Here is a 57140-nt window from a genome sequence, read left to right on the forward strand (position 1 = left end):
GAGAATGTGGTCTTTGTAGCAATAAGAGGGGTCTTTCGTGAGAGAGAATTTATAAGCCAAGGAGACAGTGGGAGGCAAATTGATCTTGAAGAAATTCAAGAAGCAATTGGTGTAGGAACCTCAGACACTAGCAATCAACCTGAGGAGGAAACTCCTATAGAGCAAGCTGACAAGTCTGTACCTCCGAGGTGTTCCACACGGATTAGGAACACACCTTCATTTTATTATAGCTTTCATATTACTACGGACGGTGATACGTTTATCAGCGATAGTACACTGGTAAATTTGGATGAACCTAGCAGTGTTATGGAAGCCATGGCAGGCCCGGAGTCTGCTAAATGGAAGGAGGCTATGGACAGCGAGATACAGTCCATGTACGACAATCAAGTTTGGAACTTGGTTGACAATGTACCAGGCCGTAAAACAGTCGGGTGCAAATGGATCTTCAAGAAGAAGACCGACATGGAAGGAAAAGTGCATACTTATAAGGCTCGACTGGTTGCGAAGGGTTTTACTCAGACTCAAGGTATTGATTATGATGAAACCTTCTCGCCGGTAGCAAAGATTAAGTCTATTAGGGTTATGCTAGCCATTGCTGCATTTCATGATTATGAAATATGGCAAATGGATGTCAAAACCGCTTTCCTTAATGGAAAGTTGGCTGAGGATGTGTACATGAATCAGCCAGAGGGTTTTGTCAGTGCAGAGTACCCTAATAGAGTATGCAAGCTTGAGAAATCCATTTATGGATTAAAACAAGCATCTCGTAGCTGGAATCGTTGTTTCGATGAGAAGGTCAAAGAGTTTGGCTTCTCGAGAAGTGAAGATGAGTCTTGCGTGTATGTCAGAGCTAGTGGGAGTATAGTTAGCTTCTTGGTACTGTATGTGGATGACATACTACTAATAGGAAATGATATCCCAACCTTGCAAGAGGTTAAGTCCTGGCTTGGGAAGTGCTTTGCTATGAAGGACCTAGGGGAAGCTGCCTATATCCTAGGGATAAGGATATTAAGAGAAAGGAGTAAAAGACTAATTGGACTTAGTCAGAGTACCTACTTGGATAAGGTGTTGAAAAGGTTCAACATGCAGAATTCCAAGAAAGGAGATTTACCGATCCAAAGCAATGCCAAACTGAGTAAGACTCAGAGTCCGAGTACTGAGGCAGAGATAGCTGAGATGAGCCAATTACCGTATGCTTCCGCTGTTGGCTCGATCATGTATGCTATGACTTGTACCCGCCCTGATGTGGCCTTTGCTTTGAGCATGGTCAGCAGGTATCAGGGGAACCCTGGCAAGGCTCATTGGACCGCGGTAAAGAACATTCTCAAGTACCTGCGGAGGACTAAGGATTGGATCCTTACCCTTGGTGGTAGTGATGACTTGAGAGTATTAGGGTATAGTGATGCTAGTTTTCAGACTGATAGGGATAACTTCCGCTCTCAGTCGGGCTGGGTCTTTACCTTAAATGGAGGGGCAATCTCTTGGAAGAGTTCCAAGCAGGAGACGGTGGCTGATTCGACTTGTGAATCAGAGTATATAGCAGCGAGTGAAGCAGCAAAGGAGGCGATATGGCTGAAGAACTTCATCGGAGACCTTGGAGTTGTACCAGCTATTAAAGAGCCTATAGAGATTTTCTGTGACAGCAATAGTGCGGTTGCCTTAGCCAAGGAACCAAGAGATCATGGCAGATCCCAACACATTGACAGAAAATATCACTTCATAAGACACAAGATTGAAGAAGGACTCCTCGTGGCAAAGAGGGTATCGTCAGATGAGAATCCTGCAGATCCCCTTACGAAGGGACTGACGAGGGTTAAGCATTTTCAGCATGCGAGGCGCATCGGGCTGAGGGACGATATTAGTTTTACAGATTAGATAGCTTTTTCTGAAACTTGTAAAATGTAATCAACGTTTGATGATGAATAAAATTTGTGATTTATTTATGAGTAAAGTGTTACTGTCATTGTCAATTATTTACTATTGTTTTAGTTTTGCATGTTTTGACTTCCAGAATAATTAATTTATTCAAACCTCCACAATCGGTCATACGTCAGAAGTAGGTATGAATCAAGATTGTCATGAATTGGGTTTGTAGATGGCTAAAGGTGTTTAGACATGGCAATGGTTGCTGCAGCGTTCATGAGTACTCATAAGTTATGAGTATTGCTATAAACCCACGCTCACTTGTATCACTTCATGGAATTTATCTCGAGTGATCATGAGACGATAATATCATATAAGTCTTCAAACCTACAGATATGAGTTGTTACCTATGAGTTGGCTGTGCATTGATTGCACGTAAACGCATCAGTAACTTGATGTTATAAAACGTGCCTTTGTGTACAATTCAACAAGTAGTAGAACAAGCATATGAGTTGAAGTTTATATGTTCCTTCTAGAAATAGAAGTGATATCTGGGCCCCTCGATGATTTTGTGTTGACCCATTAACCGGGCCCGGTCAGAACTAAATTGATGTGTTCAGTTAAGTTCTTTGTCAAACAAATCAGAAGTCGAGAAACATCTGTCAGACAATAAGCAAGACATAGTTCCATGTGTTTGTCTGGCTGATATCATGAGAACAGAGGATTATATGATCACTTGTCTTAAAATGGCGCTTCATAGTTCAACAGAGTTTTCGAGAGCTACGATTGATGGTTGGTTCCTGAAGTTATATACGCAAATACAGTTATTAGACTTTTTCAAGTGGGAGTCTGTTGGATAAGGTGTCTAAGTCCATAACTTATTTGGTATATACTTGACCCGACCCGGCATGGTCCATTTGGGTTGTACTTCACCCGAACTATTTATGGATAATTTTATGAGAGTAATACACATATGTTTGTTAATATATTATAAGTTATAATATATTAATATGAAGTCATGTTATTTAATTAGTCGTAGACTTAAATTAATTATGAATTAATTTAGAGATTAAAAGGAAGACTAATTAGATTGCGGGCTATTGGTTTTATATGGTGTGGGCTAACACTCATTTGTTAATGGGCTAGGCTTATATGGATGTCCATGGATGATCCATGAAGCTTTAAACCCATGGATCCTTGGAAAAGGAAAGGCCATGGGTTATTAGGGTTTCACCCTAACCATGCACACTATATAAGCATGCTTATGTTGCATGAAATAGCCACTAGTGTATGTGTGTTAGTGTGTGGCCGAAAATATAGTGTGTGTACACTCTCTCAAAGTTTTCCAAGTGTTTGTGGTGATTTGTGATTTCCATTTGAGGCATTCACACTATTGGTGCTTGGCTCTCAAACTCCAAGGAATCAATCTCATCAAAAGGTATGTAATCTCATCTAACTCCTTTATGTTTAAATGTTCCCCATGCCATGTTAGATAGGTTATGAACCTTGGAAATTATTATTTTGCATGTATTAGACAAACATAGATCCAAGGTTTATTAGGGTTGCATGCACACTTACGAAGTGTTAGATGGCTCAAAACCCAACAAAACTCACCTCGCGTGACTGACTGCTGCAACTCTGGGTGAGGAATCTTTGTCTGCTACTCCGGAGACTCGCCGGCTATATATTTCCATAAAAGTACTTAGTCAAAAACTGATAACTACTCTTAGGGTAAAATGACCATTTTACCCCATACTAAAATCAACATCCTAGTCAAAGTCAACCCCCAGTTCACCTGACTCGCCGAGTTGGTTCACCAAACCGTCGAGTCCCTATCCTTTCATTTGTTCCTGTGACATCCCCAAAATCACGGCTAGAAAAGACCGATTTGTTTATGCTTTGTTTAAAAATCAGAGTTACATTTTAAAGGAAAGTGTTGAGGAATTTGTCCCAAAACAAAATACGATAAAGATTTATCAAAAGCATTTCCATAGAAATGTATTTCATTAAAAGACTTGGGATGTCATCTTCATACAGATCAAAAGCATAAACAGTACAATATAAGCCTTACTACATTATTTCATATCTACAGGCCTATATCCGTAATCCCTCGTCCAAAACATCACATATGCTCATGCGCCACTACCTGTAATACAAGAAACTGAGTGGGTCAGGCTTGGGAGCCTGGTGAGCACATAGGGTTTTCAACCCACAATAAATAAGTTTATTAATTTCATCGATCAACAATAACCCGATTACCCGTTCCCGTTATCCTCACTTTACGTCCCTAAACACCTATCATAAGGGACCTAGCCTAAGGATCATCATCGGGACGGACACTACTGCTAAGGGGATTCCTCAGCAATAAATGTCCTAAAGGCAACCATGTGGGGGATGGAGTACACCGGTGAACACATCGTTCACAAACACCTACAGATTGCGAGCCTGCTAGTGTTCCACTGGACTGTCTAGAAGAGTCTGTGGTCGTCATCCATACTCCGCTAGATGACAGAATCAAAAACATCAACATCGAGGCCTCTCATCATTTTATCACACATCACCTATTACATCTACCCATGTTTTACCCCAACATTTTCGTAGATATAAAATACATATACAGTTTAAATCATTGAAAACATGTATAACAACGTTCATCTAGCATAGATAGCAAGTATTCAGATAATATGCACACATAGCACGTAATTTATATAAAATACTTCATATCTATGTGTAAGTTGAAAGTAACTATGCACTCACTTGTTAAAGTGATGATTCCAAAATCGGGCAGCGCTTGCTTCTAACGATTCTATTTTCCTTCGACGAAACCTAGCATTATTATCGCTAAATTTTAGTCTAATATTTACCGTGACCAACTATTAGTCTTAGTATTATTATTATTATATAAGCGTTAAACAATATTTTCCAACCACTATGTACATATGTACAGACAGGGGCCAGACATAAAACAGCGGAGGGCAGGACCATTTTGGCATATAGCACTTCTGAAATCCAACAACCCTATGCGGCCCTTTAAACCAGATTCCCCGTACCGCGAGTAGTTAAAAAAAATATTATAACGACACTTATATAAGTTATAATAATAGCTCAAATATTTATTATAAGTTCATAATAACAATACTAATTTTAAATATAAGCTATATTAAAATAAGGTAAGCATAACTTACTTACAAGGGGGTTTTAGCTAGGAGTCGGGCTCTGCAGGGGCAGAACTTCGTCGCTGAATCTTTCTAAGAAAGATTCGTGCAGCGCTTCAGCGCTCACCTTACTATACTAAACTATAGAAAGAGAAGTCGAATCACGAGGGACCGAAATGCTCGGGGGATAAGGAGAGAAAGACTCTTGAATCAAGAGAATGGTGCAAGAAATATGAGAGCCCAAGGCTCTTATTTATACTAATTGAATTTTCAAAAACTACCCTCCATAATTACTTAATGACCTTTTAGTTATATAAACAACTAAACACCCCTCTATAATACTATTTTAAATGGATTTAATGATATTTGTACTAAACTAATGTCGAAAGAACTCAACATTAGTCTTATAATGACCGCATCGTCGATACCTTTCTAATGATATACACAAATGTATATATATGTGTACGTATACATGATTTATACTTTATTTTAATACGTAAATATGCTATTATAATTTGTAACTCGTTCATACGAACTCCGTTTTTGACGTTCTTTATATCCACGCGTAGGTGGAGACGTACTCTACAACTTTCGTTTAGACTCCGTCGGCTAATTTTGAATTTATTTTTAAAGTTATATTTTTAACAGGCCGGGACAGGATTGGTCTGTTTAAAATCTCATAACTTCTTCATACGAAGTTAGATTTGGGCGTTCTTTTTATCGATGTTCTTAGTTTAACATATTCTACGACTTTCGTTTAGATCGCTAAGGCTAAATCTCGCTCTATCAAATTCACTATTCACGCTTCCCGGTATCGTGTCGGTTCTGTCGTGAAACTTCGACGGATCATAACTTCTTCGATATAACTCGGATTTCGGCGTTCCTTATATGCACGGAAACCTTGAGACATATTCTACAACTTTATGTAGAGATATCGGGATTATCTCACACTTTAATTTTGACGCTCATTTTTATTCTTTATTAATTATACATTTATAATTAAATAATAAACACATAAACACACATAATTCACATAATACTCAAATATTTCATCTTTATTACTTCAAAAAGAGTTACAAGAGTTGACCTAGACTATTACATTGACAAAAATTCTTAGCCCTGAAACCCGGACGTTACAATTCTCTCCCCCTTAGGATGATTCCGTCCCGGAATCATGCATCAGCAAACAGATGTGGATAGCGACTCATCATGTCATCCTCTGTTTCCCAAGTGAGATTCGGCCCATTCGAATGTTTCCATCGGACTAGCACCAAGTCGACCATCTGGCGTCGTAACTTCTTAGTCTTACGGTCAACAATTGCCTCAGGCTCTTCGATCAGCCTTTTATTTTCATCCATCCTTAACTCTGAGATTGGAATTATATCGGGAACATCTCCCGTGAATTTCCTCAAATAACACACATGGAAGGTGTTATGAATACCGTTGAGTTCTTCAGGCAATTCTAGCTTGTAAGCTTGGTTCCCAATCTTCTAAAGAACTTTGAATGGTCCAATAAACCTTGACTCAACTTTCCTCGTTTCCCAAATCGTATAAGTCCCTTCCACAGTGAGACTTTAAGCAAAACAGAATCCCCAACTTCGAAAGTTATCGGTCGTCTTTTCTTGTCGGCATAGCTCTTCTGATGATCCTGGGCTGCTAACATCCTTTCCCTAATCACCTTCAACTTCTCAGCAGTCTCATGGACTATCTCGGGGCCCATAAATTGCTTCTCTCCGGCTTCAAGCCAACAAGACGGCGTACGACACTTCTGCCCATACAAGGCTTGATAAGGAGCCATCTTGATGCTCGAGTGAAAACTATTGTTGTAGGAAAATTCTACCAGAGGTAAGTGCTCGTCCCAATTCCCTTGGAATTCGAGGGTACATGCTCTCAGCATATCTTCCAGCGTCTGAATCGTTCTTTCGCTCTGACCATCAGTTTGCGGATGGTAAGCAGTACTTAAACACAACTTTGTACCCAACTCCTCTTGTAGACTCCTCCAAAACCGTGATGTGAAACGACTATCACGATCTGATACAATCGTAAGAGGGACACCGTGAAGTCTTACAATTTCCTTCACGTAAGCATTTGCGAGCTTATCCATAGACCACTTCTCGTTGGTTGCTATGAAGTGTGCACTTTTGGTGAAACGATCCACCACTACCCAAATCATGTCGTATCCGCTCTTCGTCCTGGGTAGTTTAGTCACAAAATCCATGGTGATGTCTTCCCATTTACCCATGGGTACAAGTAAAGGTTCTAAACTCCCATACGGTTTTTGATGTTGTGCCTTGACTCTAGCACATGTCACACACTCGGCCACATACTTCGCAACATCGAGCTTCATCGTCGGCCACCAGTAGTAGGGTTTTATATCCTTATACATTTTAGTGCTACCGGGATGAATTGAGTACATGGTCTTATGTGCTTCTTCCATCAGAAGATCTCTTATTCCTCCCGTCTTAGGTACCCAAATTCGATCTTGGAATACCTTCAGTCCTCGACTGTTTGTACCGAACACTAACGTTCTTCCCAAACGTTCTTCCTTACGGTCATTCTTCTCTAAAGCTTCTTCTTGAGCTTTCCTGACACTTTCCACAATCGTCGAGACGACTTCAATTCTTAACGCTCTTGGCCTTTTCCTTTCAAGATTGACTTTCCGACTGAGAGCATCAACATCAATATTTGCTTTACCTGGGTGGTAAAGTATCTCACAGTCGTAGTCCTTGAGAAGTTCTATCCAGTGTCGTTGCCTCATGTTCAACTCCTTCTGATTAAAGAGATACTGGAGACTCTTATGATCAATGAAGAGCTTGCACTTCGTGTCGTAGAGGTAATGCCTCCATATCTTTAAGGCAAATACTACCACTGCCAACTCCAGATCATGAGTGGGGTAGTTCTTTTCGTGCTTTTTCAATTGTCGAGATGCGTATGCTATCACCTTTTCTCTTTGGGTCAGAACACAACCCAACCTGACTCCAGATGCATCACTATAAACCGCAAAGTCTTCAACTCCATCGGGTAGAGAAAGTATCGGTGCTTCACATAACTTCTTCTTTAGCTTCTCGAATGCCTCATCGTGCTTCTCACTCCACGTATACATAGCTCCTTTATGGTTTAACACTGTTAATGGAGTAGCTATGGAAGAAAAACCTTGGATAAATCGTCGATAATATCCGGCTAATCCTAGAAAGCTTCGAATCTCCGTGGGACTTTTCGGACGTTCCCACTTCATCACAGCCTCGATCTTTGTGGGGTCAACCTTTATTCCCTCCTGGTTAACAACATGACCCAAGAATTGGACTTCCCGTATCCAAAAGTCGCATTTGGAGAACTTTGCAAAAAGCTTCTCCTTCTTCAACACTTCTAATACTTCTCGTAGATGCTTGCCATGCTCCTCCTAGCTTTTCGAGTAGATGAGAATGTCGTCGATCAATACTATCACGGATTTATCGAGGAATGGTTTACAAACCCTATTCATCAAATCCATGAATGTTGCAGGAGCATTTGTTAGTCCAAATGACATAACCAAGAACTCATAGTGTCCATATCTTGTTCTGAATGCAGTCTTCTCAATATCCTGCACTCTTACCTTCAGCTGATGATATCCTGACCTAAGATCGATCTTTGAGAAGTAGCTCGAACCTTGCAGCTGATCGAATAGGTCGTCAATCATCGGCAATGGATACTTGTTCTTCACCGATGCCTTATTCAGCTCTCGGTAGTCTATGCACATCCTCATGCTTCCGTCCTTCTTCTTTACGAATAACACCGGAGCTCCCCAAGGTGATGAACTAGGTCGAATGAAACCGTTGTCCAACAGCTCCTGAAGTTGCGTCATGAACTCCTTCATCTCCGTCGGTGCTAATCGGTATGGTGCTTTTGCTATCAGTGTTGTTCCTGGTAACAAGTCGATACGAAACTCCACTTGTCTATTAGGTGGTAATCCGGGAAGATCTTCGAGAAAGACTTCCGGATAATCACACACAACCGGTATATTCTGCACCTCTTTCTTTTCTTTCTTAGCATCGATTATGAATGCCAAGTACGATGCACATCCCTTGGACAAACATTTCCTGGCTTTCATCAAGGAGATGATTCCAGAATTCACTCTACGTTTATCCCCGTACACCATAAATGATTCCTTTCCGGGTAGGTTCACCCTTACTATCTTCTTTCGGCATTGAATCTCAACATCGTTGGCACTAAGCCAATCCATACCCAAAACGATGTCGAAACCGTTTAACTCTATGGGTAATAGCTTTTCGTGGAATTCGTTTCCGTTTAGGTCAATGACAATGTTCCTAATACAATTACTAACAGGTACGAATTTGCCACTGGCAACTTCTACAATCAGGGCATTATCTAGTTTTTCTATAGGCAATGCTAATTTCCCACCAAATTTATGCGACACAAAGGAGTAGTTGGCTCCGGAATCAAATAGTATATTTGCAGGAAAACCATTTACAAGAAAGGTACCTGAAGCGACGTCTGCTGCCTCCTTTGCAACCTCGAGCGTCATCTGGAAGGCTCTCGCCTTCGGCTTTGGTGGTACGTTGGGTCTTCCTGCCTCCTTCTTCTTCGGGCAGTCCTTCAAAATGTGCCCTTCTTCATTACACCCATAACAGGCCTTCTGGTTGAGGGTGCATTCATTGGCATAGTGCCCAGGCTTTCCGCATTTGTAACAAGTGACCCCTCTGTCACACTTCCCAGTGTGCTTTTTCTTGCACTTGTCACACCACTTCACTTCTGATCCTCCTCCTCTCGAACCAGACTTCGAGAACCTACTCTTCTTATTGGACTTCGAGGATCCATCGAACTTCCGTTTCTCACCAACCTCAGCCCTTTCCAGACCTCTTTCCTTTTGTTGGGTCTCCACGTTCTTAGCCGCTCGAACAGCTGATTTCAGAGTGGTTGCCATCTTAACTGTTGGGCCAAAGTCAGCCGGCAGTCCGTTTGCGAACTTCTCAATTTTGGAAAGTTCGATTGGCACTAGGTATGGAAACAACTTCATCTTTTCCGTAAATGCAGCAGCATAGTCATTGATGCTCATTCTCCCCTTCTTTAAATTTTGGAACTCATTGTTCAGATCAATCAGGTCTATCTCTGAACAGTATTGCGCCTTTAGTTGTTCCAAGAACTCATCCCATGACATTTTCAGAGCTTCTCCTCGTGGCATTGTATCTACCAATAGCTTCCACCAGCTCAAGACTCCAGTTTTCAATTGTCTTACAGCGAAGACAGTCTTCTGCTTCTTGCTGCAGTCGCAGCTCTCAAACACCATCTCCATCTCGGAGATCCAGTCTATAATCTCAACAGGCTTTGGGCATCCTGAGAGACTTGGTGGTTTCGCACCCAAGAAATTTTTGTACATCCGCCCATCCTTGTTGTTTCTCCCTTCTGGGCCATTCCTTTGCTCACATTGAGTCCCTACTTGAATCACTTGGCGACTATAGTTCCCTTCCTCAAATGGCTCGGGAACTGGCTCCGTCAGTTCAACATGTATGGTAGGTTCGTCCCTATTTTCGTGGAGCATCCGTCTCATTTCCTCCCTTTGTTCAGCTAGCATAGCTTGAATCATGGCTTGAACTCCAGCCATGGTGACTGGCTCAAGTGCAACTTCTTCAACAACAGGTATTTGCTGAACCACTGGGGGTTGGTTCCTACCTCCATTCGCGTTCACGTTTCCGCTATGGGTCCTTGCTATCTTGATCTATACACCGAATAAGGTGAATTTAGATCTTTATTTAGGATAGACGTTTAAATCGTCCTTATCACTCCGAAACGTTTACATGTTAGTTCTAATATCGTAGTCGTACGTTTCGAATCCTAAACACATAAGGTTTCCAGATCCGGTCGGCAACAGACCATAGATCCGAACAAATAACCGCATATCATGCACAAAGCATTTAGCACATAAAAGCAATTTTAGGCACAGTTCCTAAAATAAGCTAGTGCTCACACCTCACAATCATCGCTTAGCATTCTAAGTTTAAGTCTAGAAATCCTAAAAATTCCTAGTTCGCTTAAACTAATGCTCTGATATCAACTGTGACATCCCCAAAATCACGGCCAGAAAAGACCAATTTGTTTATGCTTTGTTTAAAAATCAGAGTTACATTTTAAAGGAAAGTGTTGAGGAATTTGTCCCAAGACAAAATATGATAAAGATTTATCAAAAGCATTTCCATAGAAATGTATTTCATTAAAAGACTTGGAATGTCATGTTCGTACAGATCAAAAGCATAAACAGTACAATATAAGCCTTACTACATTATTTCATATCTACAGGCCTATATCCGTAATCCTTCGTCCAAAACATCACCTATGCTCATGCGCCACTACCTGTAATACAAGAAACTGAGTGGGTTAGGCTTGGGAGCCTGGTGAGCACATAGGGTTTTCAACCCACAATAAATAAGTTTATTAATTTCATCAATCAACAATAACCCGATTACCCGTTCCCGTTATCCTCACTTTACGTCCCTAAACACCTATCATAAGGGACCTAGCCTAAGGATCATCATCGGGACGGACACTACTGCTAAGGGGATTCCTCAGCAATAAATGTCCTAAAGGCAACCATGTGGGGGATGGAGTACACTGGTGAACACATCGTTCACAAACACCTACAGATTGCGAGCCTGCTAGTGTTCCATTGGACTGTCTAGAAGAGTCTGTGGTCGTCATCCATACTCCGCTAGATGACAGAATCAACAACATCAACATCGAGGCCTCTCATCATTTTATCACACATCACCTATTACATCTACCCATGTTTTACCCCAACATTTTCGTAGATATAAAATACATATATAGTTTAAATCATTGAAAACATGTATAACAACGTTCATCTAGCATAGATAGCAAGTATTCAGATAATATGCACACATAGCACGTAATTTATATAAAATACTTCATATCTATGTGTAAGTTGAAAGTAACTATGCACTCACTTGTTAAAGTGATGATTCCAAAATCGGGCAGCGCTTGCTTCTAACGATTCTATTTTCCTTCGACGAAACCTAGCATTATTATCGCTAAATTTTAGTCTAATATTTACTGTGACCAACTATTAGTCTTAGTATTATTATTATTATATAAGCGTTAAACAATATTTTTCAACCACTATGTACAGACAGGGGCCAGACATAAAACACCGGAGGGCAGGACCATTTTGGCATATAGCACTTCTGAAATCCAACAACCCTATGCGGCCCTTTAAACCAGATTCCCCGTACCGCGAGTAGTTAAAAAAAAATTATAACGACACTTATATAAGTTATAATAATAGCTCAAATATTTATTATAAGTTCATAATAACAATACTAATTTTAAATATAAGCTATATTAAAATAAGGTAAGCATAACTTACTTACAAGGGGGTTTTAGCTAGGAGTCGGGCTCTGCAGGGGCAGAACTTCGTCGCTGAATCTTTCTAAGAAAGATTCGTGCAGCGCTTCAGCGCTCACCTTACTATACTAAACTACAGAAAGAGAAGTCGAATCACGAGGGACCGAAATGCTCGGGGGATAATGAGAGAAAGTCTCTTGAATCAAGAGAATGGTGCAAGAAATATGAGAGCCCAAGGCTCTTATTTATACTAATTGAATTTTCAAAAACTACCCTCCATAATTACTTAATGACCTTTTAGTTATATAAACAACTAAACACCCCTCTATAATACTATTTTAAATGGATTTAATGATATTTGTACTAAACTAATGTCGAAAGAACTCAACATTAGTCCTATAATGACCGCATCGTCAATACCTTTCTAATGATATATACATATGTATATATATATATATATATATATATATATGTGTGTGTGTGTGTGTGTGTGTACGTATACATGATTTATACTTTATTTTAATACGTAAATATGCTATTATAACTTGTAACTCGTTCATACGAACTCCGTTTTTGACGTTCTTTATATCCACGCGTAAGTGGAGACGTACTCTACAACTTTCGTTTAGACTCCGTCGGCTAATTTTGACTTTATTTTTAAAGTTATATTTTTAACAGGCCAGGACAGGATTGGTCTGTTTAAAATCTCATAACTTCTTCATACGAAGTTAGATTTGGGCATTCTTTTTATCAATGTTCTTAGTTTAACATATTCTACGACTTTCTTTTAGATCGCTAAGGCTAAATCTCGCTCTATCGTAAATTCACTATTCACGCTTCCCGGTATCGTGTCGGTTCTGTCGTGAAACTTCGACGGGTCATAACTTCTTCGTTATAACTCGGATTTCGGCGTTCCTTATATGCACGGAAACCTTGAGACATATTCTACAACTTTATGTAGAGATATCGGGATTATCTCACACTTTAATTTTGACGCTCATTTTTATTCTTTATTAATTATACATTTATAATTAAATAATAAACACATAAATTAACACACATAATTCACATAATACTCCAATATTTCATCTTTATTACTTCAAAAAGAGTTACAAGAGTTGACCTAGACTATTACATTGACAAAAATGCTTAGCCCTGAAACTCGGACGTTTCAATAAGTGGGTTAGATCTGATCCCACATCGGTTGGGAAGGAGAACTAAGCATTCCTTATAAAGGGTGTGGATACCTTCCCTATCACAACGCGTTTTAAAGCCGTGAGGGCAGCAGATCCCATAAGAACTCTGCAGTTAAGCGTGCTCGGGCGGGAGTAGTACCAGGATGGGTGACCCCCTGGGAAGTCCTCATGCCGAGTGGCCCTAAGCGGACAATATTGTGATACGTGCCAGAGGGGGATGTTACAAATGGTATCAGAGCCAGAGTATGGGTCGATGTGTTCGACGGGGACGTCGAACCCTATAATGGTGGGTGAAAGTGGGTTAGATCTGATCTCACATCGGCTGGGAAGGAGAACTAAGCATTCCTTATAAAGGGTGTGGATACCTTCCCTATCACAATGCGTTTTAAAGTCGTGAGGGCAGCAGATCCCATAAGAACTCTGCAGTTAAGCGTGCTCGGGCGGGAGTAATACCAGGATGGGTGACCCCCTGGGAAGTCCTCGTGCCGAGTGGCCCAAAGCGGACAATATTGTGATACGTGCCAGAGGGGGATGTTACAGTTCCCGACCCCGACTCTACTCGTCGAGTCTAGCAAGAACTGCACGAGTTTTCCTTCAATCATAGCATCAGGACTATCCTCATCTGGCTCGCCAAGTTCATCCTTGAACTCATCGAGTTCGTCTTCATCATATGAGTGTGACCAGTCTGTGACTCGCCAAGTTGTATGAACAACTCATCGAGTCCGTCTTCATGGGTTGGGAGATTGCCTTGGACTCGCCGAGTGTGTTCATCCACTCGCCGAGTGCCATGGTTTCCAGGTCCATTACTACGTCTATTTCATTAAGTCCTTCTTCTGGACTCATCTAGATCCCTTCTAAACTCAAATGGATCCCTTCGAATCATAAAAGGTTGGAGAACCAAACCCTCGACTCGCCAAGTCCCATGAGCGACTCGTTGAGTCGACTTATGCCCAAGTCCATAACTCGATTTCTGTTGTGCAAAACTCATCCAAAAGGTAGATCTGGGCTTCTAAGACTGATATAACACGTAAAGTCATGAACTTTACGTCCATGCATGGGACTTTTAAGCTTAAAAGACCAAAAATGGGGTTTTATTACATGCATGGGGTTCTCATGGCCATAAAGATGGCACCTTTATGGCATGAGGACCCTCCAAGGTTCCAGATCTGAAGCTTCTACCCTACATTACACCCTAGAATCCGAAATGACATGGAAAAGCCCCCAAAGATGCCAAGGTTCAATCCCCAATTTAGATTTAACACATAGGAGGTCAAGATATGGGCTATTTACCTCAAATACACTAGAAATGCAACCAAACTCGGAATCCACTGACTTGCTCCTTGATTCACCAAACTTCCCTTCCTTCTTCTCGCTTCAAATCAAGATGCAAAGGCACAATATAGCTCAAAGATTCTCACAACTGATTAGGGTTTCACTCATACAGCTCCTACTAGCCGAGTCGGTCTTCCGACTCGTCGAGTAGGTCACTTAATCCCCCGACCCGGAGTCGATCCTACTCGACGAGTTGAGCCTTCAACTCGCTGAGTCCAAGGGTAAAAATATGAAGTTTGACTTGAATTTTAATGCGTACCTGATATCGGGTGTTACATGACTCCTTGAGATCGATAAGCTCGAAGACATTGTTCTTCAGGACGGAAATAGTCGGGGGGAAGTCTTTGACTTTTCACACAAGAGTAAGTAAAGTTTTAATGGAGGTCTGAATAAGGGTTCGAAATTAATAAGCCTATATCAACAAGTGTACTTCTTCGACACATAAGCTTATTGGACACATCAGCATGCCACATAAGCATTGTAACCAGGAAACCTTCTAAAAGTTGATAAAATGGTGTAATTAATAGGTCAATTACGAGTTTACTGGTCTAATGTACCAAAAAAACTTTAAGGACCAAATTAACCAAATGAAGAAAGTTTCGTGTGCTATAGTGACATTATCCCATAATTTTAAGGTCAATTCATTCACATAAGGATTTGGTTTTGGGCAAGGGTGTTGTACCTTAAGCCTCGCCAGGGGTGATGTCCCTTTGAACCCCACCGCGGGCACTACCCAAGGACCTTGTGTTGTCGAGTAAACTTTTGTTTACCTAAATGTGTACTTTTGACCTCCAATCTCGGGTTATAGCCAAAGATGAACTTAGAATGTCTCGAGTTAATAATGATTAGACTAACAGGATTGACAAAACTAAAATCACCAACATCGACTATATGCAAAATTGTACATGAAGTTTTTATATTCCACAAACAATTTGCAAATATAAAATTTCAAATTTCGGCTGGCTGAAAATTTTCTTACTATTTTGTTATATTAAAAGTGTGTGTGTGTGTGTGTCTATATATATATATATATATATATATATATATATATATATATATATATATATATATATATATATATATTCACTAGCCGTTATCCGCGCAATGCGACCGACAACGAATATTTGTTTAGTAAATTAGTTTCTTTTGGGGCAAAAACCTTATGGACCATATATGTTACGAAAAAACGTTTAGGACAAAAACCAAGAAGAATCTAGGGAATCACATGGGTCATTTATGTAATTTTGTCTAAAAACTTAATAAGAATTTTAGTAACAAGTATTTGAAATTTTAATTTTAAGACTATAATAACGAACGTGCATAAAATTACTAATGATTGAATGTACAATATTAATATGCACCTAAGCTACGATCCAAAATTAAATTAGAGTTTATTTTATAAAAATTAAATATTACCTACCTCCTAATAAAATCGATAAATATGACAGTTTTTTATTTTTATCTACATACTTTGTTAGAATATAAGTAACTTATTTAAAAATAATCAAATAGTTATATATCCTAAGAAAATAAATATTTTAATTTTTTAAAATTTAAAAATTTTGTTGTAATATTCAAAATTTTGAAAATTAAAAAAAGTTAAAAGTTGAAAATGTAGAGCGATGTTTACCGCTTCCGACTTTTGTTTAAGTTTTAAATTTATGTTTGTTTAGAAAATTTATATAAAATGATAACTTATTATTTATTTTTTTAATAATACCAATAAAACGTATTTTTAATTTAATCGTTAGAACTTTCCAAAGCAAACAACTTCAATATAATTTCATTCAACATCAAATTTACAACCAATATCCATATCAATCCCACTACACCGATAATATGTTACAACATGACTAAGGCAAAATAGGTTCGAAGGGTAAAGTCGACCCAAAATTCCAAAAAACAAAATTAAACAACTAACAAAAAATATAGGGCGTAATGGTCCAAAACACCCACCAATAAAAGTAAGGTTCTAGAATTACGCCATAGACTACTAATTATGTAATTACATGTCGATGATCCACCGAACAATTTTTGTAATTATCAAAAGGAGAATCAAAACAGCTTCCAAACCTTAGGGGCATAATCGACCAAAACACCCAATAAAACATAAGATTCCATACTTGTGCCAATTAGACCCATTGATTGTGCTTGTGCAAACTACATGATAAAGACCCACAAGACCATTTCCTGTGATTATAACCTGCCAATAGTGTCTAGTACTCCAAGGAAAACTATTCTAACACCACCTCCTATATAACAAAGACCAATTGGAAAAATTAACAAAAAATGAGAGCATGTTTGTAAAAGGTTATTATATTGGAATATAAAGGTTAAACTAAAATGATTAAGGATCTAATCAGATTGTTGATTACCTATGTTTGGTGAATAATTCAACCATTTACATGAATCTTATTGCCTTCTTCCACTTCAATCCCTTCATTTTCTTGCTCTGTAAAAAAACATCATCTACAATCAAAGATCTATCTTATCAAATGATCCCAAAATAAGAAATAGATGATCTCACTATCTCATAAACAACTATATAATTATTGTGCTCTTTCAATACATAAACCATCCACATCATATCGGGTCATCAACCTACACCCACCATCACAGTAAGCCACTTAATCAGACCACCATCTAACACCACCAGAGATTAAACCACTGGTTTCACTCTATGCTAACCATCACTTGTCATCACCTGTTACAGCTAAGCACCACCATAACCTCCATTTGTTTGACCAAACATCACTCGATTTCATTATCTTGAACCTCAAATTTCTTTCTCAACCCTACCCTACCGTGAAACACCTCACCTTGATGGACCAATGTCAAAAAGGTGTAGCAGTGATTGATGTATGAGATAACCTAGAAAAATAGCAATAACCTGATCAATAATGTGATTAAGAAAATACATGTCTATATTTAAGTTACTATAAGAGATTGAAGCAAAAAGAAGCTTACATATAGATATTTCTTGAGGTCTTTTCAAGAAGCAATATCTCCGGCAGCTGCAAAATTAGAAAAGTTTCACATGATCTCGTGTAGGTATACATTGATAAAGTCATGTTGAACTCGAAAATCTATTTTGGATGTAACTCCAAAATCAAACCTGATGTAGGTTGAGATTCCTTTCACCTCTCTTACCTTAAATAATATGTTTGATTAGTTGAAATTGATCTTTATTATAGAGATCAATGTTGGAGTTACATATGGATGTCAATGCTAATCGAGAAAAGGGGGTACAGGTTGTATTTTGACATATTCTCGCATAACCCTGCAACTTATTTTGCTGATCTAGCAGCTGTTCATAGTAATAAAAATACATTTTATATTTTATCATCAAACTTGTTTTCAGGCAGAAAGTGTTCCATTTGGTAAATGTGATACTTAAAAAGAAATAGTAGATAATCAACTCCTATACAATACAAATTGTTTTGAATATATATATATATATATATATATATATATATATATATATATATATATATATATATATATATATCATACTACATTATTAGGCCGGACGGAGTGGGGTGAGGGAAGGGCGAGGGAACCGATCCCGCACCTGTGCACACCGCACCGTGGGTGCGGGAAAGGAACCATAGGAAGCAATCGGGGGGAGAGAGTCCCGCTCTCTCTCTCTTCCAACTATTGGCCACTGCAATTTTTTTTTCTTTTTTATACTCAAACGGCTATATAGCCGTTAACATATATATATATATATATATATATATATATATATATATATATATATATATATATATATATATATATATATTTATATATATATTTATATATATATATATATATATATATTTCTTTTTTCCTTTCCTTTTCTTAATCTATAAATACTCACACATTTTATCATTTTTTAAACCATAATCTATATTTCTCTATATTTCTCTCTAAAAAATATTACTCAAAATGTCACCATCTTCATCATCCGATTCGACGGCAGTAGAGGAGGCTAAGTTTATCGGTTCCGTCATGGCGAAAACGGTTGCTACTATCAAAACCGACTTGGTGAAACATCACGTGCACGACCTAACCTAAGAAAGTCGTCGTTACGTAGAAATCACGAAGTCAGACACGATCGTCTTATAGAAGATTATTTTGCAGATGACGCCGTCTACGCTGTAAAGTTTCGACGTCGGTTCCGGATGAAGAAGGAACTATTTTTACGTATTGTTGGCGATTTGGAAGGCCGTTTTCCATATTTCCAATGGAAAATGGATGCAAGGGGAAAAAAGGTTTCTCTCCCATTCAAAAATCCACGGCTTCAATTCGTCAGCTAGCATACGGCATGGGCGCAGACAAATGGGATGAGTATTTTAGAATGTCAGAGCGTACCGTGAGGGACTCTGTGTACAAGTTCTGCAAAGCGATCTGTTTGGTTTACGGACAACGATATTTGTGCAAACCAACTATCAACGATATCCACCAAGTGTATACGGTGCATGAAGGCAAACATGGATTCCCTGGAATGCTAGGTAGTATCGATTGCATGCATTGGAGTTGGTCATTATGCCCCAACGCATGGCGTGGTCAGTACATGAGAGGCGACCACAAAGAGCCGACGATTATTCTAGAGGCTATCGCATCACATGATCTTTGGATATGGCATGCATTCTTTGGTCTAGCTGGTGCAAACAATGACATCCACGTGCTAGACCAGTCGCCTGTATTCAACGATATCTACCTTGGAAAGTCACACGATGTACCTTTTCAAGCAAATAGGGTAGCATATAAGCGTTGATACTATCTTATTGACGGTATATATCCTCCCTTGTCTGTTTTTGTGAAATCGTTTACATGTCCTAACGACCCGAAAAGGAAAAAGTTTAAAGAGGCGTAAGAGTCAGCTAGGAAGGATGTGGAGCGAGCATTTGGTGTACTTAAGAGACGTTGGCAAGTACTAACGGTCGGGGCAAGGTCATATGAGGTGAAAAGGTTACAACATGTAATGTATGCATGTATCATATTGCATAATATGATTCTTGAAGACGAAGGAAGAGCGATATGCCGATACAACGAAAATGAAGTTTTGCCAAATGTCGAAGGAGTAGTCGTTGGTACACAAGAGTATATAGTGAATAGAAAAGAAGTACACAATCGCGACCTTCATTAGGCCCTTCGTGTTGATTTGGTGGAGCACATTTATAGGGCTCATGTTCAGCCCCCGCAAGAGTTATCTTATGATGATGATTTGTTTGACGAATCAGACGAGGATTCTGATATGTTCGTCGAGAGTGAAGATTCCGACGACGAGAGTGACGCTGGGGAGAATGATGCAGATGATCTAGGCGAGGACGAAGACGATGATTCCGAGTGACGTATCTAAGTTTAAATAAAATTAGGATATTAATTAATAATTTTTACTATGTTGTAGTTTGTTTGATTTTTTTTTTTTTTTTGGGGGGGGTGTGGGGGAGGGGGGTTCTATTTATTTAAATATTAGGGTTAATGTAATTTTTATTTTACTTAATCAAATGCTTTTTATTTTTAATTAAATTTTATGTTTGATATTAATTTAAAAATTATAAATAAAAAAATTAATTTTATTTAAAATATTAAAAAAAAAAGTGAGGGAACTTAGCTTTTAGGTGAGGGAAAGGAGAGTGAGGAATAGAAGGGTATATGGCCCACCAAAAGTGAGGGAACCATCCCTCCCACTCCTTCCAGTCTTATACAAACCTTATTATTTCTAAAAATATATTTAAAACGTCGCTAAAAATACAACAATCCATAAATATAATAATATTATTATTTAAATCTTACATTATTATACATAGTTTAACCTAGGCTCCTTAACTTCCCTTCTTACTTTTTATCTCTTCTTTTGACTCGACTCTTTGTTAATTTAAATCAGTCAAATAATTAACCAACTCTGCAATTGAATCGATCGATTCCTTCATATATCTCTTGAGTCAATATTGAATCCTGAGATATCGGCTACTATCTGTCGATCCTGGCCACCTTCCCTTATGTATGGATCATACAAGAAACCATTCAGCACCAAACAAACTATCGCTAATTGGATGTCATATTTTTTCCATACTTCGTGAACATCAGCTTCCAAGTCTTTGACGAAAACCCACCGTACTCTATCTCAACTCAAAAGCAGCAAAATACCTCTAATACACTTTCTATCTCTCTGTGTGTGTTTGCAAAAACAGAACCAAATCACTTTGATTTCAGATTTCACGGATCGAGTAGGGTCTTAAGTTCCCAAGGGTTGTCCTTCACGATTTTAAAATCTGAAAGTAACGGCCTCCAACCTCATATTTGCGTCTTCATCGATGCAAACGACCTTGATACGAGCCCAGTAAGCCAATTCAAGGAGTCCAACCCAATAACCAAGCGACCAGCAAGGCTTGAAGACTGAAGCAGTCATCCACGTCCTACTTTTCTGCATGCAGTTAGGAAGACATTTTCTCCCATGTTTCCATTTCTTTTTCCATGTTCCATTTTCCTTCCCATGCATTATTAGCTTGCTTTGTTTCCCTTCTTGTATTTAAAGATTTAGGATTGCATAAAAAAGATCAGAAAAATTACCTCAGTTCTTGTTTCGGATTTACATTTACGTACTGGAGCCTTACCCCCTATAAGGGTTAAACTATCAATTGGTGATTTCATTCACGTCTCGAAAAGATGTTTCATCCACGTCAGAAGAAGTACCACCCACCGTATCCGACCAATTAGCCCAGTTAATCGTCGCCACTAATGCAGCAGCGCAACAGCATACAGCCCACATCGGCAACCTAATCAAATCCATGAAATTGTTGACGGCCAAATTCGATTCCCAATCACAAACCACCGCCAACCTTGTTAATCACATCACCACGCTATCCGACCAACTGTCGCTAGAACACTCCCACGAACGAAACATACGCAATATTAACAACTTTTAAAACCAGCCCATCCAGTTGGTCAACAAACCCTAACGTCACTCCTACCTTAACTCCACTTTCGTCAAACACCCCAAGACCCATGAAAACAAATCCTACACTACCATTCGCCCTCTTATCAGCTGACACGTTACAGGAAAGACGAAAAGCTGGACTCTGCTTCAAATGCCCGGAAAAGTATACACCAGACCATAAGTACTCACTGCCCCAGTTTCTCCTAATTGTTGACAATGACGATCAAGAAAGCATGGAGGAAGAAACAACAGTCACAAGCTCTGACGAACCACAACCAGCATTCTTTTCCCTCTTGCATGCAGCGTTTTTTGGGTTATCATCCCTACAAACACTTCGTGTTACAGGATAATTGTGGAAGTACACACAATAACATCCAACCGAGAGTCGCCTCCCTCCTTAACCTGGAAACCAAATCCGTTCAACCATTCTCAGTAATGGTCGGCAATGGTCAATACATCCAATGTCAGGGGTTTTGTCCTAATATCCGCTTACAATTGTCTAACTCTCGCTTCCAGGTGCCAATTTTCGTCCTACCAGTGGAAGAAGCAGATGTGATCTTGGGGGTTACTTGGCTTAATACCTTGGGAAGGCTCTCAGCTGACTTTTCAATCCCAGAGATTACCTTCCAACATGAAGATCAACCATGCACCCTGACAGGAGAACCTTGGACCCAGCACGTAACCCCTAGCTCTGTATCCACGCTAATATGCATCACTACATACTCTCAATTACAAACCATCACCAATCAACCAGATCACTAACCCCACACCCCTCACCCATGACAATCCCAAAATACAAACCTTGCTCCAACAATTGTCAGAGATTTTTCAAGAACCTCAAACCCTACCACCATCTAGACCTCACAACCACAACATTCCCCTAACCAATCCAAATACCATCATCAATATCAAACCATATGGATATCCACAGTTCCAGAAAAAAATCATGACAGCATTAATAACAGAGATGCTTCAGAATGGAGTTATTAGACCAAGCCAAAGTCTCTTTTCGTACCTAGTGCTATTAGTAAAGAAAAAGGATGGCTCCTAGAGGTTTTTCGTAGACTACAGAGCACTAAATGTCGTGACAGTATGAGACCGATTCCCCATTCCAACAATCGATGAACTCCTTGACGAGTTACACGGAGCAACTATTTTTTCTAAGATAGATCTCTGATCCGGCTACCACCAAATAAGAGTATCAGAAAAAGACGTTCATAAAACAGTGTTTCGCACATTCGACGACATTACAAGTTTCTCGTCATGCCATTTGGCCTCACAAACGCACCATCCACTTTTCAGTCCACCATGAACGATCTCTTCAGAACCGCCCTTCAACGGTTCGTGTTAGTCTTCTTGGATGACATCCTAGTCTTCAGTCCTTCCTTGGATACTCATTATGAACACTTACGACTTGTTTTTCAAAGCTTACGGGATCACCAATTTCACACCAAACCATCCAAATGTATGTTTGCTATGCATGAGATCTCTTTGCTGGGACACAAAATTTCATCAACTGGAGTAGTACCAGAAGCAGACAATATACAAGTAATGTAACAATGGCCACAACCCACATCCTTCACAACCTTTAGCGCTTACTTAGGATTGACGGGATATTACCGTCGATTTGTTCCCCTCTACGCCAAAATTGCAGCACCTTTAACTAATATTCTTAAACTCAAATCTTTTGCGTGGAATAACTCACAGGAGGCGTTTGAACAACTTAAGATAGCCATGCAAGACTTGGTGACGTTAGCCCTACCAAACTTCAACTCTCAATTTGATGTAAACATAGATGCTTCAGGAATGGCAATTGGAGTACTGTTATCTCAAAACAACAGACCAATATCCTTTTTTATGTAACACCGGAAATTTTCAAACAAATTTTTCATTTTAAAATCATATAATTCTCGTAACACATTTCACAAAAATCTCACTGATTTAATTTACAAAACACAACTTCATAATTGTTTTGATTCGTACTCCAGGATCCTCAAAACATAACTCTTGTTCTGGTGTGTACAATCAAGCCGGTGCCTTCCCGCGATCCTGAGAAAACCTGAAACACATATCACATAACACGGTAAGCACGAAGTTTAGTGAGTTCCCCAAAATACCACATACAACACATTAGCCACTCGAGGCTATAACTCTGTAAGACCCTCCGGTCAATGTGTCTTAGTCAGACCCTCCAGTCCCACAACTCTGATGGACCCTCTGGTCCTAACTCTGTGGACCCTCCGGTCTTAGCTCTGTAAACTCTGAGTAATACACGGCATAAATCACAAAGAAATAATGCAGGATATCACGATACACAGATAAGCACATAAGACATCTCTGTCACACAAAATACCACTCATGGTAAAGTATAATGAGAAGAATCACCTCGGATGATGAACAACCCCTATAACGTTGCTGCTACGGACCGGCCTTTAACTCTATGTCAAACCCACAATTAACTCAATTAGGAACTAAGTCCAAACTCTCACTCATTAGGTAGAAAGACAATCCACTAACTAGCCCATTAACACCCTAAAACTCATTTGGCCCAACAAGGCCCAATAATGAATGGGCTCTCCCGAGGCCCAACTCCCAAATCCAAGTGACCATCCCTACTCAAGGGCCCAATACATAATTATAATATTTTCCCTGCTCATAGTCTCCAACACCCAAGCCCAAGGATTCAGGCCCACCCTTAAGGCCCAACATAACCTCTAGCCCAAACGCCCACAGAGGATTTATGCAGGGCATACCTCTCTTGGTACGCTCAGTATACTCATGCATGCATGAAACTGATCGAGACATCAACCCAGTACACGGGGCGTACTGGATCTTACGTCGGGTGTACGCTCAGTTTGCTTTAGACCATTCCCCTGGTCTTAACCCATTAAGTCCTTAGCTCATTTCTCAGAGTTGGACTCCCTAATGTCTCTTAATCCATAAAGTTAGTGACTTTAAGCCTTTGTATGTCTGATTAGGTCACAAACACTCAAAACACCCATCTTTTTTCCTCATGAAGCTCATAACTCATGCATGGCCTACTCCTAACGTCAAAGATTAGGTATTTATGACTCTACTCCACAAAGTACACTGAAAAGGGGTAGATCAAGGTCTTCGGAGCTCCTTATCTCATGAACTCTCCATCTTTTGGGACAAAACCCTAAAATACTCCATAGAAAAGCACAAATCAAAAGGGTAAGAAAGCTTGAAGCTTTATACCTTTATGTGAAGCTTTCCACACATCTAAGCTCAGATCCAAACTTATGGGCTCTCACTCCTTCTCTTCCAAAGCTTCTTCTCTACTTCAAGAACCCAAGATTACACTCACAAGCTCTCAAATGCACTATCCAGCTATAAGAACGAAGATTTAGGGTTAGGAGGGTTTGGTGTCTGGGAATGGAGACCAGGAATGAGGCCATCTCATTCTTTATATAGGGGCACTCCTCAATTAGGGTTTTCCTTTTGTGCCTAGTACGCCCAGCGTACTAGGTGGCTCTGCTTAAAAGTCATGTTCATGAGTACGCTAAGCGTACACACACGTACGCCCAGCGTACTCTGCTGCCATCATTTTCAACTAAAGGACTTATCATGCCAAATCATCAAACTATCATCGCTTCCTCGATATAACCCCGATTCCCATGAACCTCAAACCCGCAGATAGGTGACGAGATTCCCTAAGCTCCTAGCAACTCTTTGCAACCCCGAGACCCCCCTCATGCCTGGTTTGCAGCCCACGAACCCTGATCACAGACGATCTGAAACATGATGTTACAATTCTCCACCACTTGACTTAGATTTCTCCCTCGAAATCGCTCCTTATCAAAGATCGAACCCAAACCCAAGAAGCAATACCGAAAAGACCCCATATACTACAACAATCTCCACCAAAATCACCTGAATCTGACAGGGACTCTCGACCCCGAAGAAGGATAGACCCAACTGCCGTTGTGATACTCTATCTGACTCTCTAGAACTTGAAACTCTAGTGGTCTATCTCCCTGCCAGACCACCCTCGCAAAACATCATCCTGCTAATCGCCCATCGACTATCGGACTCTAAGAACACTCTTCCAACTCTGATCCTCTAATCGATCCTGGTCATACCTCGAAAGGAACGGAAAAGTCATAATCCCCTAAAGACCCATAGCTATCAGAACTCATCGGAAGGAGAGAACCCCAAACTCAAACACAAGAAAAGATCATGCTCTCTTGGATGCATCCTCTGATATCTATAGACGTAAGCCCCAAACTTTATGGTTTGGGATGCCATTTGGGGCTACGACTTAAAGTTTAACGTAGTGACTTAAGGAAATAAGCCCTCAAAATAAAGTTGTTAAGTCATTGCGTATGCTAGGCATAACTTGTCGTACGCCTGTCGTATGCTTGAGGGAGCACCTATCTAGATCTCGAGTGCGCACAGCGTACTTGGTCTGGGTTGAATTTTCTTGACTTTGACTTTGACTTTGACCAATTTTGACCTAGGGATATTGTCACACCCCCGAACCAGAATGGCGGAAACGTCTGGGGGTTAGGTGACTTCATCTTGCAATGTCATCACAATGTAAATAATTGAATCAAGACAACATCATCATCATACATACAATAATACTACCATCATTGTTTACATAAGTGTATTGGATTACAGATTACATTCCAAAATAATAAGTGTATGAGGATAACAAAAATACAACAAAATCCATGTGTTCTTGGTGACCAACCCGCTTAACGATTTCTTGAGAATACAAGTTATTTTGAAAACGTCAACATATATAATGTTGGTGAGTTCATAAGCATGCTTATATGAAAAGTTTGTTTCACTTTGTAAACACCAGAAACTCTGATATTTTCTATAAAAATGGTTTGGGCGTTTTGTATCAAATCTTGTATTAAAGCATGTGTGTTTCTGTTCTAAAAATGTGTAAAGAGAGTATTCAAGGAACATCCTATATTTTCTATTGTAAGTAGAAGGTAATGTATAATGTAAGTTTCACGGAAAATCCTATATTTTCTGCTTGTAAAAGTGTTGTGGTCTTAAACCCTAAGACCGTAAAATGGTGTTTATATATAGTTTCGTAACTGCAAAAATGTATATGTATTCCGTAAATTTTACAGCGGAGTTAATTTCTATGTGAGTCGTTATAACCATGTTTGATATGACTGATCTGCATGTAATGACGTTTTTCAGGCATCGCTTGTTTAAGGTAAGACGTTTGTCACCCTAGACTGGCCTAGTCTAACTGTAGCGAACAGCTCAGGTGTGGGGTTGTCAACCCCGTACAGATCTATACACAAACTCTCGCTCTCCCTCCAGGAAACCCTGGTTATAACTATAGGACTGAAGGTTGTACACAAGGTAGGTACGAATGAAAGAATGTCTCACAAGAACCTTAACTATGTTTACGCGAATATTGTAACACACTGTTTAATGTTTTAAATAACGTTTATGTGTATGTATTTATGTTACAAGGCCCAATGGGTATGTACATGAATGAATGAGGCCCAATAAGCATGAAATGTGTATAAAAGGTCTGTCGATCATGTAAATGGATCACTAAGGCCCAATAAACATGTAATGAATGTAATAGGCCCAATAAGCATGTAAATGGGTCAACAAGGCCCAATATACATGTAATGAATGTATCAGGCCGAATAAGCATGTAAATGGGTCACTAAGGCCCAATAAACATGTAATGAATGTATCAGACCCAATAAGCATGTAAATGGGTCACTAAGGCCCAATAAACATGTGATGAATGTATCAGACCCAATAAGCATTTAAATGGACCACGAAGGCCCAATAACATCAAAATGGGTAAACAAGGCCCAATAAAAGTGAGAATGACATAATTAGCACGTTTTTGTTATTATATTGCTTGTTTTAGCTCAATTATAAATGACATTCTTGGCCCATTAAGCCGAAAATTTAAAATTAAGGCATATTTTTGGTAAAAATGACACTTTAGGCCCATTAAGACCGAAAGTTTACTTTTAAGGGCTTATTTTGTATAAAATGACATTTTCAACCCACTTTTGATAGAAATAACATTTTTGGCCCAAATTTAATAGAAATGACATTTTCAGCCCAAATAACCGAAAATTTACATTTTTGGCCGATGTTTGTTTAAAATGACAATTTAATCCATAAAAAGTCAATAATTACCTTTTTAGACCCATGAAACCGTGAGTTTCCAAATAAGACCCATTTTTGTGAAAATTGACAAATTTAGCTCATTAAAACCGTGAAGGCCCAAATAGAAGCCCATTTTGTGAAAATTAACACTTTTGGCCCCTTTAAACCATGAATGTCATAAAGATCCATTTTCATCTGAAATGACTCTTTTGGTCCTCTCCAAAACCGTGAGTTAACACACAGACCTCACTTTTTGTTTATTTGTCAAAAATGGCCCCTTATACGGTTTTATTTAGTTTTCAAACATCCTTAGCATGTTTAATCCTTTCAACTTCATAGTAAGTCACATAAGATGGTTTAGTTTACAACCATCACCAAGTTTAGTAGATATTTGGAGTTTGGTGAAGATTTAGCATGTTTTCATAACATAATCACAACATATAACATGAAAACACACATGTACATGCATAAATACATAGATCTAACACAAAAGCAACTTGTATTCTCCTCCAAAAACATATCAAAACTAAAAACAAGGGGGTATGAACTCACCTTGGGCTTGATTGGTTTTGAAGGAGAAAGAAGGAAGTTTTTGGCCTAAATTGCTTCTTGAGGAGATTTTTCGAAATCATGATGGTTCTAGGAACATGAACACAAAATGAGAGTGATTTAAGGAGAAATTTTTAGTGTAAACTTGAATTTAAACCATAGAGTTAAACAAGAACTTACCAAGTTGGGATCTTTGGTGAGGAACTTTTGAACACCCACATACACACTCACGATTTTTGGAAGGGAAGTATGAGAGGAGTTATTTGAGTTTGAAAGGAGGTTATAAGAGAATATTGTGTTTGAAATAAAAAAAATAGATGAGGTATAATGAGAGGGGTTCGGCCGATGGGAGGGGAGAGAGAGAAGAGAGAGACTAGTTCTTGAAGTATGCTGGATAACAATGCAAGTCTTGGATGTATCGGAGGTAAATGCATGGATATCCTCCATGCAATATGAAGGTGGAAAACTTTCATCATTTGCAATTCTTTTTTTTATATGGGGTCGAGAATTTAGAGAGGGAAAGAAAGAAATTTGGTGTTGGACTTGTGTTGGGCATATAAAAGTCGAGAGTATGTTAGCCCAATAAGGATTTTTGGCCCATTGGGCCCACATATGTGTTTACGGCCCAAAATGACAAAGGAAATGGGTTTCCAGAATGTTAAAACTAAACAAGTGGTTTTCGGCCCAGTAAGGCCCATGATGAGTCTTATGGCCCAAAAATCAATTACTTAGTGAATGTGGGTCCAATTAGGGCCCAAATGAGGTATCTTAACCCAAAATAATCAAGTTGAGGGTTTATTTGCCCATTAGGCCAAATAAGAGGATCCTGGTCCAATAAGAGTTTGAACCTGGAAGTTTGGGTTACTAGCCCAAAGTCAAGTGAGTGTAGTGCATTGAATTAGGCTTAGGGCTTCACGGGTGAGTTTTATTTTGAATAGTTGTTTTTGAAACGAATAATATGTATAACATCAACCTTAGAGTTACAAGATACATCAAGAGTTGATCATACATAGATATAATTTCCTAGCTAAAAATGCTAGTTGTGACATATATTTTGGGTATTTTGGATTAAGTTTGAGAATTGGTCATTTTGATGGATAAGTGATGGGTAGAGCTGAGATTCGGATTTGGGACTTGATCAACTATTATTCATACTGTGAGGTAAGTTTTCCTCATTGTACTTACAGGTCAAAGGCACTAAGGCGGGCCCATTGGATTGATATCCTATTATACATTGATATGTTAAGTATGGATATATCTATATGATTATATGCAAGTCGTTGATATGCGTAGACCGGTAGATCTGTAGGATTACCTGTGATTTCTGATTGCCTGATTATCTGTCTGTTTGATTATGTTTGTTATCTGTCATATGTCGACATATTGTGTTGGGTTGAGACTTTACTGCTTTGTACGTGAGTCAATAAACCGGGGGTATTCTAGTCCGATGACTGAGTGGACCCGAGGGTATTCCAGTCCGATGATTGTGTGGGCCCGTTGTATATTGCTATTCTAATATGATGTGTGAGTGGACCTATTGTATGTTGGAATTCTAGTCCGATGACTGATTGGGCCAGGAGGGAGTAATCCAACCCGATGGCTGTACACCGAGTGTATTCCAGTCCGATGACTGATTGGACCATGTTCGTTTATGATATGTGTTTTTTATGGTGGTACTTTGGGGAAACTCACTAAGTGTTGGCTTATAGTTTTTGGTTATGGTTGTAGGTACTTCTGAGGATCATGGGAAGGCGAAGGTGTGCCCATACACAACCTAATTATATGTTGTTGATCTTGGGAAACACTGTTTTGAACAATGATTTGAAAACACTAGTTTTGTAGACACTTTTATTTGATATGATGATATGTTAGAACAGCATGCTAGTGATAGGCTAGGGATCTTCAGGAATTGCATGATAGAATTGCTTGCTTATATGATGCCTAGTAGCTGTAACAGCCCAAAAAACATAATAAAATTTTTCATTTAAAAAAAAAACATGAGTTACAACCATCACATTGTTCCAAAAATCATCACATAACAGTAGTGTCGAATCACTAGAGTACAATATTGAAAATGCGGAAAATAGTGAGGCATGAATATTGCTCTATCAAGTCAGGCCCTTCCCCTTAGTACCGAAAGTACCTAAAACCGTAAATACAACTGTAAGCAAAAGCATAGTGAGTTTCCCCAAAGTACCACATACACAAAACATACAAGTGCCATGGGCTACCCCCATGATCTTTCCTTGCAATGCTGAGGGCCAAATCTTGGTCTTACATACGAATGTCATGGGCTACCCCCATGGTCTTTCCATACGATGTCGAGGGACAAATCCCGGTCTTACATAAAAGTGACAGGGACGAGATCCTGGTCTTTTATATAATTGACAGGGGCCAGATCCTGTTCTTTCATACAATTACCAGGGGTTAGATCCTAGTCTTTCATACAATTATCACAAGGACAACAAGCATTCTACATAACAAGAAATGGGTCGGCATTTGTGCCTTTGACCCATGGGTATAGTGAGAAAACTCACCTCACAGGCAGACAGAAAGATGAACTGACATGCTGCTCTAAAACTCACACTAACGGTCACCTTTACAATTAAAAACCACCAAAACTCAGACTACCATTCAAAATACCTAAAATGCCCCTAAGTCAAACCCTAGTCAAAGTCAACTGAGTCGCTCCTCCATGAGCTCCATAATCTCTTCCTTGACGGTGCCAAAAATCACGGGGGTAGCATCAAGAATACCACAAGTAACCTCGGCTGCAATAAGCTCATGCAACCTCTCATCAATCGGTTCTGAGCCAGAACCTGAACCCGGTCCAAAGCCAGAACCCGTACCTCATGATACCAAGCGAGTGACCACCATCCTCAAACTGAAACACAAGATATAAACAATCATCAAACAATCGAGGGAAACTCGCAACACACAAGTACCCTTAGGATCCTTAGATCTACACTTGTCATGTGCTTCCAGTAGTACGGGCCCAATACTACCTTCCACACCTACTTATACCTTCTTCAAGGTAAATATTGATTCCTCTAAATTACCATACTACAACCAATAACAACCTATGATACACATCATACATATACTAGAATCTTCTAGGAAATCTCAATCCCCTACCACTAGCAATACCAAGAACCTCAATCACCACCGATGGTTGCCTTATGCATGCAAGTTATACACAAAATAGGACCGCATAGACTGTCGGATGAAGATTCTACCCTAAGTCCACAGCCAAACAAGGAACATGAAATGAGGCAAACCGGTCATTCTAGTGATATATAGTCCTAAGCATATACAACTTTTAAATCATGCGTATAGCAAATAGTTGAGCCGATATCAATTCCAAGTAATACATGGCATTAAATCTTATCAAGTTATAAGGTATTACACAATTCAGGCAGTTTTGTCATACGATTCCTGAAGGTATCCTTAGCCCTAATCTAGCATGCAATTCACATATCAAGCATACTAATCATAATACATAAGTATGGGTAACTTGGGAAACACTTACTTGACCTCGGCTTATTGCACACATCGTACTCCCCTCTTTCTTAAAATAATATTTTTCAAAATTTCAAGTTCTTTTTCTTTTAAAAACATTATCATTTCCTCAATCTAAGTTCTGATACACCCAAAAGTGTGCCCGAATCCCTCAAACCAAGGCTCTGATACCAATTTGTAACAGCCCAAAAACCAGAATAAAAATTTTCATTTAAAAAAAATAGGAGTTAAAACCATCACATTATTCCAAAAATCATCACATAGCAATAGTGTCGAATCATCAAAGTAAAATCTCGAAAATGCAGAAAATAGTGAGAATCGAACGTTGCGTCATCAAGCCGGGTCCTCCCTTAGTACAGGAAGTACCTGAAACCACAAATACAACCGTAAACAAAAGCTTAGTGAGTTTCCCCAAAGTACCACATAAACAAAACATACAAATACCATAGGCTACCCCTATGGTCTTTCCTTGCAATACTGAGGGCAAGATCCTGGTCTTACATACAAGTGTCATGGGCTACCACCATGGTCTTTCCTTGCAATGTCAAGGGCTAAATCCCATACTTACATACAAGTGCCAGGGGCCAGATCCTGGTCTTTCATATAATTGTCAAGGGCCAGATCATGGCCATTCATATAATTACCAGGTCCTGGTCTTTTATATAATTATCACAAAGACAACAACCATTCCACATAACAAGAAATGGCTCCACATTGGTGCCTTCGACCCATGGGTATAGTGAGAAAACTCACCTCACAGGCAGACGGAAAGCTGAACTGACACACTGCTTTGAAACTCACACTACCGACCACCTTTACAATTAAAAACCACCAAAACTCAAACTACCATTCAAAATACCTAAAATGCCCCTATGTCAAACCCTAGTCAAAGTCAGGTAAAAGTCAACTGAGTCAATCAGGTTGACTCGGTCGGTATGCGGGGCGTACTCCACAGTTCACCGGAAGACGGGGTGCTGACCTCGTACGCTCACCATACCCTTAGGTACGCACTGCGTATGAGGCTACATGCCAACCTCATAATCAAGAGCTTAATCCCTTAAGCACCCACGTCCAAACTTCAGATCTAGGTCCCATAATATGTCCTAATCCATGAAGTTACCAACTTTATGGCCTAGCATGATTGTTAAGCCCTTAAAAACCAAAACCTTTAGCCTCTTAACCCATTAAGACCATCTAACACTTGAATAGGTGAAAACAAGTGACTAAGAACCCAACTTTATGACTTATCAACCCTAAAACCCTTAAAAGGACAACTCAAATACCTTGGAGTACCTCCTACTCACAAAGTCTAATTTTAGGACCAAAAAGGAAACAACTTCATCAAAACTAGATCCAAGAGATTCAATCATCAAGTTTGAAGCTTTTTACCTTCACAAGGTAGACAAGGGGGCACAAATGTTGGATCCAAATCCTAGAGTACAAAACCACCACTTCAATGTTCTTCCTTCTACTCCAAGAGCTCCAAGAATGCATCAAAAATGGCCACAACAAGCTTCAAAAGGATAAGCACATTTAGGGTTTACAAGATAAGGAGAGAAGTTGGAGGTGAAAAAGGGATTAAGGCCATAAGTGAGCTTAAAAAGGGTCCAAGCCCTAAAACTTAGGGTTTGCACCCTAACTGCATATTCCATGCATACATGCGTATGCCCAGCAGTCTAGTGCACTCCGGAGTACGCCTTGCGTACAAGGGTGTATGCCCGGCGTACTCCAAAGATCTCTAAAATTAAAGAATTGCCACCTGGGGCTAAACATGAAAAATAAACATAACTCAAGCGTTAAAAAGAATACCTTAAATATAGGTGTTACAGTAGCCTAGGGTTTTGTTCTTATATGGAATTGACATCATTACTGTAGTTTCTTAGTCTATGCATCAAAATTGTACATAATAAAGATTTTATAACCCGGGAATGTTTGATTTAGCCTTATTTCCTGTTCCTTGTTTGGTTGCGGGCTTAGGGTTAAATCAAGTATTCGACTGTTTATAGGATCCAGTTTTATGTATGCTTAGCTTACACAAGTGCTATAGGGTTGGTGGAAGTTTCATGGATGAGTTATGTGGAGTCAGCCGACCCAATGAGGGATGTCTAGCGTTTCTCTAGGAAGTGAGAATAGGGTGTATGCATATTCTGGTGAGTATTTTTATGGTTGTTGTGATGATCTCATGAGACAAATACGGGTATGTGTGGAAGGTAGTATGGGCCCGTACTACTAGAAGCACAAGACCCATATGTGTAACATGGAAGTCACAATCACTAGCGTTTTATGGGTAATAGTTCCTGTAGTATGATATGCTTTTTATTAGATATATCTTCGCTTTTTTCAGTATGGTGGTTACGAGATGATTTGAGACAGGAGCCGGAGCGGGATCGGGTGGACAGGATAGGCCAGGATTGACTGAGGACCGGGTTAGGGAGATTATTCAGGAAGAGGTTGTTTCTATTATCCGAGGGCAGATACCGGAGTTGTTTGGGTTTATCAAGACTGCTACGATGGAGTTCTTTGATGACCAATATGCTTCACTTCCTGAGGCTACTAATGTTGCATCCACCACAGTCGTTATTGTTGTGGGGATTGGCGCTAGAGGGCTTTCCAGTATCGGAAATTTGACAATACGAAGCCCATGGTGTTTGACAGGGTTCAAGACCCAATCATTTCCATGAGGTGGCTGTCAGATGTTGAGGGATTTTTCTTTACATGCTCTTGCCCAGCTGACCAGAAGGTCAAGTGTGCTCTGAACCTTCTTCGGTCTGGATCGAAGGATTGGTAGAGGCTGGTTACTAGTTCATAATCCCCAGTGCAGAGGGTTGCCATGTCTTGGGAGCAATTCTCTGAGATGTTCCATTTGAGATATGAACCACTGGTGGAGCGAGATAGGTTGGCTCATGAGTATTTGGACCAGAGACAGGGGATCGAGTCAGTGACGGAGATCGCCAAGATGTTAATAGAGAGAGCTATATTTTTCCCTGAGTTTGCTGCTTCCAAGCAAGCTCAGATGACATGGTACTTGAGCATGCTCAAGACGGATATATGTTAGTTCGTGTCTATTCAACGTTATGGTTCACTGTTGGAGTTGAAGGAGGCCGCTAGGCGGTGGGAGATTGAGATTAAGCTCCAGATGAGGGAGCAGAGGCAGGCCCCGGTGTATTCGCAACCTGCACCAAAGCGGTTCAAGGCCATTTATGTTAGATATGGGAGTCGGAGGGGCCGCACTAGTGGGAAGTGCGTCAAGGTTCATGATGGCGCTTGTCGATCTTCTTCTGGATGCCACAAGGGATTGCTGTTAACAGGCTCCAGTACCCAGTATCGGGATTTGCCATCACTATGATCAGGTGGGCCATGTGAAGGCCATCTGTCCCTAGCTTGCTTCTAGACTCGCGCAGGCTCCAACATCGGTTACTCAAAGGATCACTGATAGGAGCTAGGGCAGGGTCGCCGAGGGCTTAAGGTCGCGCTTTTCATCTCACGAAGAAGGAGGCCAAGGTGGCACCAGACGTCATTACGGGTATGTTTCTATTTATTTTTTTGTCGATTATTGTATGGTATGCTTATATTTATGATTCTATTAGGTACCTTCCTAGTAAACTCTTTGTCTGCTCTTATGCTTTTTGACTCGTGTGTGAGTCAGTCTTTTGTATCTCAGATGTTTAGTAGGGAGTTTGGAATGCCTATTGGGGAGATAGAGTGTCTGTTGCAGGTTTCTATCGCCAATGAACATGGGGTTTCTACATCCAGTGTATATTAGGGTTGAGTATTGGAGATATTCGAGGTGCCTTACCCGATTAATCTGATCCCTATTCCCATGGGGGATGTATGCATGATAGTGGGGATGGATTTGCTTAGCAGGTTTGGTGTCATGATCGATTGCGAGGTCCTGCGAGTTGTAGTTCGTACCCTAAGTGGGGGAGAACTAGTTATTTGTGAAGAGGGTACCAGGGTTTGTTCGGGGTTTTGTTCGGCAGCCAGGGCTCGACGATATATCCAGCATGGGTGTGCGGGTTATCTGGCTTATGTGGTTGATACTTGGGTGAGGGAGCGGGTCTCGATTTCAGATGAGCTAGTTGTTAGGAAGTTTTCCAATGTATTCCCGATGAAGTTACCCGGTATGCCTCCCGAGAGGCAAGTTGAGTTCAGGATTGATCTAGTGCCACGTGTGGTTCTGATTTCCAAGGTGCCATACCGCTTGGAGCCAAACGAGATGTAGGAGTTTTCCTCTCAGCTTCAGGAGCTGTTAGGAAAGCAGTTCATCAGACCGAGCAGTTCGCCATGGGGAGCGCCGATATTGTTCGTCAAGAAAAATGATGATTCACACCGGATGTGCATTGATTATTGGGATTTGAACAAGTTAATAGTGAATAACCGTTATCCCCTTCTATAGATTAATGAACTTTTTGATCAGTTGTAGGGTGCATCTTGGTTCTCTAAGACATATCTGAGGTCCAGATATTATCAGGTGAGAGTGAGAGAGGAGGACGTTGTGAAGACCGCATTCCAGACTCATTATGGTCATTACGAGTTCATGGTGATGCCATTTGGGCTCACCAATGCGCTTGTAGTGTTTATGGATTTGATGAATCGGGCGTGCAGGATGATGCTCGACCAATCAGTTATCATGTTCATTAATGATATCTTGGTGTATTCAAAGACCAGAGAGCAGCACGAGGAGCACCTTCGAGAGCTTCAGGGACTATTGAGGTGGGAACGATTATATTCTAAGTTCTCAAAGTGTGATTTTTGGTTACGAGAGGTCCAGTTCCTAGGACATCTCGTTAACCAAGATGGGATTTTGGTCGATCCGGCCAAGATCGAGATTGTGATGCAGTAGGAGGTTCTGAAATCTCCCTTAGAGATCAGGAATTTCTTGGATTTGGCAGGATACTATCATAAATTTATTCGGGACTTCTCCAAGATTCCAGTACCCCTCACTCGTCTGACGAGAAAGGGAGTGGATTTCCGGTGGAACCCTGAGCAGCAGGTTGCTTTAGAGACGTTGCGACAGAGGTTATGTGAGGCCCTGGTGTTGACCCTTCCAGAGGGTGTTGAGGATTTCATGGTATTTTGTGATGCATCCATTACTGGTTTGGGGGCGGTCCTTATGCAGAGATGGCAAGTGATTGCTTATGCTTCGCGACAGCTGAAGCCCCATGAGGCGTAATATCCTATTCATAACCTAGAGTTTGGATAGTGGTATTTGCCCTCAAGATTTGGATACACTAGCGTTCAGACCACGAGCTTATTGAGCAGATCAAGCAGAGATTGCAGACAGCTCAGAGTCGGCAGAAGAGTTATGCAGACCGGAGCCGATCTGAGTTGGAATTTCAAGTCGGCGATATGGTATTACTGAAGATCTCACCCTGGAAGGGTGTGATACGCTTTAAGAAGAGGGGGAAATTGGGTCCCTGGTATATTGGACCATTTCGTGTGATAGACAGAGTAGTTAGAGTGGCCTACCGGTTGGATTTTCCGAGTGAGCTCAGTCAAATCCACAACACTTTCCATGTTCCGCGGTTGTAGAAGTGTGTGTTGGACGATGGGGTTGTGGTTCCCATGGATGATATTCAGGTTTATGAGCGCCTGAATTATGTTAAGAGACCGGTGGCTATATTGGAGAGAAAGATGAAGGTTATGCGCAACAAGGAGATACCTTTGGTAAAGGTTCAGTGGCAAGATCGGAGAGGCTCTAAGTGGATCTGGGAATAGGAGGAAGATATGTGGGAGCATTATTCGGGGTTGTTCGAGACGGTCGACTTCAAGTACGAAGTCTAGTTCAAGTGGGGGAGAATTGTAACATCCTGATGATGAGGTACTTCTACTTCCGACCCTATGTTGAATAATGTTGCATATTGGCCCATGGGATTGAAAATGATTGCAAAATGGCCCATAGTGGCATTGTTGTAATTTTGGATGAAACACGTGTATGCTCGGTGTACCAGCATGTTACGCGGAGTGTAAGGCCTCTTTAAGGGAATGACACCGTTTTGAGTATGTTGGGCGTACTCCCAGAGTATGTAGGGCATACTTTGTCGGGACAAAAACCCTAATCTTGAGGGTTTGGACCCTATTTATTGATCTGTAAGTCGTATTCCCAGCCTCCATCATTTGATACGTCCCCTTGCAAACCCTAGCCCTCTTTATTGCACTTTGAGACCTTTTAATGTGTTTTTGTGTGTTCCAAAGAAGGAAGAAGGTGGTGGTGAACCCTATCATCTAGAAGAAAGCTTGGATATGGAAGTCTTGCCTCATTCTCCATCTCCAGAAGGTAAAAAGTTATCACCTTGATGATTAAGTTGCTAGATCTAGTTACATGATGATAATATGATCTCTTGTCCCCAAATATGGCCTTTCTTGTGCATGGTATGCTATAGAACATTTAGGTTGCCCATTTGGACGTATTTCCATGTCTTGAGTCATAAAAATATGATCTTGGCCCCTGAGATTCCTTCATGCAAGCCATTAAGAGCTTTAGAGGTTAAGATAAGTTAGGTTTTCTGTTGTTGGGCTTGATCTATACATGTAGAACCATAAAGTTGGAAACTTTATGGTTTGGGATGCCATTTGGGGCTAAGACTAAAATTTTAACATAGTGACTTAAGGAAATAAGTCTTCAAAATGAAGTTGTTAAGCCATTGCGTACGTTGGGCATAGCTTTTCATACGTCGAGCGTACGTCTGAGGGAGCCCCGATCTGGATCGTGAGTACATGGGGCGTACGAGCCAAGTAAGCAGGGCGTACTCGGTATAGGTTGACTTTTCTTGACTTTGATCTAGGGGTATTTTAGGTATTTTGGATTGTATGTGAGAATTGGTCATTTGGATGGATAGGTGACGGGTAGAGTTGAGATTTGGATTCGGGACACATCAACTATTGTTCAGACTGTGAGGTGAGTTATCCTCATTGTACTTACGGGTCGAAGGCACCAAGGCCGGCCCATTAGACTGATATCCTGTTATACATTGATATGTTGATTATGGATACATATGTATGATTATATGCAAGTTGCTGATATTCGTAGACCGGTATATTTGTAGGATTATATGTTGTTTCTAACTACATGATTACTTGTCTATTGATTATGTTTGTTATATGTTATATGTTGTCAAATTGTGTTGGGTTGAGACTTTCCTGCTTTGTGCGTGACTCAACAGACTGGGGGTATTCCAGTCTGATGACTGACTGGATCTGTTGTATATTGGTATTCCAATCTGATGATTGAGTGGACCTATTGTATATTGGCATTATGGTCCGTTGATAGGGCCAATAGGGGGTAATCCAGCCCGATGGCTGTGGACCCGAGGGTATTCCAGTCCAATGACTAATTGGACCAGCATGCTTGTTCGTTTATGATATGTGTTTTGTATGGTGGTACTTTGGGGGAACTCACTAAGCATTGGCTTACAATTTTGGTTATGGTTTCAGTTACTTCTAAGGATCGTGGGAAGGCGAAGACATGACCGTACACATCCTGATTTTATGTTGTTGATCTTGGGAAACTCTATTTAGAACTTATTTGAAAACAATGGTTTTGTAGACACTTTTATTTGTATCTTGGTTGATTTAAAAAGTTTAAATTGGTTGTGATTTTTGAGATGTTACATAACATACCTTCTTAAAAGTAAATTAAAAAAGAACTAGAGTTAAATTAGAATCCTAAAACACAAAGTAAGTTAGGACGGATAATTATCCAAACAGTATCACAGAAAGATTTTCCTAAAAAATTAAAAGAATCTTTAAGATTAAAAGATCATATTAAGGCAGAAGATCATAAAGACCTGTGAACTCACAAACATTATGTTGAGGTTTTAAAATACATGTATTCTTAGGAAGATGAGTGTGGAGGATAGTCCCGAAGAGGAGGGGATCATCATGGAAGCTTGTTAGAAGTTATTTATGTTTATCTTGTGTATCGTATGTTTTCCATGAATGTTTAAAACTTTCAATGTAACCCCAAATTAATATAATGAATAAAATTATCTTTTGTTTTATATTCTGCATACTGTTGAATTGTGATTGTTTGCTGAGAATACAATCATCCCTACGTTACACCGGCGTTTCTGCCATCGTTCGGGCAAAGCGTGACAAATCTAGAAACACATACCCTTGTAGTCTATTTAACCTTCTTTTGATCTTGATGGAGAAAGTGCTAAGAGCCCACCATAGAGCTCCTCTTTCATAGTCGTACCCAAGATAAGATTCATCAACACTTGACACCATTCCTAGCTCTCAAACGTAATTAACATGAATCATAAAAACCAATCTGAGGTGGGATATGTCGTGCAAGGGGCTCGTAACATCTTAGTTTCCTGCGGAGTCGCGGAGGGTTTCGAGAGAATCGGGGTTTTGATAAATTCTATGTGTTTTCCAACCATTTCAAAGTCACCCAAACACCTGTATTTATAGGTGATGTTAGGATTTCCATAAAGTGGTTGCTTAGTCACAAAGAAACTATATTTCACTTTAAACACTTAAAGAACTAGTTTGTATTAATTTATTAATCTCTAATAAATTAACAAACTAAATCCTCTTTATTTTTGTGTTTTCAATTGTTGTTTAAATTTTTCTTCTGTATAATCCAAAAGAACCCTACTATTAGTAGTAATATTACCAACTTGTTGTGACCGTGAACACTATCTTCCAAAAAAAATTGTGTCAATTTGGAAAAAAGAAAAAAAAACATAGTGTCTTTTGTGTTATTTTTTTATTTTTAAATTTCATTATGTCACATCAACGCCACATAATGAAATAGATCATGTCACATCATCAATGACCGACATATTAGTATGTCCGTCAGTAGGTATCGGTTAAATGGTCAACATTGCAAAAATTAGAAAAAATAGTAACTAAATTGTAACAAAAAAATAACACGGTATCAAAATAAAAATTTTGTTAAAACATAATTAATTTTACCCTTACATTAATATTGTGTTCTCGAGTGCAAAATTAATGAGGGGGAATGGAAGGGAGGGATATGGAAAGAGAAAAAAATCATTAAATAGATTCTCGAGTTGCAGTAGGAGGGAAAGAACTTTCAGAGTTAATTGACATTTTTACTCTTGGTTGGTTGGGGTTTATCAACTTCATTAGAGGGGGAGAGGAAGAAGATAAGGCATCGATGATAAGGCTAAGGTAGAATGATGTTTCAATAGGATGGGGTCTTGATATGATGATGTTGTGAGAATGAGAGAATACATGTTTGTTTCAGGTGGGAAGGAAGATTCTTTGAGAAAGAAGACGAGGAACATGACAAGGGTAAAATTGGTCATTATTTTGTTTCCTTCCCAATCCACCCAAAATTGTGGTGTTTTAATCAGCTTGTTTTTGTGTCAATGAAAATAAACACACATTGTGTTGTGTCGTGTCGTGTTCATGTTACATTAAACCTTGTTGTGTCGTGTCGCACCAGACAAAAACACGATATGATAGTCCAGTTTGACACCCCTACCTTAACACAAATATTAGGATATTAACATCTTAAAACATCTACTGGGTCGTGGGGTAGTCTGGACGATAGCCAGGGCCTCCAAATTTCTATGGTACCATTTTTATATAACTTATTATGTTAGCATAGGAAAAAAAAATTGATATATCGTGTATAGCGGCTGAGCGGAAAAGGTAAAGAAAATTGAGCCAAAAACAAAATCAGTAGAGAAAACTAAGGGGCGTGCACATTTGACCTCTAACCACCATCAATTGAAGGACTCTATGTATTGATTCTGATTTTTTTCAACGGTAATAAAAAAATTGATTCATAATAAACCGATGTTGGTTTTTGTAATCAACGTTCGGATTTTCGATTTTAATATTTGTTTTTTAGTTTTCGATTTCAATCTTTTTTAATACATCAATTATGATAATATAGTTTAACGCATCCTTCAAAAAAACTGATATTATATTCGTGTTAATCTGATCAGGCACGCAGCCTCACGAGTTCTAATTTTTTATTTATGATTCATGTTAATCTGGCTTTTGATTCATTTAAATTTTAAGATTTCATTATTGTTCTTCACCTCATTTATGCTGACATCATAGAATGTAACAACCTGTCTTTGTTGTGAACATGATAAGGTAGAGGGTGGTTCTTGGTGTAACGCCCCGTTCCTAAAAGTACTTATTTGTGAGTTCCCGGGATTTAAGAGGAATGGTATTTTGGTCCTTTGTGGGAAAAGTGGAAAAGAAGGCCAAATATGAAAATTTGGGACACGCCGAGTACGCCCTTTACGCTAGGATTACGCCCAGCGTAAGAGCGTAATTGGACGCGGGTGCAAGGTTGAGTACGCCCAGCGTACTCTCAGAGTTCTAAAACCCTAAAATTAGGGTCAGCCACTATATAAGGAACATGTTGGTTCATACCCTATCCTCCATAAGCTCTCTCTTAACCTCAGAAACCCTAGATAGCCGTTCCACCTCCATTGTTGGGTGTGTTTGGCCTTGGAAAGCTCATTTTGGCAAAGGAGAGGCTAGAAGAAGAAATAGGAAGTGGTCAAAGAAGGAGTTGAGTGGCTGGAGCTTATAGATCTGGAAAGATATCATCATTTGGAGCCTATCTGAGGTATAAAGCTTCTTGCTTGTCATTTATATTGCATAGATCTAAGTGTTGTGAAGTTTTGACATCATTCTTGTCCCAAAAGTCCTCATCTTGATGCATGTTTTGAGTTGGTCGAAATTATCTGTCCTTTCAGACCTTTGGAGAGGTCTTGAGTGAGAAAAATGAGGTCCCAAGGGTTGTGGTTGTTCCATGTGTGAGATAAGTAGGTCTTAATGGATTAAGACCTTGGATTAAGAGCTTTATGGACGTCCCAAGTGATAAAGTTTGAGACTTTATGAATCTTAGGCATATTTGGCCTAAGGATCTGAAGTTTTGGCTTAAGAGCTTAAGTCATTAAGAAGTTATGAGGATTTAATGAGCAGCGAAGTTACGCCCCGCGTAGCGAGTCAGTGCCCCGATCCCCAGTTGCGAATCAGCGTGTACGCCCAGCGTACCAAGGAGGGTACGCCCAGCGTACTCCCTCTGTTGTGTTTTTCATTTTGGGCCTTAGGGATTGGGCTGCTGGATTTTGGGCTGTGACTGGACATATTGGATGGAGTATTGTGGACCCATTAGTTGTTATGGACCATGGGTCTAGGCCCATTTGGTGTGGTGGGCCCAATTTAGTAAATTGGGCCAATAGTGGGCTTTGCTTTGGGCCATTAGTGGGCTTGGGAGCTTACCTAGTGTTGGGCCGGATTGAGTTAAGGGTAAAATGGTCAATTTACCCTTGGAAGAGTATTGTGCTAAGCCTAATGATTATTTGTGCTATGTTGGCTAGTTCGGGATTTTCAGTGAGTCGGTGATTCGAGAATTTGCTTCTTCAGTTCAGAGTTTCGGCAGTGGCGAGGTGAGTTATCGGATTGAGATCCGGGTATTTGTTGTTATGTTATTGCTTTGATATGTTTGCATCCTGGTAGCTAGGATGGTATATGTTAGAGACCCGGTTAGGTCGATATCCTGGTTAGGATGATGATATGTTATGTGATCTGTTAGATCGGCTTGTTGATTGTGAATTGATATATGATTGTATGTTTATGTGCACATGGTTGTTGGACTAGGGTTGGGTTGAGGCGGGTCCTGCTTTGTGTTGTAGGCCAAGATACCCAGGACGGACCGGTTGTCCCGAAGGCCCAGCGAGCGGTCCGGATAGGCTGTAGGCCCCAAGAGGGCGGACCAGACGTGCCGAGGCTCGGAGAGTGGACCAGGCCGACTGAAGGCCGGGTGCGGGCGGACCAGTGATATTGTAGACTCGGAGAGTGGACCAGGCCGATTGAAGGCCCGGTGCGGGCGGACCAGTCATACTGTAGACTCAGAAAGTGGACCAGGTGGATTGAAGGCCCGGTGCGGGCGAACCAATCACACTGCAGACTCGATGTATATGGCTAGACTCGGAGGGTGGACCAGGTGAACTGTTGGCCGGTGCGGCGGACCAGTCACACAGTAGACCCGAAGTGCATGGTTGTTCTGTGTTCTGATATGATATGGCATGTTATGCATGTATGGTATATGTGGTTGGTATTTTGGGGGTATCTTACTAAGCTTTCGGGCTTACAGTTGTGGTTTAATGTTTTTCAGGTTCTTTAGGAGACCGTGGCAAGGCAAAGGCGTGATCGTACCACTCCTCATGATTACGTTTTATGATGTGATTCTGGGAAGACTCTGATAATAATTGTATTGAAAACCTTTTTGTAATAACATTGAGAAAATGGGTTGTTTTTGAAAAGTTAAAATTTGTCGAATTTTTATGGTCGTTACACTTGGGAGGTGGTAAGTGTATTTAGGTGCTCAATAATCCAAGAATTTAGAGAGTGATGTTGGAGTGGAGAGGTGATACCACTGAGGTAGATGAGGGAGCCTTGGTGCCAGAAGCGCATTTCCTGAGTTTGCCAATTTGAAACAACATCCCCCAAAGTAGCGAGCCAAGCAACACCCAAAATAACGTCCAAAGAACCCAATTCATATACCAGATCATCAATTGTGCAAGAATAAGAGCCCAGTGAAATTGAAATACCTTTGCAAATTTGGGACATCCGGACTTGGGAACCATCACCCAAACTGATGGATAAAGGTAGACAAGAGGTGACCTCGAGTCCCTGATGCTAAAGTTTTAAAGATGAAATTATGAGTGGCTCCCCCATCGATCAAAATGATTGTTGTTATACCACAGAGTTGACCCGCTAGTTTGATGGTACGGATAGTGGAAGAGGAGTCAGCAGTAAATCCTCGTGAGCCGAGAGCATGGCATTCACCATCGATGAGTGGGTGCTCGTCGTCAATAGACTCCATAGGTCGGAACTTGCCGTTGTCATCGGTGTCTTCTCCCTCAGCCAACAATAGAACACGAAATTGACCATCTGTACATTTGTGTTGAGGGGAATATTTATGTCCGCAACTGAAACAAAGACCCCGATCTTCCCATTCCTGCTTCGTAAGGTTTTTGGTACCGACAGAACGATTGTAATTAGGGTTATGGCGGACCGGGTCGGGTGGTTTACCCGGTTGGGGCCCCAAATTAGAAATGGTACGAGGGAGTAGGCTGGAAGTGGGTTGGAAGTAAACGGAGTATCAGAGTTGTTACCTTGCCAAACATGGCCCACTTTTGGGGAACCCGGTCTAAAGGAGGTGGGTTTTTGGTGAATGTGGAGGTATCATCGCCGGTTGTAGTAGCAGTGGCGACGTGACGAGCCATCTCCATCACTTGGTCACAAGTGGTTGGACGAAGGGCACACACCCAGTTTCTGATATCCAGTTGAAGGCCAGATAAGAACATCCCAAGGGCTGAGGCTTCAGGTTGCTCAGGGATCAAGGCAGATATAGACTCAAATTGTTCGATATAATCTCGATGTCTCCCTCTTGGAGTAACGAACCCAAAGCTTCGTGAGCATTGAGATAACGTGTTTCCCCAAATCGAACAACAAGTTTAGATTTGAAATCGTTCCAGGTGGTTTGAGGGTGTTTGAAAAACAGAGTAGTGAACCAATTTAGGGTTGTACCTTCCATACACATTTGCAGAGCTTCAATTTGTTGGGTTCGGTGGTTTGATGGATGGAGAAATAGAGTTCAGCTTTGGTTATCCAGCCTCGAGGGTCGGTGCCATCAAACACCGGTAGCTTGACCTTAGGAAGAGAGAGAGGGAATCGTCGGGGTGGTGAGGGTTGGTTGAACCAAAGCGCGGAGGAAGGTTATCGGATTCAAGGATGAATCCTGATGATGATCCTTCTTTAGGGTGTTTCTCAGATTTTGCAGGTGAGTTTAGTAACAATTTCTCCATAAGTGTCTTCATCTCTTGCATCTGGGTGGAGATCTTATCAATTTTGCCATCTTGTGCATCCATACGGGATTGAAGAGATTGTCATCGAGTAGTGACCTGAGCTTCTGTTGCTTGTACCATGGTGGAAGAAAGCAAAAGAGCGAGGCAATGGAACCAAATTGATAAGAAGGAATAACAGGTTGAACAATAATGATTGTAAATCAAATATGGGAATGAATGCTTATGATCACTGAATGTTCAAAAAGAGAATACAAAAGGAAATCAGAGAAGGAAACCAAAAGATTATCCTTCTTGCCCAAGCTATGACTAGCCAACCCTTCCCTAACACTAAAATGTTCTCTCCATGACATTTATTCTATGCACTCACTACTATATATAGTATTCCCATAAAACGTAACAGCCTGCTGACATCATAGCCCTACACCTGTCTTCTTTTATTCTTACGTGAATAAACCTTCCAAGGCCTAGACCCATTGGACTCCATGAACTGATCTCTATCACTAGTTTTGTGATAAAAAGTTGATTTATGTGCTTCCTTTATGATATTCATGTTGATAACTTAAACTTCAACATCACAAATTTTGAAATCCTTGTTGCCGGAGCCTAAAAAATGATTCAAAAATCGTTATCGTTGTTGTTGAAAAACGATTCTGAAAACAATTACACAAGTTACCTAGAAAACATTTATCTGGCAGTGAAAAAAAAACAATTTATTGTTCCACTCAAAAAGATGGAATATAGACAAACTTACAAAGGAGATACAAAAGACATTAACATCCTTCACTTGTTATCCTTATCATAGAATTAACATAGCCAATAAGTTGAAGTGTATTCATTCATTTTAAATTTGTAGAAGGAAAGCCATTTGGGCAAAAGAGCCACCAACATCCTTTAGGTCATTTCAAAAAAACGAATTAATACAACTTAATCAAGGGATACTAAAGAACAATCATCACAAAAGTCAAAAAAAAAAATACAACTCAAAATTGTTGAGTGAATTGGTTTGTAAGGAGGAAATTAGCATATGCGATTTCTAGGCAGATACTGTGGCTTTAGCTTCTTCTGTTTGCAAAGAAGCATAGTACTTGACAAGAACATCCCATCCTCCAGGACACATAAAACCATTTGGAGGGCTTTCTCCTGTTCTTGCAAAAGTTCGCATCTGAAAATAAAATAAAAAACAAACATTTCAAATGAATTGGAATATATATAAAAGAATCATTTCATATCATGTGTTTAGTTTATTAAAAAAAAATACGACTAACCTTGGTCCCAGAGATGAAAAGAAAATCTTTAGCACGTGAAGGGTCGAAAAAAGCCATTTGTTTAGCTACTGTGTCGTATGCTGCCACCTGTGACAAAATATTAATAGATTAAGAAACATTTTTATCATATGATAACAATAAGAATGGCTACAAATTTCAAGCACAAATAATTTTAAACATATATGTTCATGTATTCTTGCATAAATAAATATAGGCTCTTGCTTTTCTATAGTAAAAAAAATGACCATAATGTTGCCTTATAACATTACTACAGTTATAAATATAACTTGAACAAAATACATAAGGAATAATAAAAGTATAAAACCTCTATGTTATGGATATTTTAGTTGGTAAATTACAAAAACTAACAATATACTTTCCCTTTGATTCTAATTTGGTCATTTGACTTAAAATCATTAATAGCATTTAATTTCGACTCAAAATCCCTAAAATAGTGGTGTTGTTGAATGTTTTTATGAAGGTTAAATGCTTTTTTACACAACAATGTTTCACCTTTTATCTCATTTAATGCAACAAGGTGATATTTTAGACTATAATATGCAACCATGTTTTTCAATTTAGGACCAAAAGTTGCAAAATGATTACTTCATGACTTGGCATTAGTTAAATGCTTATTTATACAACAATGATTAACGTTTTTACTAATTTTTGCAACAATGTTTCATTTTTTACCAATTCATGCAACCGACACGAATTATGCATATTTTGGTCCTAGAATAAAACGTTGCATATTTCGTCTAAAAACTCACTTTTGTTGCATAAATTGAGAAAAAAAAAATGTTAAGGCTATGGTCGGCATATTAGCTGAAAAGCTAGCTGTTAAATAAAAAACTGGTTGGTAGAAAAAATAACTTTTGGTAAAACTAGCTGAAAAGCTAGCTGAAAGATAAATAATGCCATAAAAGGACATTTAAAAGAATATGTTTATATAATTAATTAAGGGGTATATTTGGAAAAAATTTAAAAAGCTTCTAAAAAGCTAGTCTAAGTAGTTTTTTAAAAAGCTAGCTTATAAGCTACTTTTTGGCTTGCCAAACATGACAACTTAAAAAAGCTTGAAAAATAATCTAGCTTATCAGCCAGTTGTGACGTGCCAAACACAGCCTAAATGTCTCGGCATAAACAAACATTTAACCATTTTCACAATCATTTTCGAAAACCGAATGTCAAATGGTCGAATGAAAAAGACAAAAATACCCTTGTTAAAAAGGTATCGAAAGGCATACATACCCTAAATGGCAAAATGTTCAACTTCTCTAAGCCAGGAGCCATGCTCAAGACTTTTTTACCATGATCCGGATCATACAAGTCCCGTTTTTCGGTTGGGTGACCCATGCCAGCTGGATCACGGCCCACAATGTAGAAATTAGCACCCGCGTTTATTCTTGCCTTAGCATGCCATTGTACTTCCGTGGGACCCGCGTAATGCATTGGAGATGGGAATATAGATACAATCGTTGTCTCAGGGTCAAGTACTCCATCTTCTAACACCTAAGAATGAATCAAATACTTATATAAATTGCAAATTTAGAAGAAAAAAAAAACTATATTCTCATGATTGAAAAAAGTATATTGCCTCAAGTTTATGCTTTTACATTAATAGATGATGGTGACATTGCTTAATCAAGGAGGATTTCCCATCAAGTCCTAACTTTTTTACAAATTTACCCTCGTTTTACATTTTTTTTTTCAATTTCCCAAGTATGTTGTCATTTTCTCCAATATTTTTTGAACATCATTCATTGGACAACACTTAATGAGAATAAATGAGGTCTTATGTTAATAAGGACATAACTTAATGCATGCAAATACAATGATAATAATTACTAACAACTTGTTAGAAAGTTCTAAAATAACCAATCCCAAATAGATATTGGTGCTTTATTTCAAATGCAAGCTTAGGGCACACTTGAACACATGTTTATTAATTAAGTAATGTGGTTCCATTTTGGTTTGTGTTACTTAAATGTAATAAATAGGAATTTACTTCCGTTGATTTGTTTAGCATCCTACCTTTAATTTTTCTTATTACAACGCTCTACTTTGAAAAATCTACCCAATTATAGCAATCTCATCCAAACACAAAGCAATTTGGATTGTTAACTGAGTAGATTTTTCAAAATGTAATTTCTTAACAAGAAGAAAAAAAAAACAAAACCACAATGTTACAATTTGGAAGATGTTAGAAAGTAGAATACCTTAAAAGAGAAAATAAACAAAAATGCAATTCTATAATAGAAAGAAAATGAAAGTGGAAAGTACCTTGCTATGTTGTTCCATACGAACATCAAGTGGCACATCATCGGCTTTTGTGTATCCCCCTAAAGGATGAAGCAAAAGAATAGGATTCTTGTATCCCATATCTAAAAGTCTCCTACGTGTGTCATTCATCAACAATGCATGCCCATTATGCACCGGATTCCTTAGTTGAAAAGCAAACACTGCATCCGCCTGACGTCTGTCAAATTCTTTCCTAAGTTGTTTAGGAGAAAGTCTGTAATTATCAAGACCATCATTGTATTTAATAGGTGATAATACTTCTAAATCTCCACCAATGAGCCAATTGCCACTTGGAGTTATTACTTCCTCAACATATGGTAATCCGGGAGCAATGGTTCCCCATGTTCTTGCAATCCGTTCTTCTTTGTTGTGCTTGTATATCTCAATGCTAAAATCATGAAGAAAGATATGTAATTTAGGTCATGAATCATGATGTGAATTGTATTTGGTAGATATGAGAAAAAAGAAGATAAAGTTATAAAATCTCATATCTTGTAGATATATAAGTGAGGATACATACAAAAAAGGGCTTTTTCATTTGCCATTGTACCAATTTAGCTACTTGAGTGTTTTTTGTAGTGATAAGAATAAGACAATTATACTTTTCTTGATTGATTTAGAAAAAGTCATTTTCCTCATTACCTAGTTTTGATGTTTTGATATTAGGACAAAATACAGAAAAGTACAACATACTTTCACCAATAAACTATTTAATCATATAAAGAAAATGATAGTTCAATAGCTAAATCGATAAAATGGTGAAATATGTTTTTTTTTGTATTTTAACCTTCTCAAACTAGATAACCATGGAAATTGATATTTTTTTTAAGTTTAAAAAAAAAGTATAATGGTTTGGTAACTACAGAAAATAGTTAAGTGGCTAAATGGATAAAATGATGAAAGTAGTCACTTTCTTATGTTGTTGTATATATAATAAAGATGTTGTGTGTCTAAACCTATTGAGCATTTTTAAACAAATGCATTTGAGGGAGTAGTCTATCATCTTTTTCAATTTCTTAAAATTCATCAAATCTTTATTTATTATTGAATATTAAACTTGAAATTAAATTCATAATAATATATCTCGAACTCATGAAGCATGCAATCCGATTATGAAGACAAAATCTAAGGTACAACGTCATAGTTATTTTCAGTTTTGCAAAAGACTTCAAATCACTAATCGATTTAAACATATGTCCCAAACAACCACATAGAAAGTTATTATCTTTAGATATCAAATACTGAATTAATAACATAATCAAAAACGAGAAATGCAAACCTTCTTAGAATGGCGACTATCTTCTGATCAGGCCCAACCAAAGCCACGTCATTAGCACCGCCAATCTTCTCTTTAGTCGCATCATCAATGGCCAAAACAATAGGTAAAGACATATTCACTATACTTCCATACCCATCATCGTTCTTCATCCTCAATGAATTAAAATGCAAACTTTGCAAATACTCATCTTCTCTCATAAAACCCTTCAATGGACTCGCCCATCCTTCGCTAATCACATGCACCCACTCCAAATCAATCTTCGTTAACTGCACTTTCTCCATTCCCTCCGCCTGTGAAGCTTTCAATTCCCTTTGATTTTCTGGAACAACCAGATCAATCAGAACGCCGCCGTCTGGTTCGATCAGAGAACTCTTGATTACATGAGACGCCGCCATCTTTTTGGTACGAAACAAGAGGGAAGTGGATAATTTGTTGGAATGGTAAATGGGTGTTCGTGAAATGATGGGATTTTTCTGGGTTTTGCGATTGAGGTCGAAATGTGAAATGGTGGGAGCGATTCGGAGCTTAATTGTGAGAGACATTTTGAAGAACTGTTGTTAGGGTTTTGGTGTTGTGACCTACAATGATTGAAGAGATTCGGGGGGAGTGAGGGAATGTGAAGGAATTGGTGGACGACATCATTGGAAACGGGAATTTATGAGCGACGGATAGGAAGCAATCAAAAGAGGTCCACAAATTTGATTTTGATTTGAATCTGTGAAATGGAACTGAGGAGAAGCATCAAAATTTTGATTTTTTTCCCTTTATGCCATCAAAAATGACATCTTTCTCTATAATTGTGACTTCTTTTGAACAAGAATCCTTTTATGGACCCACTGAGGAACTATTAACACCATGCCGCTGGGATGACAATCTTGAATTATATTTATACACACTTATTCAAGAAAGGCTTCTTGCTACAGACATACATTGTTTTAGAACACTTTCACGTTTATTAACTTTAATGTAATAAAAATTTAGTATTCTGATCATAATTCATTTTCTAAATCGTTTTTCAGAGAACATATTACTGATTTGTCTTTATTTAAATAAAATTTTATAGAACATTTTTATCGAAAAATATATTTTAGAACACTTTCACGTTTATTAATTTTAATTTAATAAAAATTTGGGTAAATTACACGGATGGTCCCTATGGTTTAGGGTAATCTGCGTGTTTGGTCCCTAAAAACTTTTTTTAACTCGGACCGTCCCTATTTTATATTTTTGTTGCACGCTTGGTCCTTATCAGATGTAAAAAGACTACTTTGCCCTCATTTTATATAATTTTATATTAATGATTTATTTTATTTTTACTAATATATAAATTAAATATTAAAAAAGTTAAAAAGAATACCAAACCTAATCTAACTCCATTTCCCAAATCCCTTGTTCACGTTTTCTCCAACCTCCCGTCTTCTTCATCCATCGCCTCCGACCCCCTCTACCATCGCTGACCACCAACAACTATTGCCTCTTGCCACCAGTTCCAATGATGGTTGTCTTTCCATCGTGTTCTTCCTTCAAAGCCCACTGACTGAACCACAAAAATCTCAGAGCATATTGACGAAGTTCGCCAAAGAAGGAGGAGATGAAGCAGACACTTGAACCAGACAAGACAGGTTCGATTTCCATCGTGTTCTTCCTACAACATAGGTTCGATTTCAATTTCAGTTCGATTTCATATTTGATTTCGAGTATTGAGTTTGATTTAAGTTTCGGTTCGATTTCAAGCTTCATATTGCCATCGGTTTTGATTTCAGTTTTCATGTTTGATTTCGGTTTTAGGTTTGAATTCATAATTGATTTCGAGTTTTGAGTTTGATTTCAGTTTCAGTTCGATTTCAAGCTTCAAATGCCATCGATTTAGATTTCAGTTTTCATGTTCTTTTGGTTTCAGGATTGCTTTCAAAATCAATTTAAGGCTCAAGTTCCAATTTTGGTTATTATCGAAATCTGATTTGTTGTCGGAGAAGACTAGAATCTCCATCGATTTCATAAGAAGCCACTTATTTGACTTCTGATAACGTGGCTCGGAACCACCAATGACCTGTTTGAGATCTCTTCCCAGTTGTTTTCTGTTTTTTTTAGTTCATGGAATGTGTTTGGGTTTGATGGAGGTTTGCTGGAGAATACATTATTTTGATTTTGGTTTGGTATATGTTGTTGGTTCGCCGGAGAAGACGGAGTTATGGTGGTTTGCCTGAGAAGACGAATTTGTGGGTGGTTTACAGAGAAGAAGGAGATGGGTGGGTGGAGTGATAATTTAGGACCCATCAGATTTTAATATTTACTTACTATCATTTCCACAATTAATTATTATTATTTTAATTAACTGATAATTTAAAAAAATCTAAAAGAAATCAATAAGGGTAAATCAGTCTTTTTAAAACAAATAGGGACCAAGCGTGCAACAAAAATTTAAAATAGGGACGATCCGAGTTAAAAAAAGTTGTTAGGGACCAAACACGCAGATTACCCTAAACCACAGGGACCATCCGTGTAATTTACCCTAAAAATTTAGTATTCCGATCATAATTCATTTTCTAAATCGTTTTTCAGAAAACATATTACTGATTTGTCTTTATTTAAATAAAATTTTATAGAACATTTTTATCGAAAAATATATTTTAGAACACTTTCATGTTTATTAACTTTAATTTAATAAAAAATTAGTATTCCGACCATAATTCATTTTCTAAATCGTTTTTCAGAAAACATATTACTGATTTGTCTTTATTTAAATAAAATTTTATAGAACATTTTTATCGAAAAATATATTTTAAAAATACATATATAATTATAAAAACAAAGTTGATAAGACAAAGCAATGACTTTAGTGAGTGAGGAAGTATGACATTTTTATCTCAGCAGCAATGAGTTACTAATGTCTCTGTCATGTTGTATTGGGATTAATCTTACATATAATTATAAAAATAAAAAATAATTAAAATATTATGATATCTTCATGTTTTTTTAACAATCAATATTGATATTATTTTTATTATTTTGACAAATATTTTCTAAAGATATTTTTGACTATAAATAACATTCTATCTTAATATATATATATATATATATATATATATATATATATATATATATATATATATATATATATATATATACACACATCGTTGCTTGTTTGGCTGAACACACTGTTTTACATGATTATAAAAAAAAAATAAGATAAAGTTATAATTAGTATCATGGTTTAATAAATAATATGTATGTATGAGATTTTGTAACTTTATCTTTTTCGCTAGAAATAATTATTTATCTTCTTTTTTCTTGTATCTACCATGTATGATTTACATCATGGTTTAACAAATCACGTAAGGCGTCGAACTATTCAGCAAAGGAATCCATAGCCAAAAACGGAAGAAAGTAAGAAAGAAACAACAATGGAGGAAACATAGAAAGGCTAGAGAGGACGAAAAAGATAAAAAGAATATAAAAATCCCTATGTGCGAAAGATTCAAAATCCCTAAGGGTGGAAGATTCAAAAACTATGGTAATTGGTGTCACGTCTTGGAAAAAAATGTTGCATCGTGCAGCCACAACAACGAAAACTAAACACAGGGCCATACATGAAATGTACTAGTCTCACCCATCAGAACTAAGCAAGTATACACCATAATGGCTAAGACTATGGGGACTTAATGGCGTGCCTCCTGGCCACATTAAAGGGATTAACAGCAGTAATGCCCAATCCATGCTAGACGGAGGACTCCTCATACTTGGAGGCCTAACTCCCTATGCAGTCGTATGGCAGTCCAATTGCCTGTCCCCAAAGAAAATGTACCTAATGTCAACCTTGTTGTCTGACGACCGGCCTACAATATCCACAGTCAAGTCGTCATGTGACAAAGAAACACATACAAGCTCCAGTGGTGATTGTAACGCCCGTAGATCCGGGCTAGTCACTTCAGAGACAATGAGTGTCAAAAATGACTTTTTGATAGAACATTATTTAGAGTAAATAATCTTAACCAAGTTATAGTATATGTTACAAAGGTTCTGTACATATAAAGAACGCCGAAATCCGAGTTATAACGAAGAAGTTATGACCCGTCGAAGTTTTATAGCAAAATCGGCGCGACACCGGGAATTGTAAAAAAGTGAATTTATGACAAAATACTTTCTATCCTTAGCGGTCTAGATGAAAGTTGTGGTATATGTTAAACTGAGAGCGTGCATAAAAAGAACGTCCTAATCTGACTTCGTATGAGGAAGTTATGATTTTTCTAAGATTTAGCATAGCAGTGCACAACCTGAAATTTGAATTTTAGATCGATCGATTTTTAGCCAAAATAATCTAAACGAAAAATGAATATATCGTTAATAGGAGTTAAAAGATAAAAAGACATATGAAAACGGAGCTCGTATGCGAAAGATATGGACGAAGCTTAGTCTCTACTCTTCGAGCGCGGCGAATTCGATACAGTTTTGTAATTCCGAGATAGAATGAGAATTAGTCAATGGTGTCTAAATGAAAGTTGTAGTATTCATAAATATCAACACGTGGATATAAATAACATTGAAAACGAAGCTCGTATGCAAAAGATATGGACGAAGCTTAGTCTCTACTTTTCGAGCGCGGCGAATTCGAATATAGTTTTGTATATCTGAGATACAATGAGAATTAGCCGACGGGGTCTAAATGAAAGTTGTAGTACTCGTAAATAACAACGCATGGATATAAATAACGTAGAAAACGGAGCTCGTACATGGAAGATACGAACGAAGCTTAGGGGCTACTCTACGATAAAATCCCTATAAATAAAAGATGAACTCTTCATAATTTCTTCACACGATATGTAACATCCCAAATTTCGAGGCCAAAAATTTCATTTTAAAATTTAACATTTAATAAAGCGTGTTACTAAAACATTATCAAAGTTACATTAATTATAAAACATAAGGTCATGTCTCAAAACATTATCATCAGAAACAAAGAGAATCAGAGTACGATCCCAAAAAATCCAGTGCGGAAATCATGTGTGTGATGCGCCTCTACGCCGTCGGCTCTTTCCCTTTTGAAGAAGAGGTACCTGAAACCACAACTAAAACTGTAAGCACGAAGCTTAGTGAGTTCCCCCATCATACCACATAACATATAATATCGTCAGTATCTTTCAACCGGTAACAGTCATCGGTATCTTTCAACCGGTAATCATCATCGGTATCTTTCAACCGGTAATCCTCATCGGTATCTTTCAACCGGTACTGGGGACTATCTCACCCCCTATCGCTAGCATGCAATAACGAGATATGAACATACAGTAAAACATAACTGGGTACTGACCTACCCTACTATCCTAGAGACCGATGTTAGAGAAAACTAACTCCTACTACACACAGTATATCATACAGGCATATCTCATAACCAAAGCACATAACCAAGCCAAAGATAATTATCACGAAGACAACCATCTACTAGATACTCCCTTTTGGTGGGGTTGGCATGTGGCCTTGGACCCAACTCTACTAGAAGGTAACTCACCTCGAAAGGCTGGCTGCTGAAAAGTTGATCCGCAAATGTCTGACTGCTGCTCCGGTGATCCTCCGGCTATATTTCCATAAAACACTTAATCAGACATTGATACTATTCCCCTGGTAAAATGACTATTTTACCCCTGACCGATTCCAAACCAAAGTCAACTTCCAGTTGACTCGGCTCGCCGAGTTGGCTTGCCAACTCGTCGAGTCCATATCCAGTCGCTTGTCCTTACTTCTGTCTCTACTCGTCGAGTTAGGCATTGACTCTTCGAGTTCTCTTCCTAACTGATACCCAATGGTCCTTCATCCGACTCGTCGAGTTGTATGAACAACTTGTCGAGTTGATCTACATCCGATGAACACTCTAGGCTGTGACTCGCCGAGTTGTATGAACAACTCGTCAAGTCTGTTCTTGAGGCAAGAAGATTGTCTTGGACCCGCCAAGTCAGGGCATTGAATCGCCGAGTCCCTCCATTGTTGAGTCTGGCTTCCGACTCACTGAGTCCACCTATGGCTCACTACTCTACTCACATACTCGAAAGGAGGACAATCGGGGACTCGCGACTCGACTCGCTGAGTCCGAAGAACAACTCGCCGAGTCGCATACATGCAATCTCTATACACTCGATTCTGCTTGAATCCAGTGCATTCCATTCATAGAGCTGGGTTCCTAGGGCTTGATTAACTCGTAAAGTTTCAAACTTTACATCTATATAATCACCAATGGAGATTTTAAGGCTCAAAACACACTAAAAGGGGTAGATTTATGGCTTTCATGCAATATGGCCCCATAAAGGTATTAGATATAGGCTCCTGGAACTCGAACATAGCCAGATCTAGTAGCTATTCAACCCATTATGATCCTTATACTACTATCAAGCTTGGAAATAGTTCAAGGATAGCTTTAATGGTGTTTTAATGGGGATTAAAGCATAGAAACAGAATAAATCCGAAT

At 39.0% G+C, this 57140-nt stretch overlaps 2 protein-coding genes and 1 long non-coding RNA gene across 3 annotated transcripts; 1 reads left to right on the forward strand and 2 right to left on the reverse strand.

Moving 5' to 3' along the window:
• Positions 1 to 16716: 16716 nt before the first annotated feature.
• On the reverse strand, positions 16717 to 18081 carry LOC145090252 (uncharacterized). The gene is made up of 3 exons (XR_013701457.1): positions 17867 to 18081; positions 17275 to 17770; positions 16717 to 17151 (listed from the first exon to the last, which is right to left on the reverse strand). It is a non-coding gene; the product is annotated as an uncharacterized LOC145090252 (long non-coding RNA).
• A 1046-nt stretch (positions 18082 to 19127) lies between these two features.
• On the forward strand, positions 19128 to 19661 carry LOC145089076 (uncharacterized). Its single transcript, XM_079027572.1, has one exon. The coding sequence runs from the start codon at positions 19128 to 19130 to the stop codon at positions 19659 to 19661; it is 534 nt and encodes a 177-aa protein (XP_078883698.1).
• A 26987-nt stretch (positions 19662 to 46648) lies between these two features.
• On the reverse strand, positions 46649 to 51563 carry LOC145086072 (ATP sulfurylase 2-like). The gene is made up of 5 exons (XM_079023801.1): positions 50684 to 51563; positions 49387 to 49792; positions 48355 to 48615; positions 47104 to 47190; positions 46649 to 47000 (listed from the first exon to the last, which is right to left on the reverse strand). The coding sequence occupies exons 1-5, from the start codon at positions 51223 to 51225 to the stop codon at positions 46872 to 46874; spliced, it is 1425 nt and encodes a 474-aa protein (XP_078879927.1). The 5' UTR covers positions 51226 to 51563; the 3' UTR covers positions 46649 to 46871.
• Between the last annotated feature and the right edge of the window lie 5577 nt (positions 51564 to 57140).

The sequence above is a fragment of the Lactuca serriola genome, chromosome 2 (assembly GCF_051521515.1).
Source record: "Lactuca serriola cultivar US96UC23 chromosome 2, Lser_US96UC23_V15, whole genome shotgun sequence".
NCBI classification, from domain to species: domain Eukaryota; kingdom Viridiplantae; phylum Streptophyta; class Magnoliopsida; order Asterales; family Asteraceae; genus Lactuca; species Lactuca serriola.

Coding starts and splice junctions, on each gene's coding strand:
- LOC145089076 (XM_079027572.1), top strand. CDS start 19,128: ATGGAAAATGGATGCAAGGGGAAAAAAGGTTTCTCTCCCATTCAAAAA.
- LOC145086072 (XM_079023801.1), bottom strand. CDS start 51,225: ATGTCTCTCACAATTAAGCTCCGAATCGCTCCCACCATTTCACATTTC. Junction 49,793..50,683: donor ATAGTCGCCATTCTAAGAAG/GTTTGCATTTCT, acceptor TCATGATTTTAG/CATTGAGATATACAAGCACA. Junction 48,616..49,386: donor GTATGGAACAACATAGCAAG/GTACTTTCCACT, acceptor ATTCATTCTTAG/GTGTTAGAAGATGGAGTACT.